The 72,089-nt window shown below is 37.3% G+C and overlaps 3 protein-coding genes across 3 annotated transcripts in view; 1 reads left to right on the top strand and 2 right to left on the bottom strand.

The window, feature by feature from the left end:
* The window catches only part of LOC121412738 (N-acetylated-alpha-linked acidic dipeptidase 2-like), an 18,871-nt gene extending 816 nt beyond the window's left edge, over positions 1-18,055 (bottom strand). Inside the window, exons 1-17 of the mRNA XM_041605506.1 lie at positions 17,830-18,055; positions 15,633-15,801; positions 14,647-14,784; positions 13,632-13,763; positions 12,743-12,929; positions 11,663-11,753; positions 11,162-11,257; positions 10,745-10,830; positions 9,957-10,076; positions 9,427-9,509; positions 8,989-9,052; positions 8,115-8,182; positions 6,579-6,670; positions 5,558-5,648; positions 4,342-4,600; positions 2,848-2,929; positions 204-290 (exon numbers count right to left, since the gene is read on the bottom strand). Coding sequence (XP_041461440.1) covers positions 204-290; positions 2,848-2,929; positions 4,342-4,600; positions 5,558-5,648; positions 6,579-6,670; positions 8,115-8,182; positions 8,989-9,052; positions 9,427-9,509; positions 9,957-10,076; positions 10,745-10,830; positions 11,162-11,257; positions 11,663-11,753; positions 12,743-12,929; positions 13,632-13,763; positions 14,647-14,784; positions 15,633-15,801; positions 17,830-18,026 — 2,042 coding nt within the window. The 5' untranslated portion in view covers positions 18,027-18,055. The remainder of the gene's footprint in view (positions 1-203; positions 291-2,847; positions 2,930-4,341; positions 4,601-5,557; positions 5,649-6,578; positions 6,671-8,114; positions 8,183-8,988; positions 9,053-9,426; positions 9,510-9,956; positions 10,077-10,744; positions 10,831-11,161; positions 11,258-11,662; positions 11,754-12,742; positions 12,930-13,631; positions 13,764-14,646; positions 14,785-15,632; positions 15,802-17,829) is intronic.
* A 13,306-nt stretch (positions 18,056-31,361) lies between these two features.
* Positions 31,362-46,563, top strand: LOC121414237 (sorbitol dehydrogenase-like). Its single transcript, XM_041607349.1, has 9 exons — positions 31,362-31,448; positions 31,897-31,930; positions 32,774-32,938; positions 33,929-34,088; positions 35,082-35,200; positions 37,182-37,247; positions 38,543-38,718; positions 44,043-44,164; positions 45,176-46,563. Exons 1-9 carry the CDS (start codon positions 31,389-31,391, stop codon positions 45,327-45,329), a joined length of 1,056 nt encoding a protein of 351 aa, XP_041463283.1. The 5' UTR covers positions 31,362-31,388; the 3' UTR covers positions 45,330-46,563.
* Positions 46,564-59,454: 12,891 nt separating this feature from the next.
* LOC121414235 (sine oculis-binding protein homolog A-like) lies at positions 59,455-69,027 on the bottom strand. Its single transcript, XM_041607348.1, has 4 exons — positions 68,800-69,027; positions 64,394-64,505; positions 63,192-63,350; positions 59,455-62,640 (listed from the first exon to the last, which is right to left on the bottom strand). Exons 1-4 carry the CDS (start codon positions 68,881-68,883, stop codon positions 60,662-60,664), a joined length of 2,334 nt encoding a protein of 777 aa, XP_041463282.1. The 5' UTR covers positions 68,884-69,027; the 3' UTR covers positions 59,455-60,661.
* Between the last annotated feature and the right edge of the window lie 3,062 nt (positions 69,028-72,089).

Below are 72,089 nucleotides of genomic sequence, written 5' to 3'. Positions count from 1 at the left end.
TCGAATTCTCTGCACTCCTTTTATCAGTTCTAGCCAAAGATTTATCATAATATCACGTTTTATAATGTTTCTCTCACAGCTAATTGTGTTTGAGTTAAAACGAATTTGACGCCAGTTAGAACTTTCTTTTTATTTGAAAGATGTTTGCTTGTTTTTTCTTCTTTTACTGAAAGGGTTTAATTAAAATGATATGTATCATTTACCTATCGAGAGTTTCGCCGGGTAGATCACCAAGAAAAGCTTTGTCCAGTGACATCATTTGGTCATTGACCTGCCTAACAGCTACCGTACTGAAATACACAAGGAAAGGGCATGAAGAAGAATGATCGATTGGGAAGTAATTAAGTCAACTGGGGAGTGAGTTAAGTAGAGGCAGGCGCGTAGCCAAGGGGGGGGGGGCGGTGGGGGCGGTTGCCCCCCCCCCAAAAAAAAAAAAAAAAACGTCCCCAAAAAGAAGGGAAAAAAGGAAAAGGGAAGGGAGGAAAGGGAAGAAAGGTAGCTTTGTGTGGTTTTTTTTATTCTTTATTTTTTCTCAAAAGAGAAACTCCTTCACTCTTCTTGCTCTAAATTTATATACGAATTCTGCTTCCGCGCTGCGCGCGGTTAAATGACAATATTAAAGTTTTCCATTGTTTCCCCCACCTTTTCTCTAACCCAGTTTTTCCACCTCAGCTACGGCTTCTTGCCAGTTAAAGTTAAAATTGTATAGATTAGGGCATGAATTTGAGTAAGGTTAGGCCGAAGTAAATATATGAAGTTATCTTTTTTTTCAATTGATCGCGCAACTTCTGGTCTGGTCGGCTCCGAGCGGGTAAAATCTTTATATCAGTTTCTGCCGTCACCTCCATAAAGTCAACTTCTCCCGCTTTTCAGCTCATTACTAAACAACCATAATTTTGGGGCAAACAGGTTCCTAATTTAAAAAGAGGAAGGTATGAAATTCGTGTCGTATTAAATAAAAAAGTACAATATTTTTTATCAAATTGTATTAAACTTCGTCATTTCCTTGTATACATTCATCTCCTGTCTTGTTTTGCGCCCTCAGTTTGAAATTTTGAATGACACTTTAGTTTCTTTATATTCAAAATGAAGCGCTTCAGGATAAGTCACAAAAAATAGGCTTCCTTTTTTTATAGATAATTTCAATAAATCACTGAAGTTTCAACTTTTTGTGCACCATTTTCCTTGTAATGAAGTTCAATAATCTTAGAAAATCAATGGAATTAGAGCCGATTGGATATTAGAGATATCTACATTTGATGAAACGTCCGCCCTTTGAAATTTCAGAGTTTCACTGCTCTGCGCGGGGAGGAATATCTTCATCTACCATTCTTCTCCTCTGTTTTGCGAGTTAAAAATATGCACTGTTGCTAAATTGTTTGTAATCAAATCTGATCTTTCCAAAAAAAGTATTCAATATATCTTTGAGAATACCCTTTTCTCGGGACCCTTTTTATGACAAGAAACATTAATAAAACGCTTTAGCTTCGCTTCGCGTGGAGTTATTATCATTTTAATTTCCTTTCCTTTTCATTTTAATTAATGAAACACTAAACCCACCCCCTAGGGAGCGCGCTTCGCGTGCATTTACCGCCCCTCCAAAATGAACTCCTGGCAGCTACGCGGTTGAGTGGAGGGAACGATCTAAGTGAAGGGAATAGTCGGGTGGTAACAAGTAAAAGACTCGAGGGAACGAGTTGTAAGTCGAGGGGTATATGCATGGCATAAGTTAATGAGTTAAGTGGAGGGAACGAGTTATGAGTGGAGGGAACGAACGATAAGTCGGGGAAACGAGTTATCATTCGAGGGAATGAGTTATCATGATAAGTCAAGTGAGCGAGTTATAATTCAAGGGAACAAGTTATAAGTCGAGGGAATGAGTTATCATGATAAGTCAAGTGAGCGAGTTATAATTCAAGGGAACAAGTTATAAGTCGAGGGAATGAGTTATCATGATAAGTCAAGTGAGTGAGTTACAATTCAAGGGAACAAGTTATAAGTCGAGGACATGAGTTATCATGATAAGTCAAGTGAGCGAGTATAATTCAAGGGAACAAGTTATAAGTCGAGGGAATGAGTTATCATGATAAGTCAAGTGAGTGAGTTATATAATTCAAGGAAACAAGTTATAAGTCGAGGGAATGAGTTATCATGATAAGTCAAGTGAGCGAGTTATAATTCAAGGAAACAAGTTATAAGTCGAGGGAATGAGTTATCATGATAAGTCAAGTGAGCGAGTTATAATTCAAGGGAACAAGTTATAAGTCGAGAGAATGAGTTATCATGATAAGTCAAGTGAACGAGTTACAATTCAAGGGAACAAGTTATAAGTCGAGGGAATGATTTATCATGATATTATGAGCGACTTATAATTCAAGGGAACGAGTTATAAGTCGAGGGAATGATTTATCATGATATTATGAGCGACTTATAATTCAAGGGAACGAGTTATAAGTCGAGGGAATGAGACTGGGGGAGAAGGGAGGGGACGGGTGATTGCCGGTAAGGAGTTTAATTGTGATATTTTTCCCCATAACAATCATGTCACTAAAAAAATTGTCATATTTATAGGACAATTTAACCTCTTTATAATATTCAGGATCGTACTCCACAATTTGACAAATTCATATTCGACGAAGTTTAGTTTCATAATCACCGTGTGAGAAATAAAAGGGGCTTCATTTTCTTTCCTAAAAAGATTAATTGAGGGTATGTGATAGTTATGCTTATTGATATGTTTTGAATATCACTTTAAACATTAGCTTTGGTTCACTCCTGCCCCATTTTGCGCTTTCCTCGATTGCGTTCACATGTCTATTTTTTGCCACAAAAATGAAATCTGATTACCTTTGTGTGTCCACAGATTGAAGTCTCTCTTTAAATTGCGAACAGGTCGTTGCAAACTCAGCAATCGCTTGCTCAAGAGGTTCTGAAATAGATTAAAAGTACATCGGTGCCATCAAAACGATTATGTTAGTAAGCATATATAGTTCTGGGAAAATGATTTTTTAGCTTAATATTGTAACCAAAATGTAAACTGATACCAGAAACTTAAACAGTTGCTTCTCGGTTGAAGGCCCTCTTTATTTAGCTTAAAATGCTACTATTACAAAATGTGTGCTTTGAGTTGTTTGATCAGTTGATTAAAAGAAAGTACAGTCGAAATGGTTGCCATAAGACTACATATGAAACCTTTATGCAGCCATCACATTTCAAAGTCGACGAGTATACAGGTCGAAATGTTTTGTGATGTTTTTTTGTAAACAATGTTACCAATCGAATGAATTTCCTTTTTGAAAACTAATAATTAATCATTAAAAAAGAAAAGAAGCAAGGTTCGACAACAGCGTGGCAAGAGCAACATCTCACGAGTATGCCCTTAAAAAAATCCATAATTGACCAAAAAGCGAGTTTCACAACATTTATTTTATCAATCTGAAATCACTTCAAAAAGGCTTTGCTCAACTTGAAACAAGCACACTACTTCACGCAGATGACGATCTCGTGGTGAAAATATCAGTTTGCACCAAAATACCAATTTAGACATTAAGTGTCCTTTTGTATAGTTCGGCCGACTCCTGTGGTTTTCAATAAAACAAAATAAAAAAAACCTTTCCAATTGGGGCACACACTGAAGAAAGGATGGTTTCAGTACCCGGGGGGGGGGGGCACTTACATTGACGAGTGGATACTATGCGCGACCAAAAAAAAAAACACGTGAAAAGGATGTCCTTTTCACGATATGGCACGTTACGTACGTAACGTGATAGGGTGTCAAAAACACACAAATAATTTCGCTAGGATATTACGTGTTTAGGGTCAAAATTGCAGGGATGATAAAACAAAATTAAAATGTTTTATAAAGGATGTCCTCTTTGCCCCAACACTTCGTGTTTAGAGTCCGATTTGCGCGAGATGTATAGAACGTGAGTTCGTACTAAATCAAATAAGGTAAAGCCGACGACCGAAGGACCCGTAACATCATAAACATTCCTGTACTTGTTTAGGGGTTCATTTCAAGAGTATCGTTTTGTTTCCAATACTTGTTAAGGGTACGGTTTCACACGCCAATACTTGTTAAGGGGTGCATTTTCAGAATATGGAAATTACGTGTTTAGGGTGTTTTTCGGGACCCCATGGTCGCGCATCGTATCCACTCAATAGAAGTGGCCCCCGGGTTTCAGTACCTAATGAGTGTGGGTGTGTATGGTGTGCGTGTAATATGATATAAAGGAGAATACATTTAGACTCTCCGAATGTAAATCCCTTGTCGTTTCTTCTTTTTCTATAAAATAAAAAATATGAAAACGAAGCGGAAAGTATACTGCAATAGGCATATACCTAGTGAGATATCGTGCGCTTCTATATCCCTCGCCTGTGACGTGTTTTTCAGATTCATCCACATCGATGTGAGATCATTAGAATAAGCCTCGACGTCAAACGGCAACACCACCCTCTCCGCCAAATTTCGCGCCATTTCTGCGAAGGTCCTTGCTATCGCCTGATGGTATTTGTACTCGGGATCGATGAATGTATCCATTAGTCGAACTGTCTCATACGATGTGTGATAAAGCGAGTAGAAGTTGATGTTGTATGTTTTCTAGAAGAAAGAGAAATTATATCGCAAAAATGATAATAAACTTGCTGAGCGAAATTGCACATTCGCGACCACTCTGATTATAAGAACCTTAACAGACCCCTGAATATTTTTGTACGTATAATACACTCTAAAAACACTGATTTAAATTTTACCCAATATTGGGAAGAAAGGGAACATGCGTGTTTGCTGGGTATTATTCAACCCCAGCATATTGGGCTATTTCAACGCAACATTCGGTAAAAAAAAATGCAAAATAAGCACCGTCATGCATGTTCGCATTTCAATATTGGGTAAATCCTTTTTAGAGTGTATGTGTTTCATGATGATTATACCCGCTGAGATGATTTGAGAGAAAAAAAATAGAAATCATATTTTTCTCTCACTGAAGAAGTAAGGGTATAATCTTTAACTAGATTAATTCTCTCCTTTCCAATTCCTTTCTTATCTTTTTCTTATTTTATTCGTTTATGAAGTCATAGATCATTAATTTTGCTACAATTAATTGGAACGGCTCCACAGGGGACCGCCTCTGTGTTATGGCTATTTTCGCATGCGTATTTCAATTTATGGCGGAGATCATTGAATTCTCGATTTATTTTCATTCGGTCAAAACATGTCCTTTGTCTAGTCTATCTGTCTAATAAAGATATACATATACCTATCTATCCATCTACGTGTTTATTTATCTATCTATCTCTCTATCCGTCTACCAACCTATCTATCTATCTGTCCATCTACCTACCTATCTATATCTATCTATATAGTCCTTCTGTCAATCTTGTGATCCCCCCCTCTTCCCCATGTATTCTATCGATGTTTCTCCAACTTTCTCGACTAACATCTTCTTTCATTCCCAATCTGTTCCCAAGTTTTTCCGTTCTGGTTTATTTACATATTAATTTATTTATACATATTTATCTACACATAAATTACATACATCTACAGTTTTAAACTCACGCGGTCATAGAAATAGTATCCCATGATGCACGGCACTCCCAGTCTCTTCTCGAAGCCGTAATAGTCGCTGCCACCTCCGATGTGCAACACCCTGGTGAAATATAATGAGAGGCGGGAAGATGGAATGAAAATGAAATAAAAGCAAACAGCAAAATAACGAGACAGACATAATCGTAGACATACAGTATATGTAGGCGTGCAGATATAGAAGGAGAATTAATAGAGAGAAAAGGAATGCAGCGAAAAATTCAGTTGTCTAACGTCTAAAGGCCACCGGACACCTTACGACTGTTCGCGATCCGATTTTGTTACAAATCACATTTTGCTCATTTTCTGAAAATGTGAACGGAACATATCATTTAATTTGAGGTAAAAATTAATTGAAAGAATACTGATATAACCATTTTGAAAGATTGCAAGCCTTTATTTTGGAGTAAAGGCCAAATATGTTTCAAATCGTAGCCAATCATATGACTGCTATGACGTCATTACGACTAAATATTAACTTTGCTTTTATTCTTAGAAGGATGATAGCATAGTCACAGATTTGAAAATAGGTATTCGTAGGATGATTTTGAACATTACACAGTAAGATATTCCAAGTCTCAATATTAGCATCAAATTCTACTACGTTTTATTCCAAAATTGAGTCACAGACCAATCGTAAATCTGAAATAGCCCTTGTGAGTACTGACGAAAAAAAGGGAGAAATGGGAGGATGCGAAGTCCCATCTCCCCCCCCCCTTCCCCCACTCTGTCTCTCTCTCTCTTGATTTTTAACCAATTACAAGTCTGTATTGGAGACTTGCAACGGGTGATACATCAGGGCCCCGTCTTACCAAGAGTTACGATTGATCAAATCAATCGTAACTCTATGGAAATCCATCAGTGTCATGATTTTTTTCTACAGGAAATTTGCAAAATGCCCTTTGTAAATTGATTGATGGGATCTATCGTAAGTCTTTGTTAGACGGGCCCCGGAAATCGCAAACAAAAAAGAAAACAAAGCAAACACGCTCACTGGGGTAATTCTGGATTATCTGGATCCGGCTCACGTTCTACCATAGTGTCGTAAACGGTTTTCCGAGTATCCGATGGATCCGGATCTGGAATCTGATTGATTGGAAGTCAATTAAGAGGAAAGGTGAAATTTGTTATGATTTTTTTTAATGGTTTGAACTCAAAATGAGTTATTGGCGTTCTCAGATTTAAGGAAGGTAGTTGAGGGTTTCTGCCCCCTCCCATTCCTAATGAAATTAATTAATAGATACACAAAATATTGCTATAATTCTTTCAGTTAAAGCTATCTCATGATTTTCATCAAATCTCCTTTCATATCGGAATTACTGTAATGCCGGTAGTGGTGGTGGTGGCGATGGTGATGGTGTAATGATGATGACGATGATGATGATGATGATGATTATGGTGGTGGTAGTGGTGGTGGTGTAGATGATGATGATGATGATGATGCTGCTGCTGCTGCTGATGATGATGATAATGATAATGGTGCTGGTTTTGCTGGTGGTGGCACGGTGATGGCGATTATTATGATGATGATGATGATGGTGATGATGATGATGGTGATGATGATGATGATGCTGATGACGATGATGATGAAGTTGTGGAAATTTAGATTTATGCCGCAACTTATATGACGCAGTCAGTAATATCACACTGCGTGCTTGAGCAGCACAGCAATATACTCCTTTTCTTGCACATGCGCGTAAACACACTATCGTTGTGTTGGAGGTTCCGGTAATATAGGGATTTTTCGCTCAAATACGCACGAAGGGTTCAAATACATACAAAATGTATAATCATATTGCCAAAATGCCCTTGATAAAAAGACAATGAACAACCAAGAAGTCTTTGTCGAAAACAGCAGTTTCGTCCTGTACACTGGACGAACGGCAGAGGGCCTTTTGCAATTTTTCGTCAGCTCCGAAACTCCTGTTCCGGTCCCGGGGGGGGGGGGGCACTCAGTATATAATGCATAGTGGGTATGTGCCGCGGAGGGGACCCCCATTTTCACACTCAAATTTCCGTTCCAAGGCATAGCATTTTTGCCTTGTTGAGAAAAAGAACAAAGAAAGCCGCTCCAAAGCATAGCATTTTCTTCTTATCGAGAAAAAAGAAGAGAGAAATCCGCTTCAAAGCTTCGCATATTTTTCGTTACGCCGCTCCAATCGTATTGAATGAGCCGCAATTTTGGTGAAAAACGGCCGCAGAGCTCCCCCGGCGGAGGCCGCGCTAGCTGCATCATGCACACATGACCGTTCCATAGGGATGCATACGCACTCACACGCTGGCGATCCGTTCCAAGGACCCCCGTTTTCACAAACATTTGTCGTTCCGAAGCCCGTTCCGAGGACCCTCCTTTTTACAATAAGCCCGCTCCAAGGCCCCCGTTTTTAGTCTCGCCCGCGGCACACCCCCACCACTTTTTTGGTCGAGTGCCCCCCCCCCCCGCGGGTTCCAGTTCGCCAGTTTTCGACAAAGACTACCTGCTTTCTTGAATCAGTAGTAGCGATAACCCCCCCCCCCCCTGTAAAAATACCTTTTGCGTCGCTTCATATATAATCGGCCGTAGATGTGGAGTTGCCGAGGACCGAAGATAAAAGGTATCTGATACACAGAAAAGAAAAGTAAAACGACAATATATAAAATCAATATTTTCAAAATAATGCCTTCGCCGTTCGGAATTTTCTGAAGTTGTCAGTAAAATGCAAAACATGTAATCTTAAAGATTTCTACTGAATGGGTACTCCGGCTGGAAATAATTATAAAATATAGTGCAACTCAACAAGTAAAACACTTAAAATTTCATCTGAATCTGATAAGAAATAAAGTTATTGAATTATAACTGGCAATATTTTGTAAAAACAGTAATATGCACATCGTCATAAATACATGTTGTACATGTTGGTGTGATATGTTTCCCTTGTGACAACAAAAGTTGCAGCAATGATTATCATTCACGTTATATCAGTTTTCACTTCATTTTTTTTTTGCATTACTGAGGGACAAACTTGAATAAATATCAGTTAAATAAAATACAAAAGAATAAGTCGGGATACGACATCATCGGTTTGCTCATTGCATATTTATGAAGACATGTACAGAAGAGTTTCCCTAAATACTGCTAAATTTTAAACGATGATATTCCTTGTCAGATTTTTGATGAATGTTCGTCTGAATTTACTTCATTTTAATGTTTAAATCGTAATATTTTCAGTCTGGAGTACTCCTTTTGATTGGATATTGCTTCTAGAGCAATGAAGAATTGACTATATGTTCATGACGTTGAGGGGAGTCCACGTTTTGACGATATCTTATTGTCGGGCTAAAATCTTCGTTCCACCGTTCTTATAAGGTTTGTCAGTCCATCATTCATTTTTTCTAAAATTAGTTTGGTGAATATATTTACCTACCCACGACCCCCATGTCCAAATTAAGATAAGTTACGACTCTGTCTGCTAGGATTCGGTTAAATTCCTGTATGAAAGAAAATGAAAATAAAGATATGTGGCCATTTATGACAATACGAAATTAAAAGATGTTGGCCTATATTACTACATAAAAACTATCAGTCTTTAAATGATGTACAGTTGTGCTCAAAATTTAGTGGGGGGGGGGCAAGAGGTCATTACCACATGCCCCCCCCCCCCCCTCAACCAGGATATCTTTGAAAACGGAACGTACAAGATTTGAATTTGAGGATCTTAACCTCCATGAGAGTTAGTAGTTATCAACATTTAACATAAAACTTGCACTTAGTTTAATAAAAATGTTACTGTTATTGTTGTTATATTTTGTTAATGTTGTTAATGTTTTCATTGTTATTGTTATTATTATTGTCATTATCTTACCTCAGTCCATTCAATCGAACCGATCAATCCATATTCCTCTCCTCCAAAAGAGCAGAACATCAATGTCCTTCTCGGCCTCCATCCTTGAAAAAATAATACAAATTCAATTATATTCATGCCAAGGTTTATTGATGTAAAATTCTGACATTAACGGTTCATCAGCAAAACAAAAGTTTTTTTCTCTCTCTCTCATCTGTTTTCGGTTAATGTAATAACTAATTTTTTGTACTATGTTCTAAGGAGTTTCATTTCAGAAAAGGCAGTTATTAAATAGAGGCTGAGATCTCATCTAATCTGCTCGAAGAAAAAACAATGTTATAAAGCATTGGGGTAGATTCGTGACGTGAAACAAGTGCTTTGAAGTACAAATACTCGCATACCTATAATATACATATTTATTATATGTGTTAAATTTGTTTTCTTGTGTTCATCCGGACATTCACCCCTCCCAAACACAAACCAACATATATTCTATCACTGCATGCTGTAAAAAATAAAGCCTGCTGCATTGAAAATCGTCGTTCTCTTACCTTCTCTTTTAAGTTTTCCAAAAACTCTTGAAATCTCAAGAACCGATGCGGTCCCACTGGTAGGATCGATAGAACCCAAACCCCAGGCATCACGATGGTTCCCAATTATGACGTAACGTTCTGGTGATATGTCAGGAATAACAAAAAAATTGTTTGTTTTAACATAATCCCACACTATAAAAAAAAAGATTGGGTGAAAATTTAAATTTAACCAGTCCGAGGGTAATTATATGTCCAACCAATTAGGGGCATGAATTTTACCCGATGCGGGAAGCATATTGTACAGTAAGTTTAAAAAATAAGCAGCAATTACTTTAGAATGGGCAAAATTTTCATCACACTGGATAAATAAAAAGGCCCCAAATAAATGCCCAATGTTGGTTGGATACAAAATTACCCTCATGGAGCATTTTTACCCAATATGTTTTAGAGTGCACTCTAACTGAAATATTATAGTAGTATTAATAAATATAGCTGGATTTTTTTGGCCGGATGACACAAAGCGCTGCCATCATTTTTAGCTCTAGCTACTTACAAAAGAACAAAAGTATGTAACATCCATAACAAGCAGAGTAAAATCGAACATAGAAGGTTCTATGAAGCTCCTGCTATGACTATGAAATATTGAAAGTTAATACTGGATTTAAAAAAAATCTTTGGGTATGGTTTACGATATCATCTGTTATGTTGATCTAAATTTACATTCTTTGACACAAAACTAAAACGTTTACCGCCTGACCAATTGGAAATATTAATCTAATAAATAGATTAAGTCAGATTTTTTTTACCTGGTTCAATAGCCCCTCTAATAAATCCGACTGTGTTGTAGATAGTATACTGGTCTGACACGGAGTTGATAACCACTCTCGTCTTCCTGAATAAAACGAAAAATGACATTTAAACATTTCGGGGGTTTTAATGTCCCCCTCAACACTTTTGCAAATTGGGATGTTGTATTTCTTCATACATTCTTCATCAGTTTCTGTTTAGTTACACCCCCCTCTCCCTCTGTTTCTCACACACACACCCACACACACCCACTCACAGACACTCTGAAAGGTGGAAAATCGGAGGGAATTGTTTTTGAAACTCACCAATCATGTCGCTCTTTTGCCTATTTTCACTGTGTTTTCAACATTTCCGAAGTTTATTTATCGTAAATTTGATCTTGATATGAAAATGTATTTTCTTTACTTGTAACTTACATTCCTTGATATGGGGCGCCAAACCCTGGACCCACCGGGTAAGTAGTGTTCAAACCGCCACGCCAGCTTTCACGAGGAGAATGCCCAGCCAACGCTCTGTGAGTCCGCGTGCAAAGAATAGATGCATCTATTACAAAATGTAAGCCTTCTTGCTTGTTAATCTTAAAATACTTTGCTATTAGATACTGAGAGGTATTCGACCTGTTTATCACAATATTTATGACAGCAGTAGTAGTGATAACAATTTTGATAATGATTATGATAATGATCATCATCATATTATTATCACTACAATTATTCTACTGCTATTGATAATGATAAGAAAGGTAATAATAACAATAATGATGATGATGATAATAATGATAACAATAATAATAATAATAATAAATATTAGTAATAATATCACTGATAATATTGAAACCAACAAAAATATAATATTGATATATCATATCAACAAAATTGTTGACAGTTACAATTGCTCAACTTTTCGTTTTTACTCACTTTATCAGTTTCTCTGCATCACCGTATCCTACAGGATGAATAAGAACTTTGGGCAAGTCGGTTTCGTTAACAGATCTCCTATAGGCAAAGTCTTTAAAGATATACACAAAGGGTTATTGCTTTACTTCAGTATTTTATACCTGAAAGAGTAATATTTTATGACATATGAATGGTCCATTTTGGCATGTTTGGAGTTTAATTTTATTGAAAAATCTATTATCCCGGACCCGGTATAGGCCGACTCTTAAACTTTAGATCCTTCCTTTGTCCCGTATCAGGAACTTTTTAACGTTACTGGAAGAAGCCGAAGAGTGTTAAAAGTCACATTTTGTAGTGGGATTCACGTCTTTTGTGAGTGCATTTTAGCTCCTTCTGGAGTAAACAGTGTACTTTTTTAGACATTTTCACTCCAGAATTGGTAGGGTTTTCCTCACCATCAAGAACCCCATATTGTAGAAACCATAAGTTCCTGAGTTCCTTTATGTTGAAGCAAAATAGCTGCTTAGAACCCTATTTAAAAATCTTAAAAAGTTCCAAAAACGAGTCAAAGAAAAGTTCTAATCAGCTGTGGCGGATTTAGCTTTTTGCCAAGGGGAGGGGGGGAGGGTGAGTAACAAGTCGGTTTTACCGGCATGGACCATACATAACTTGACCCAATAACGATGAGCTGTGAGGTAATGTGTCCTTTAGTATTAAACAACATTTGTTTGATTCCAAACTGGTTTTGTTTCTATATTTCTCTTGCGTGTACATATATGGATTCGGGTTTGGTGTTAAATTAACACCAGTGTTTTTCAGTGCGGTATCCATCATAAAAATGTGCTAATGGCGCAATTTAAAAAAAATAAGAAGAAATTGGAAACCTGCTAAAAAGGGGAAAGAATAATAATTACTTAAAAGTAAAGCGGTACGTATAAAGTCACATAACTAATCCCTAGTGTTCTAAGCAATAGAAATACGAATCATGAAACAATCTTTTGTTTTAAAGATAGAATATGAAATGTTGATAAATTTATGGAATATGGATAAATAATTATGAAATATTATTTTTCAAAAAAAAATAGAAAAGGATTTTTTTACCTCTCGATGGGTAACCAGGGGTCAGTGGATCCCCAAAATCCTTTTTGACCGAACCCCTCTGCCCCGATGTGCTAGGTAGGAATTTGCCGTCAGGGTAGGGAAGTCCTATTTCTGGGCCGACGCCATAATTCGCCGGGTCCGTATACATTAGAAGTGCCACACAACCAAAGTCGTAGGCATTCGTTGCCTAGAGAATGATATGTGTATCATTAATATTGAAAGAAATATATCGGCCTTGCTTGTATTAGCGCTGCATTTGAATAATTTGATTTTATTTTTAATTCTTATATATTTTTTTCTTTAAAGGTAAGGGGTGGCTCATTCGGGAGGTGATAGAAAAAAAATTCAAAACTAAATAAAGCGCAGACAGCTATAACAGGCAAAAATATATGCATTTGTGGATTCTGATCTATCAAAACAGATAAAGAGTCATCAATGAAACATTTAATACATCGATTGCATGATAGATGACAACGACAAAATAACGCTGTGGGGCAAAGCATAAAATATGAACTGCGCATAAAGATCCATGTTTAGTATTTTGTGCACATCGTTTTGGCTCATCAAAGATAGCTACACATCGAAAAAACGGCACCCCACCTACAATTGGCAAACCAATTCATACGTACACATGTAATAAGATAGATCTGCAATCAGTAATGCATTTTAAATTGATTTCTAAAATCAATTTGCTTTTGGGACCGATCGACGTCATTGGAATTTTATGATATTGGTTGCAAAAATTTTTGTACACTGCAAATATAATTAGTTATAAACTCTACCATTCGGTGTTACTAGTTGTATTATCAGACTAGGGTGCTATAATGTTCAAATTAAATGGTGTGGTTCTCTCGGAACACCGATAATTTTAGACGGTGATGATACCTACCTTGGTATACCATCCCGTCCCTCCGTGTCGGGCGATGACGATCTTCCCTGTGAAGTTAATGGTAGGGTCCAACTCATCCAGTATGTACTCATAGTCCTCAACCCTTCCATAATTTACGTAAACCAAGTCCCCCTGCAAGTTTGTGTGAATATACATATATTATTATTGTTGTTGTTTTTATTACATGCACCAACACAACCAAAACTTATGTCAACTTAAAGGTCAAGTCCACCTCAGAAAAATGTTGATTTGAATCAATAGAGAAAAATCAGACAAGCACAAAGCTGAAAATTTCATCCAAATCAGATGTAAAATAAGAAAGTTATGACATTTCAAAGTTTCACTTATTTTCAACAAAATAGTTATATGAACGAGCCAGTTACATCCAAATGAGAGAGTCGATGATGTCACTCACTCACTATTTCATTTGTTTTTTATTGTTTGAATTATACAATATTTCAATTTTTACAAATATGACGATTATGACCTCCTTGCCTGAAGCACAAAATGTTAAAATAATGGAATTCTACGTGTTCAGGGAGGAATGAGACTTCATTTCAAATGACAATGACGAGAAAATAAAAATATTTCATATAATAAAATACAAAAGAAATAGTGAGTTAGTGATGTCATCAACTCTCTCATTTGACTGGCTCGTTCATATAACTATTTTGTTGAAAATAAGCGAAACTTTAAAATGCCATAACTTTCTTATTTTACATCCGATTTTGATGAAATTTTCGGTGTTAAGCTTGTCGAATTTTTCTCTTTTTATTCAAATCAAGTTTTTGTTGGGGTGGACCTGTCCTTTAAGCCGTTTCCCGTCAGTGGTCGTTATCATAGGTTTCAATATTATATACTGCTCTGAGCTCAGTGTATAATACACTAAGCTCAGAGCAGGATAACGATAAAGGGGGTAAACTGTCTATATTTTTTTGCTCTAAGATCAGAAAACCAATCTACTCCCTCCAATATATCTTCATATATATTTTTGGTGTGGCTTCTAACCACTTACCGTCACATCTCCTGTAGCCGAGTATGCATTGAATGGCGGAGGAATATCAGGCTGTAATAATTCCTCTTCTCCGAATGGATCCTCCCTCAGCGCTGACTGAAATGCAACATTCCCATTGGCTGGATCTACGATTTGAACCTGGAGAACAGAGACGGATAAAAGGTCGAAGCTGATCCTGGTGGACAGGGGGCACCCCATGAAAATATTAGGAGTAAAAATTTTGAATTACCTACCCCCTCCCCCCTAGTTTGGAAGCTTTAAAAGTTTTATATTTGTGCAACGCATTGGAAAGCACCATAAAACCATAAAACAAGCCGATGTTTTTGGACATTGATTCTTCCACTCCTCCCATCCAAAACATGGACCAATGCCCCTAGTATGATTGATTGATTGATTGATTGATTGATTGATTGATTGATTGGTCGGTCGATCGACTGATTGATTGATTGATTGATTGATTGGTCGGTCGATCGATCGACTGATTGATTGATTGATTGATTGGTCGGTCGATCGATCGACTGATTGATTGATTGATTGATCGATCGATTCATTCATTCATTCATTCATTGAAACATACACTCATAGATAGATAGATAGATAGATAGATAACCGCCGGTTGATACTTATACTGTCTAAATTTGCATATTTTGCTTGAAAATGCTATTTTTAAAAACGGATTTAGCACATTTTCTTCGGTGTGCGTTTCATTTTCGACATATTGATAATATGTTTGGTCACATGATGCTATTTAAACCAATCAGCATACAGGATTTAATTTATATAGGATATAGATCGATCGATCGATCGATCGATAGATAGATAGTTAGAAAGTTAGATAGATAAATAGAAAGATAGATAAATAGATAGGAAGATAGATAGATATTTATACTGCTAAATATGCATATTTTGCTTGAAAATGTTATTTTTTAAAACGCATTAGAATATAGTCAATTTATCAATATATCAATAACACAAAAACACATCACCTTGTTAGCTAATTCTTCATTGTCTGGTGATGGGGGATGCTGAAGATAGACCTTATACGAGACCAACTCGGCAGAGTCCAATCCTTGATCCAGCCACGCCCTCCTGATGTCATCCGCCCCTTCCCTGTCGGCTGGTGTCCCAGCAACATGCGGTTTCCGAGCGTAATATCTAAGACCACAAACCAAATTGTGTATGATCATATTTCTTTTCTGATAACGAACAATGGCGTGTGTGGGTGGGGGTGTGGGTACGTGAGGGTGTGGGTAGGTGTGGGTGTGTGTGTGTGTGTGAGAGTGTGTGTGTGCGTGCGTATAAACACAAGTGTCCTGAGTCTCTGAGGAAATTGGAGGGTACTCCGTGCGGTCATAATTAGAGAGTAACATGTTCCTAATATTGAGTTTAAAACTCCGAATTCATTTATTTATAATCTACTTTTGTTTTGGCCCCTATTGATATTAACTTTAAAGGGCGAGTGAACTGTGTGTGGCCTCTCATTGACTGTGTGTTATAAATACATTGTCTTAAAATATACTTTTCAGATATCTACTTTTACTACAGAGAATAAATTGACATATAATTGTATTTGTATAGAGAAACTAAACTGTTTTGAGAGTGAAAGTAATTGTTTTGCTACTTGGTTACATAATTATTGCGGAATAGATGCAGTCGTTGATTGGCATGTTATCATTCAAGTGGGTCTATATTGCTAGACTACATGAGCATAATGGGTCAGGAAATGTGCCCAGGATGAGCAGTTGAGGACTCGAGATGGTGCTATTGGTTCGTTTCTGCTTAAGCTTGTTCGACCCCCACGGAAATTCATACCAGTATGGAGAAAATGGTATCCATGGTAACTATAAACCCGAAAAGTAAACTCCTGAAGTATAAGGATTTACCACGATGTTTCCACTTTTTCTTCGAAAAGACACATTTTCTTTGCTCCTTTTGTGTGTGTGTGTTTTGACCCTCTAGATGAGTATGCGCCTTAATCGAAAAGGGTGTATCCTTTTTCCATTTACTCCTTTTCTCTGTCTCTCTCTCTCTTTGTCGCGCATGTGTACGCAAATATATTTCAGTGTCCCTCCCAATTTCCGAGCAATCTTGTCATTGTTGCTGGTTTTGTTGCAATAGGTCTAACTAGTAAGTTTTGACTATTGCTTTCTTACTTAAAGTTACTTTTTATTTTCACTGTAATCTAGTTGTTTTTCAGTGGGGTATAACTTTCAGCTTGGAAGGTGATAGTGCATGGGAATCGAAATTCGAAATTAAGTCTTTGATGTCAATATTATTGTCTGGCCACATCCTGGCCGGTAAGCGCGGAAATTAACTACGTCCATGGTGTTGACGACTACATCAGTAATCATTTACTATTACGGACCAAAGGGCACTATATTATGGGAATAAAATCGAGTTCACATACTGTTTCGATGTATCCAATTCCACTATGTACATATCGTTAATTACCCATTGTGATATTTGCAAAGTTGATATACGATCTTAAATGGGCAGATCTAGCAGGCGGTTGAGGGCTAGGAACTCCCCCCCCCCGCCCCCATATATATGTTGTCAAATTTTATATTTTTCTAAATTCTCTATTCATGGTGGTGACCTATCGTGATTTTTCGCTTCCCTTTTTTTTTCTTTTTGTTTCCATAATTTAATCAAGTCTCTATTTCCATGTTATCATGTGTTATCATTAGATTTTTTTTGGGGGGGTGCATTGCAGAAAATTTGCGTGCAAAGTACTGACGCCAGCCGGTCAATATCACTGATCTTCCTCTGTTTACCGCGTTGTTGATGAATGCAAGCACCAGGAACAATGAAGACATAGGTCCTGAGCAAATTATGTTTCATAAAGTTATAAAAAAATGTTTCTTATGTAATATAACATAATATAATTATGATATAATATGCCATTATAGTGAACAATATTGTCTTCTTTCCCACTATTTTTCTCTTCCTTTCTCCCTCTTTTCTCCTTTTCCCCGTTTTTTGTCAGCCGATGGGGGGGCACGTGCCCCCCTGTAGTTACGCCACTGTCCTAAACCCAACCTTAAAAATAACATTAAAAAACATAACCCTAAAAAATAAAATTAAAAAAATACATTGCAACCTTAGCCCTATATCTTAGACGAAATAAAGCCCGGAGCAATCATCGCCAGAGCAAATGTCTTGTCCCTGATATGGTTGTCTTACCTGAGATTAGCCTTTATATTCTCGGCACTGATTTCTTCCATGATACGGTCCGCGATGCTTTCATCCGGTTCGCGGGTCTCGGGGTTGGTGTACTCCCCCTCCCCAGGGGCGCTGAAATACCCGATCAGCACCCCTACCCCAATACCAACACACAGGGTCGTCACGCCGACTACCACCTGAACCGTCCGAGGATTCATCCTGATCAAAGAATGAGCCCGATGCTGAAATTGTTTCGTTCATGGGGTATAAAGTTTATGAGGGTGTGTATATACTGTGTAGACCGGGATTGGACTTTGCTTGCATGGATCTGATAATAGGCCAACTAAAAAAAGTAATCAAAAACAAAAACAATGATAATTTATCTAAAGATAAATTAAATTCCATACCATGGAATTTATCAAATTAAATCAAATTCTATTCCATGGAATTTATCAAATTAATATCGAACAGGCCAATTTATTATAATACTAGAAATGCTGCAAATACGCACTATTATGAAACTTTCATTTTGGCACATTGATTTTTGACAGTCTTCCACTTCATGTCCAAACTTGCCTTACATTTCAATCTGTGGAGCGTTGTGGCCCAGTGGATTAGTCTTCGGACTTTGAAACAGAGGGTCGTAGGTTCGAATCCCAGCCATGGCGTAGTTTCCTTCAGCAAGAAACTGATCCACAATGTGCTGCACTCAACCCAGGTGAGGTAAATGGGTACCGGTAGGAAGTAATTCCCTAAAAAGCTGTGTGCGCTATGAACGCCTATATAGCTTTAAAAGGAGCGCCTTGAGCACCTAACAAGGTGGATATGTGCGCATTATAAATACCCTATATTATATTATTTTTTTTCAATCTTTTAAAAGACAGTGCAAACAACTTAGCCACACATTTTATGACCTTTTTATACAAGTTATTTTTCCTATTTGTTAACTAGATACAGCCAACATTTTCACAAAGGGGGGGGGGGGTGTCTGTGCAATAGAGAATTGTCTCGTTTTTATTTAATTGATATTTTACCTGTTACTAATAAGAATATTGTAGTATTATTTGATTTGTTTCTCAGTTTGTACACTTTTCTATTTTCATGTCAGTAGCATGATCATTATCGCTATTTCATTTTATGTTAAGGTTCACGTAGTTTACCATTTTCTTATTGGCCGATTACGATTCGGAGGGAACCACCCCCCCCCCCCCCCTCCCGTGTATCCGCCAGTGCCTTCAGTAATTTTATTCTTGTTCTAAAACAAAGAGAAAAAGAGAAAATAAAATAAAAACGTACAGGAAGAGATATCTTGGCCGGGCCATTGTTTTTGACGGAGCTCTAATAGAAAAATTATTTTAGGTTATGTCACCATGCGTCACTCAAGTACAATATGTAGCGTTACCTTGCCAATAGAAGGGTACAGCATAATTAGACCCCAATCGATTTAAAATTATATTTTTTGTTGCTGCCGGCGAAAGCAATAAACATGATGAAAGTGTTTTGTTATTGACGACTCTATATTCGACAGACACAATGTGAGAAAACAAAGCGAGCACCCCCCCCCCATTCGCAAGTACATAAATATACAAGAAAAAATACAAAAAAGATATAGTGTCAAAAGTAAATAATATGATATAACTTTATAATGAGCAGTAATTTCTTTTTTCCCCTCTTAGCTTTACTTACTTTCTCCCTCTTTTTCTCCAGTCCCTGTTTTTTTTTTGGCAAGCCGATGGGGGAGGGGGCACGTGTCCCCATGCCCCCCCCCCTTTACGCCACTGGTCCCCAACTCTTCCACTAGTCAAATATTTCTATCAACTTTTCTAAGGTTTTCCCAAGATTGGACAAAATGAAGTTATTTTACTTTCTTCATGTTCTTATATAATGAGCGTTAGATGGCGAACTGCATTATATGCTAGCATATTGAAAATATATACACAACAACAAAGTAAATCCCCCTAAATTAGATTGATGTAACTTTTGAACGGAATAATTTTGAAATATGATATTTCGTAGGTGGTTATCTATGCAACTCCTTGGGAAAATGAGATTGATTGGTTCAGTCATGCATGAGTAATCAAAGGTTGAATTAAAAATGACCATTTTCAAAAGTCACAAGAGTCGTTTTGCAGATTGTGTTTATACAAACTGGGGCAAAGGTTGTTTTCAGGTGAATTTTATGATGTTAATGTTGTTTCACTATCCATCATTTAGCCACTTCACACAAAACTTTGATATCATATGTTTATGGTTAAGCGAGCACAGTGTTTTGTGACGTATCATCATGGCAGTATCCCCTACAACTTTTTAAAACATATTAAAATTGGAAAATGTTGTGGGCTTCCCCAATTCATCGCTCCCACCCCATTTTTAAATTCTGGATCCCGGCTGATTTGTCCATAAACTCAACTGATCCAGAGAAATTGTTAGGGAAAGAATACATTTATGCAGTATAAAGAGTATTCAAGTTTTCGAATGTGCTCACTCAACAATGAAAAAGTAAAAAAAAAAGTTCGGAAAGTGTGTCGTGATAAAACTGATGGATGATAAGTACAACAGCAATTAGGTCATATTTGAAACCGAGTTTACCCCCAATTATTCACTTTATTATACCCCCTCAAAATGAGTCTGTGAAGTTGAAAATGCCCCTCTTCCCACTCTGATGCATGCTCACTCATCCATAAATATCGATGTCATTTTTGCACAGAATTCTGACCATAGGTTGATAAACATAACTTGCTAAAGACAGCTAGCCTTGAGAAAAAGTTCCACCAAATTGAATGAGGGGTCACTTTCTGCACCCATAGAGTACACAATGTTTATGAGAGAAGAAGTCAAAATCTTAACAAAAAATGAAATGAGGGTTTGTTTCATGGACGATTTTTGTTACTTCTGAGAACAATTTTTTCATGATACTTTGCACATGTCTTCAGATAATCATCCAAAAGGCGCGCACATCAAATAATCTTTCGGTACGGCACAGAGTGGGGCCAAGGCCTTAAACTTTCTTCTCATTTTGCATAATATTCGAAAATTGTGAATGTGCTCACTGAATCATTAGACATCGGGATTTTCATAAAAATCAAATCCGATATGAACTATGTAAGGAGGTTTGTGACAGATATCCATAGTTAGCACTTGCACTTTTTCCAATAACGTAAAAAAAAAAGCTGATCACACTCCACATAGCGTGAATGTTTAATTAAGCGCATAGAAGCATAATTATGTTAATTGGTCATGAAAATAACGAAAAAAGTTGAGAAAAGATCAGTTAGCAAATTAAAACAATACTTGCCTGTGATATATTAAATTCGTATTTTTGTTTTCATTAAATATTCATTGATCCATGAAACAATGAATATTGTTTAAGATACTCTTAAGAAAATAAATGTCACATACGATCATTTTTATCGATAGAAATGTGTTTTTAAAAAATCCAATTATAGCAAATTTCAACTTGAGTTTTATTTCAACCGTGAAATTTAGCCAAAAAACTTATATCGTCTTTTCGAAATAGTAACTTTTACAAACCTTCTGACTATTTTTGACTATGACGAGAATGTGCACAGAATTCGTTTCAATAAAGTGGAATCAAAATCGTCACGGTGATATTTGGCTTGTGACTCAAGTGACAATTTTGCCTTCTGGCGACGCTTCACTGAAGGATGACGTAAAGTACGTCCATAACATTTACTCAGAGGGTAGCTTATAAATTACCTACACGCTCATGAAAAAATAAATTAAAAACTTGCATTGGTTAGGGAATTATGGATGTTTTGGGGCTTACTTTTTGTTTTGTTACTAGCGAAACTTTAATAACTTTCTTATTTTCAATCCGATTTTGCTGAAATGTTCAGTGTTTTGCTCGTTTAATTATCCTCTATTTATAACAATGTATGAAGATATTTTCTTGAAATATTCATACACTGTTATTGAATATATGTTTTTTAATGAAGATTTTGGTAAATAAAGTTTCAATTTCAATAAAAAAATCTATTGATTCAAATCAACATTTTTCTGGATTGCCCAGACCTGGGGAGCGTTTCATGAAAGGATTTTATCCGACAATTACCATAGTAACCCTAACTTTCAGCCAATCACAATCAAGGAAATTTGTCAGATCTGACAACTTGTCAGACAAAGATGAAACGCTCGCCTGGAGCGGTGATGGTGATAGTGCCATATCTAGGGTAAGATCCCTCGCCAAGATCGTACTTTTTTCCAATCACTCTAAATTAATTACAAGAGTATTTATAAGACATAGACTAGAGGACATGGCCAGTTACACTTCTCTGTCTTATTCCCAGGGGCGTAGATAGCGGGGGGCCATGGGGGGATGCATCCCCCAGAATTTTAGGTGGGGGGATGGTGTGTACAATCATCCCCCCAGGTTTCTGTGGGGGAAGAAGCAAAACTATACAGTAATAAAGCAATGAATGCTAGTTAAAATCAATCAATAATAATAGCAGTAATAATCATAACGTACAGCAATGACAAACATGATCAAAATTGGACTTTTATTCAGAGTCAATGATCTTATATGCATTTACAACTTGCAAGTTTTAAGTAATAACAACTGTCTTGCGTCGTCACAAGGGCGCCGGAAGCGGGGGGGGGGGGCAGGGGGGGCACTTGCCCCCCAAATAAAATTTTTTGGGGGGGGGCAAAACGAGATTTTGCCCCCCCCCATGTGCCCCCTGAAAGTAGAAAAATTATAAATTATCTAAGGACAAAAGTAAACGATGAAGGCACTTTTCTGCCTAAAAATTGTCATTTCCATTGTCAAAAATGAAAAAATTTTGCCCCTGACGGGGCAATTACATAATAATATAATAATATTCCGCATTTATATAGCGCTTAATACATCGGAACGACGTCTCTAAGCGCTTTACAGACATATTATCATAGTAAGCCTCGCGTCATTTGACGAACAGTTCCTCTGTGAAACATACCTTTGATAAGCCCCTTTTCCATCTTATTACAGTGTGATAACGTTTAACCTTTTAATGAATACATTTCAGACTAAAACCGAATGGCAAGCTATTTTTTTTAATATCTGAACCTACAAATAATGAAAAAGATGGGCATCTTCTAAGATAAATGATGTGATTTTATATATTTCGATCTAAAAAGTGAAAAAAAAATTCAAGCACGTTTTGAAATAAAGAGATGGTTGTGAATTTATGCAAAAGCTCGAGCGATTTTTTTATTTTTATACTATGACCTGAAAGTTTTTTTCTCCAATTATTCCCCTCCCTTCCATCATTCAACTTTCTTCCCGGTTCTATCTTTCTTCTTATCTTTCTCCTCACCTTCCGCCGCTTCGCCCCCTTGATCTACCTATGATGACCCCTCCCACGGCAGGAATTTGGTGTAAAAATGGGATATAAAAGTCTCGTTAATAGAGTGTTTAAAATAATTTTTTTTGGATTAAACATAGTTAAAGTTCACTGTGAAGGATTAATCATAACTCATGAAAACTATTCTTTATGCTGAGTACGCAAACAATGAAAATATTCTTATATTCCAAGTAAATTTGGAATAAAGGGAAAGTGAATTGGCTTAACAAAGGTATGATTTTACTGGGTATGGAACATTCTCGTCTAATCTATGCACTAAATTTACTTATAAGTATCCAGAGGCGATTTTTTTCGTCATTTTTATTAGATATGAAATTGACAATGGCCATCGATGTCATCAATGTCATCTCTCATTGGCTGGCATATAGGGCTAGATGCAAGTTCGAGAATAGTTGGGCCGGTATGCCTTTTCTTTTCCAAACCAAGTTCTTAACAAAAACTATTTGTTAATATATTTCGAAATTCGAGGATACACGTGTATAATTTCGATTTTGAATTATGTATTTTTCCATAATAAAAGAGCACAAATAGTAGGGGGACATTTGATATTATGTCCCCCCCTTTCCAAAATGGTAGGGGGACGCTTCCCCCTGTCCCCCTGGGATTTCCGCCCATGGTGATGGGGAGCTTCTGCATTTTTAGAATAAAATTGACGGATTTCGTGCACACTTTTGGTGAATTTTGTGAATTCTGCCCTCTCGATCGGCGGCCCCCGACTGCGTACGGTCATGTTTGCCATCTTAGAGGCTTTTAAAGGCCTATAATTATATTACATTGGTCTGAAACAATTTCGTTTGCAATAAGGCTCGTAATTTGCTGGAACTGCGACCCTGATCACGAAGAAACACCAGTCTGGGTCAGAAGGGGGAAACAGAAGGAGCCAAAAGAACTCCAAGACTGTTTAATTCTCAAGAAATTTATTTTTGAATGCTCTTAGAAACGCAACTTTTATACTCCATTTTTACACAAAGTCCTTACGATGGGGGGTCCCACACCCTCTCCCGCTCGATCGCTTCGGTATCTCACGCTTTCAAAAATATTGTGCCCCTTCGGGATTTGCCCCCCCCCCCAAAAAAAAAAAAAAACTGAAAGTGTTCCGGCGCGCCTGCGTCGTCATATACATTTAAGGATCGTTTTTCAGAGTTTATTTGTTTATTCCTTTAGTTGTTGATTCATTCGTTTGATCATTAACAATATCGCTACTTTTAAAAGGGTATACTACTATACTAGTAAAATAAGGCCTTTTATTCTAGATCATGTTTAGCAGGACTGTCATGACCAAGATGATAACTAGACATCCGACAAATGACATTTCTCTTATGATCATCTTTACTCATTGTCATTAATCAAACAAAAGATTACTGCCATGAAAAATGTGCAAGGAAGTTTGTTTATTACTGGATGCCCTGTTTATTGCTGAAAGCAAAGTGATTAAAAGACACACGAGATATAATTATAATCCATGAGGCAGATTGTGTTATTTTGTTATCTTTAACTCGTCTGCTTTGGCCCATGACATTTTGTTTTTATCGAGTATGTTATCTCCTTCACTCTTTATATTTTATATGACCCAGCTTGGGATCATCCCCCCCCCCCCCAGGTCTAAGGACCTGTCTACGCCACTGCTTATTCCCCACCCCCTTGTCTTTATTCTCACCGGTCGCTCCCATGCAACTCGATCCCCCACCTCCACCGCACCGACCAATCGACCCGACGGGTCGGGTCGATTGGTCGACGCTTGCAACCAGCTTGCAACACTTACTGCCTCACGGGGCGGGCGGCCGGCCGGCCGGAGCGGCCGCGCCGGCGCGTTAGCTGGGTACGGGTTGGTATACGGTACCGATCTGATATGGGTGTTCTCTGTGACATGCTACTAGAATTTAACGTTGGAGATGGTAAGCCTTCTCTCCTGCTGCATTTCCGCCCTTATTTTCACAGGAACAGATAATCGGACTTCTGACGTTTGAGCTGTACTAATGAACAATATGCGCTGACAGTCTCAGAATCATAAGTTTAATTTACATGTTAAACTTCTAAGATTAATCGTTTTCAATTTACATTTTTTTGTAACGGTCCCACATCTTCCTTTATTTGTTGGTAAACCCAGGTCTAAAAAAGTAATAAAGATTTCGACCACAACTTACAAGTCTGCATGTATTGTAGGCCCTAGTTATACTCATATAAAATTCTCACAAGCTTTACTCATCCAACGTACGAAGTAATGTCTTTCTTATTTCATTACAGTGACAGAGATTAAAAACACATTTACCAGAGCTCGAGCAGAGTGACATGAGTGAGTATTCCTCGCAATACCACTCCTAGTACCAATGAGGTCCAAACATTACATGTATGGACCTCATAGGCGACATCAGTGCTAAAATTGGGTTAGAGATTTATGTGGATCTAAATTTATTGTAATTTCAACAAAAGTACTAGCTAAATTTGAGGCTTTTGTTGAAATTTTGCTTTAATGATACATTAATGCTTCAATAAGTAACAAAAAATTGAAAGAAATGAAGGGGAACTTACATTTTGACGACTTTTTCCTGATTTTCTTGGCAGTTGTCCTTCACTTCTGACTCTCGATCGGACCTGATATGCAGATCACGTATACGCGTTCTCGTCAGGTGATCGGTCGGTTATTCTTTTCGCCAGATGTTGATAATTATATATTTCATAACGCAGCGTTCATCGCAAATTTAGCTGAAAGAGATTGAAGTTGAACAGCGCAAGCTTTAATTTATTCAGAAATAACGTTTGATTGCACAAGTTTCGCCTCGGACATTTAGGATCATTTGGTCCCATATTGGCGTAACTACGGGGGGGGGGGGTGTCCCTACCACCGTCCACACCGGGCGTCCACAAGCCAGCAATTATCTTTTTTCTCTTTTTTTAACCAAAATGCTTCCCCCCAGAAAAAAAGAACCAGGGTTAAAGAGAAAGACAATTATGATAGAGGAACACAAAATACTTTATTTTTTCAGCTTTTAATGCATCGACTTATAATCAAATATTAAATGGGGCTTAGAACATTTTTTTAAAAAGTCAATTAATAAAAATATTCCGCTCTTCGGGATTTGAGCTTTCATGAAATATCCGATCTTTTTCATGATTACCGAAAATACTTCAAATGTCAAAAAAAAAATTATCGGTGTAGTAGCTGATACCTTGCGCCCGCCTTAATTATTTTAATGTTGAGATACTTTGCTTTAATTTAATGAATTCCTAAAAGCATTAATTCTCAGATCATTTGTCGCAATCGAATGATTCGATTGGTAAGCTAGTATAATTATTATGATTCATGAATTGTTTAAAATGTGTCTCTCTATCAGTTTTGAATATTTAAAAAAATGTCAGCTCGTGCTTTTTGCTCGCAATATTTTGATTAGTAAGAAATTCTTGTGTATGCGAGTTTGATACATAAATAACTAGAGAGAGAGGGGGGGGGGTGTCCCTCAGCTACTTGTCCTTGCTTATTCCAATTTTTTTTATTATGCTCGTGTTGTGAGTATTTCAAAGTCTTTTCTTTTTCTCACCCTTTTTATTGTCTCGGAGCTTCCCTCTATTTCTTTGCTACGATGTATAGCCCATCTTACTTGTTTCATTTTTTTATGTTCTCATTTCATTGAAAACATAATTATTAAACTGACGTAGAAGACTTTACAACAAAATTTTGATATTGTTTTTTCTTGTTTGTTTGGCTTTCTTTTTTCTTCTCCTCAGTCCTTTTTCTAATTAGTTTCCCTTTCCTTATTTTATATTATTTCATTTCATGAGGCATCCGCCAACTTATATACAACAACAAACGTTAGAGGCGGATATCCAGTAAGGGGGCGTGGTGGTGTGCCCTCTAAAAAGAGGAAAATAGGAAGGAAAAAAAGCAGGATTTATCTTGGTGAAGATGATAGTGGTGGTGATGGTGGCGGTGATGATGATGATGATGATGATAATAATGATGGTGGTAGTGGTGATAAAGATGAGAATGAAGTTGGTGACGATGATATGATGATGATGTAATTTTGTCTTAAAAAAAATAATAGTGCAAAGGCGAAATCATTTAAAGTTTATTATGAAAATAGCAGAAAAAAATAATTTGAAAAATTGTACGTATGCGTATGGAAAATCTATCCCCCACCAAAAAAGAAAAAAAGTGAGATTTTGTTTTGTTATTTGTGACGGCGTAGGCCTATGCGAACAGCTGTGTGATATAATTATGGTAAAAAAAGTAAATGAAATGCCAAGAAATACATGATAATGACTTTTATTGTACATTCAGTATATCAGTAGATAAATTCATACTCGTTCCAAAAAAAGAAGAAAGTGGGTATATTATGGACCATTAAAAATGGGCAGTTGCTCTATATACATAGAATATATAGAGCAACTGCTCGTGTGTAGCGGTAAGTTATTCACCTGATCTACATAATTCATGCGGCGCACGGCGCGTGCGCAATGTTTAATAATTATTGTTGTGAATACAATGAATGTCATCAAAAACATAATAACACAGATCAAATAGTGCCAGCTCGACGCGCAAAATGAGAAAAAAATATATATTTTCTGCCCTGATAATTTGATAACCCTAACCTAACCCAATTTCTAAGTATTTTTATCATAAACAGGATAACTATATACAATGATTGAAATTAACTTTATATTCTTTTGCGAACAAAATGAATATGAAAGACAGCTTTTTGATAAAGAACACAGTTTTAGAGCGTTAGAGCGCGATTTATACCTACAACCGCTAACATAGGCGGATCCAGGGGGGCCGAGGGGCCCGGGCCCCCCTATTGGCGGAGCAAAAAAAAGAAAAAAAAAGAAAGGAAAAAAGAAAAGGAAGGGAAGAGAGGAAAAAAAGAAGAAAGGCAAACATAAGAGGAGGAACATGATTAAATGAAATAACATTAGGGGAAGACTCTGAAAATATTTTTTTTTTTAATCTATTTGTTAGGATAAAAAATTTTCGCTCGCGCTTCGCGCCTTATTGTCTTTTAGGGTATTTGCATATCTTGCTCAATATGGAGCTTGAAAAATCAAACTTTGAAGTCATTATACAAAACATATTTCAGCTGGGAAATTGAACTTTCATTATTTTGTTTCATTTACAAATTGATTTTTAAAAAGTGCTCTGTAAAAATGTCTGTGATATCATCTGAACATTATCATTTTCTGCTTGCGCTGCGCGCTCGCAAAATTTAAATTTTCAGGTACGTATTATTTTCCTGTATTCCATAAAGTTCTCAAAAAGTTCCCTATTCAGGTCAGATTGTTAAAACGTATCAGCTAGCGCCGCACGCTATAGCATTTGGATTAGTCGGTTATGTATATCCCAATATTAATTCTAAATCAAACTAATTTGATGACAGTTTATCAAAAACTTCGACTCGCGATTTCTGCTCGCATTGATAGATATATAATGCCTCTTATGCATAATTACAAAGTGCTTTAAATGTCCAGTTTTCAGGCCATAAAATTAACACATTTCGCGCTCCCATGCGAGAGAAATAGGAAGATGGTCATCAATTTCATATGATGACATAATGCCCTCATAGCATGTTCCGGTCCTATGTAAAAACTCAAAGTAATAAAAATAAAATACATCAGCTCTTTTTAACTGTGATCCATCACAATTCACAATTTTCCCACAAAGTGTTTGCATTACAGAGCTTAAATTCACCCTTTGTTATATCATATATTTTTAGCTCGCGCTTTGCGCTCTCTTTATTGATTTTCATGATAAGAAAGTTACTTAGAATACCCAAATTCTAGGTCGAAATCTAAAACACACGTTAATTCAGATACGCAGATTGTTCTCTATTTAAATCATTATCCAGTTTCAGATCACAATATCAAAAAGTGTCTGCTCGCGGATAAATAACTTATCCTTTTCATGATAAAACATGAATAGTGCGTCCAGAATCTTTCCCCATAATTTTGTTTACCCATCACATTTCTCCTATTTTCTCCTCCCTTTTATTTTCCATTAATTTTTCTTTCGTTCACTTTTTTTCTGTCCTCTTTTCCCATAATTTATTTTACCCATCACATTTCTCCCTATTTACTCTTCCCTTTTATTTTCCATTAATTTTTCTTTCGTTCACTTTTTTTCTGTCGCCTTTCCCCTTCTAAGTTCTATTTTTTTTTCTCGTCTCACCGCTTTTCCTCATCCCCAGCCCTCGATCGACGCCCGTGCAGATTCGCAAACAATATCAAGAGTATATGTCTACTTGCAAGGGCGGAAATCTCTCCCCAAAGGTAGGGGGACCAGGGGCTGGAAAATTTGACAAGCAAAAAACAAACAAAAAAAGAAGGTTTATCACCCTCTAAAGAAGGTCATCTTGACCAAAAGAAATTTGACAAGCAAACAAGCAAAAAAAAGGGGGCATGCCAAAAGTAAGATCGTCTCTTCCAAAATACATTTCGAATTTGAACGACATGACCAAAAATAGTAGGGGGACATTTCATAATGTGCCCCCTACTATTTTGGGTGAGGGGACATGTCCCCCGGCCCTGGGGTTTGCGCCCATGTGGGTGGGGGTGTTGCGCCTCCCTATCGGGATCATATCACAGCGAGTATACACTCTTCCATATTGGAAGAGTGTTTACTCGCTGAGATTTCGATCTCACACATAATTTTATAAAAAAAAATAGAACAGCTACGCCTTGAACACAGGCCAAAATGCCTAACGATTTCTCCGCGGCATTAACAACTCTCGTAAAGGGCGCTCCATTTATAAATAACGTTGCATGAACAGCTCTCTATGGCGACGAAATTTACCGCGGAATTGCAGCCAGCAGCGTGGGAAATTGGCAGAAAATTCAAGAAGAGAACCGGTGAGTACCGATTTAACAGTATTCATGTATTAATTAATATTTATTTAATCATAAGAATAATTTTTTTTACGGAAAGAAAGCTTAGTTCTAAGCTAGGGCGGCCCAAATGCGCGTGAGTGGAGTCCCAGTTTCTTAACACGGGTAAGTATTGCGGTGTCGCCTAGAGTGAGCACTACCACTCCTAGACCTAGTCACTCCTAGTAGTACCAATGAGGTCCAAACATTACGTGTGAGTGGAGACTGGAGTGAGGTTAGGTCTAGGAATCGAGTAGGAAGCAGACTTTGACTCTTGAGTTGAGTTTGACTGTTTTAAATTGATGCGATGAAAGAGTTGGATCTAGATCTAACGACTTTGCCTTAGAAAAGATGGCATGCCGATTAGCCTAGACCTATTAAAGTGGAAATAGAACTATAGAAGTCACAAAAACAATATCTCAACTTTGCTGAAGATATCAAATTGATGATTATGATGATCATGATGATGGTGATGATGATCATATGATGATGTGGTGGTGGTGATGATGATGGTGATGAAGATGATGGTGATGCATGAAGATGATGGTGATGATGATGGTGATGATGATGGTGATAATGATGATGATGGTGATAACGATGGTGATGAAGATGATGGTGATGATGGAGATGATGATCGATGGTGATGATGGTGGTGATGATGATGGTGATGATGATGGTGATGATGATGGTGATGATGATGATGATGGTGGTGATGATGATGGTGATGATGATGGTGGTGATGATGATGATGATGATGGTGATAACGATGGTGATGAAGATGATGGTGATGATTGTGATGGTGATGATGATGGAGATGATGATGATATTGATAGTGATTGATGATGATGATGATGCTGATGACATTGATGTGCTCAGTGTAGTGGTAGTAGATTCATTGTTAGCTACCAATACCATTTTCACAATTTATACTGTTGAGACTTGAGGATTATTTTCTTGCTAGATTGTAAATGAAGCAGTTCAGTTGTGGTTTTTAATTAAGATTTTTCTCTTTTTATTTACATTGATAATATAAATTTATGAAGCATTTATGAGGCGCTGAGGTCTAGTAAAAATTATCAATAGCGTTTGTATATTACTCCTGGCTTTAGCTCCAACTGCTGAAGCTGCTTGTTTAGTTCAAGAAATTCATTCTGTCAGGTACCCATTCACCAATAATCAGTGCAGCATAGTACATGTACATGTATATATCAATGTCTTGCCAAAGGAAATTATACCATGGCTGGAATTCGAACCCACAAACCCTCTGTTCCAAAAGGAAAGAGTTAGAAACTCCATAACACAATGCTATTGAATATTCATCATTAAATGCTTGTTGTCATTTCCAGGTGAACCTCTAATAGGGCTATCATGGATCTACCCAAAGAAAGTCAATGCGCTGTCCTGTGTGGCATCAAAGACATTAAAATGGTAAACTAGAACATTGGAGATATCTTTTTTTTTCTTTTATTAGTTTGATTTTGTTACCAAATTATTTGTAAAAAATTTTCCTGATTTTTGTACCACTTAAAATCACAGATTTCAGCAGTATTTGCAAAACTTGCTTGTAAATGAAAAGTCATTTAATGAATTGGAATATGCACTTGTAAATCCTTTCCAATCACATAAAAAGAAGATAGCAATACTGATTAAAAGAAGAGTCTCTGGGCATCATTAGACTTGCAGAGAAGACAAAATTCTATGAGATTTTTAAAAATTAATGTGATCATTATTCATTTAGAAAGGACAGAATTCATAGAGATTACTCTATTTTCTACCTCTTTTAAAAATACTTTTATTCATAGTATGTGTGATAGATCTCCCTAGCTATCCCAATATTCATGTCTTACATGTATCTCTGTTTCTCCTTTTTATTTAGGAACAACGACCGGTCCTTGCACCAGGACCAAACGGTAATACTCGTTTTCCTTTGTTTTTCTTCCTTTACACATTTTTAAAGAATTAATTGTCTTGAATAAGTAGGCCTACTTTTCATTTTTTTGTCATTCTATAGTAAAACATAAAGTAAAAAAAAAGATTGTGGCGAACGAGTACTCATAAACATTTGTTTTCCTTTGTTATTCTATAGTATTGGTAACAGTATTCTTTTGAACTTGTGAGTAAGTTTGAATTGTGTTGGAGTACTTAGATTTAAATATTTATTTTCCCTGGTAAAAAACTGAATTGTTCTTAAATTCTGAGGACATGTACTTTTGAATCAGTTTGAATGAGTATTTCTTCAACAATCTGTTGTTCACAGTGTAATATTTTCTTCTTTAGAGTACATTATTAAACAAACTTCACATGTACATGTAATTGTCCGGGTAGTGTTATACCTACCCCAAAAACCTTGCTCATGCCACATAATTTATATCCATTACGTGACATTTTATATTCATTACCATACACATGGTTTACATGTATGTTGTTGTAAAATTAAACAGTGCCAGATGATGTACTATGAATATCTCATTTTCCTCCCAAAATTGATTTCGTGTTTTTAGAATAAGTAGGAATTTAAGTAGAAAAGTCTGGTTATTATTTGTACCCAGATCCTTTTGACATTAATCTTTATTAAGACATCAATGTGGTTTATATTTCAAAATAATGCATTGCCAGATGAAATGTGATCTTAGTTACCTCCAAAAATTGATTTCATATTCTTGGAATAAGAAATTAAAGGACACCATAACTGCTAACTTACACCTACAAGTACAGGCATGTGAATACTATCTTCATTTTCACCCCAATTACAGAGGTTCTTCTTGCTGTCCACTCGGTGGGTATATGCGGATCTGACCTGAAGTACTGGTCACATGGATACTGTGGCCGTTTCAAGCTGACCGATCCCATGGTCATTGGTCACGAGGCAAGTGGCACGGTGGTGGCTCTCGGTCCAGGCGTCAAGCATTTAGACGTAGGTAGGTATTAAATAGGGATGCTGCTTTTCACGAAAAAATTACTTTTTCAGCAGGTATACACAGTAGGCCTATATATACTTGTAAACCAACAGACAAAAAATGCTCAGATAATTGAACAAAACATACACAGATCATGTCCTGCCAAATGATCTTTCTGGAAATTTTATCATTACAGAGTAATAAGTAAATATGAAGAACAGATAAATTATTGAAAAATGCCTGTCCGGTTATAGTGTGGTCCCACACGTTGTTACCTGTGTTAGCTCCACCAGGAACAGCATGTGGTAATGAAATGAATATAATTTCAAGCAAACCTAAATTATTTCAATTAAACTTTGTTATTCTAAGAAAGCATTCTGGCCTGTAGATACATGATAAACACTTCCGAAATGTTTCCAACCTTTTCCTGTCAAGATTAGATTTCCAAAACGAAACTCAAACTAAGCTTTGAAATATTTTTCTGTGTGCGAAAGGCCAATTAAGAACGATCTCTCCAAGACTCCTTTTCTCCCATTCCCCCCTCCCCCGACTATCCTCATGACGAAAAACTTCCCTGTAAGCATGCCGTCATTTTTATTCGCTTACTTTCCTTATTCCGAGGTCGATTTTCTTCGTTCGAAATTGAAAATGGACTAACATTGGGTTACTGAATACAATATGCCTTTGAAAACGTGATGAAATATGGAATACAATAATTTCATTCAGAAGGTCCTACTACAGGCAGAGAAGTCTTACGTAATAGCGCAGCTGTTGTTTATCTTTTCGTCCTTTGCTCAATGCTCATATACTGGCCTGTGGGGTGAAATTGAGACAGTGGGATTACCCCTGGATTACTTGGCCAAGCGCAGTTGATAAGAGCTTGGAAATGAGTTTTAGGAGATCCAAATGGAAAATGGGGTACAACACTGCAGTTCGCAATCCGAACTGCGGTATTGTTTCAAAGGGAAGTTTGACGTAATGCTACCTCTTTCATCCCCTCTCTATTTCTAGGTGACCGTGTAGCGATAGAGCCGGGCGTTCCATGCCGGATGTGTAGTCTGTGTCGGGTGGGGAAGTACAACCTATGTAAGGACGTCCAATTCTGTGCCACGCCCCCCGTTGATGGGAACCTTTCTCAGTACTACCTCCATGCAGCTGATTTCTGTTTCAAGTGAGTATGAGCATTGTGGCCCAGTGGATTAGCCTTCGGACTTTGAAACAGAGGGTCGTGGGTTCGAATCCCAGCCACGGCGTAATTACCTTCGGCAAGAAATTTATCCACATTGTGCTGCGCTTGACTCAAGTGAGGTGAATGGATACCTGCTAGGATTTATTCCTTGAAATGCCACCACTCTGTATGAAAGGCTGCGGGGCTAAAGCCAGGGTAATAATATCCAATTAAGCGCATAGGGACGCATTTGGCAGTGATATGCACTATATAAGCATGTTGGTATTATTATTAGTTTGAGAGGCCTTCTTCCTAATGACACGTCTTTCTATCTGAGCGACGTGAGTTCGATTCCAAGCCATGGCATGTTATTCTTCAGCAAGAAATTTGTCCACATTTTGCTGCACTCAACCCAGGTGAGGTGAATGGGTACCAGGTAGGAATTTATTACTGTAGAGACTTCTGATAAAAAAGTAAGTGTTGAGCGCTATATAAGCAAGTATGATGATTATAATTATGAAGCCAATAAGTGACATCACAAAAGATAGTTACAAAGAAGATAGTATATAGTGCAATGTACTTTTCATCCTAGATAAATTGTAGTCAGGGTTTCAAGTGAGTATAAGCCACTAGGATTTGCATGAGTGCATCAAAAAGTATAAAAAGAAAACAATAATGATAATAGGCACTTTATATAGTGCAATCTATCTAGAAATAATATATTCTGAGGTGCATTGCTATTATTATTATAACTCCAGCTTTTAGCTCGAGCTGCCTTCAGGCACTCGGTGCATTTCAAGAAATTAATCTTTCCGGGTACCCATTCACCTCACCTGGGTTGAGTGCAGCATTATGTGGGACAATTTCAATACTGTGTTGCAGTTGCTTGCAGGTCCCCCCTTAATGGGTGCCTAATGAATTCTCAATAAATTTAAAGTTCAAAATTGATCCCATATTGTCAGCCTTGTCTCAAAACAATATCATTCTCTATTTTAGACTTCCATCCAATGTGAGCTATGAGGAGGGTGCGTTGGTTGAACCCCTTGCAGTGGCACTCTATACCTGTAGCAGAGCAGAAGTGTCCCTTGGATCAAAAGTGCTTATATGTGGAAGCGGTGAGTGTGCTGTCTATAATTACATCCCTTGTGTCAAAGTAGTTGAGTTGTACACATGAAGAAAATGAATACCGTAGTTTTAAGGAAAGGCGTTTATTTGAAACAGTTTTTCCTGCTGTCACAAATACTACTCTTTCTCCCTCTGTGAAAAAGGGAACTCTGCCTTGCCTCTATAACAGCATCGCGCTTAACTCTAATTCTCCCGGGGGGGGCATAATGGCCCCCCTCGACAATTTTCGCGATATATCTGCTGCGCAAAATTTTTTGACCCGCCGCTCACTGACTTTTTACTTTCAAGTCTCGCGCAAATTTTGAGACCAAATTTGTGGTGCCCGGGTATGCGGTTACGACATTACACAACATTGTGTAAGTGCATGTCAGACCAAAAATTGCTCATAAACGTGATTTCATGTACAAAGCCAATGCAAAATTATTTCTAATTATACTGATTTAACTCAATTAATTTTGCCGTGTTTATGGTCAGAATTAAGTCTGGAACGATTTCCATCGAAAAAACAATAAAAAACAAAAACTAGAAAAACAAAGAAATACATAAGAAATTAAAAAACAATAAAAAAAACAAAAAATCGGTCTTGGTGCCAGTTATTTTTCATTCACAATTGTTAGGCATGTTTTAAAGAATATTTTTCATCAAAAACTAGCATCGTAGGAGCTTTATTTAGTGAATCAGAGCAAAAAGTATGATTTCATGAATAAATTAGCATAATTAATATAAAATGAAAATATATGAATTTAGTGAAATTTACCAATACAACTGCGTAGATTACGTCATTCTCTACCATCATGCAAATTTTTGTTGTGATCACGCAATCCGCAGCTGAGATCTTAAGGGGGGGGGCATAATGCCCCCCTTCCGGGAATGATAAGAATCAAAATACGCCGGGAGATTTAGGGTTAAGACTCGTGCACTGCACCTGAAAAAACCTTGCAAACCTTGAAAGCTCATATTGAGTCTTCATTTACGCTCTTAAGTCCTATTCATTATTTGTGCTAACTCTCCAACTTATTATTTTCATTCTTCACCAAAGTCATAGGCTGTCAAGCATTTTATGGCTCTTCCTTGGCTTATGAAGCGTGCAGAATATGAGCCAGCCACACATTAGTTAAAAATTTTGGCAGCTGAAATACTACAGTGAAGGTTTTCATCTATCGTTGAGTTTCTCAAATCATATGCTGATTTGATTTGATTCAAAATTTCTGTCAGAAAAACACAGTTTTTGTAGACTTGAAATGGTCAATCACATTTGTTCAGTTGCAGCATTCACATTTTGTCCTTACCAATAATTACCATTGATTTTCAATCAGTTGCAAATCATTGTCTCACGAGGCCCAGATCGCAGGGTTTATGCTAACCCAGGGAGCTCCCACCCGCTGCAGCGGGCGGGAGGCCAGGGGCTTAACGTGTATTTGACCATACTCACGGGACTAGCGTGATTTATGGTCTAAATATTTCTCCAAATGAATTGTGAAAACAGAAATTATGCACTTACCACGATAGGATGAAGGTCTATCGAGTGGCAGTTTCCTGACATCGAGGCACAGACTGGAACCTCAAAAAAACGAAAGTTCTCTCATTCTACCCCAGTCTCGATCGGCCATTTTGTTATGATTCATAATAAAAATGGCCGATCGAGACTGAGGTAGAAGGCTCCATGGGTTAGGTTTATGCATACTCTTCCTAAGGTTTTTTTTTCATATGTTTAAAACTTACATTATTTCAATTTCATACAACAAATCGCCCCTGATCTCCTGATTTCTTTGGATATTTAAGTATCACCTTTGATAGTATTTATTAGAGTTCTTTGTTTTAGAAAAAAAAATAATTGTGTTTGCACACTTATTTATCTGTTCTCGACTGTGCAACTAGTTGTAAACCATGTAAACTTTGTATTGTTTCTTTTTGTATTGAATATCAATAAATTCCTAATGGAATTTGAACTCTCTTTATCTCTTTATCCAGGTCCAGTGGGTATACTCACAATGCTTACTGCTAAATCAATGGGAGCAAGTCAAGTCATTATAACAGGTAAATATTAATTTATCCAGGGAGGCACTTTCAGTGCTACATGATTAAGGTGCAATTTCGACTTCTGTGATTGGCTAATGCTTAGCGTACTCCTCCTTAGCCCAGTTTCGTTTCACACTGCATCTCTTCAATCGCAATTGTGGTGCTAGCACGGCAATTAGCCAGCTAACCCTGCTTTTTAGGGCCAGATTCTACTGTACTATTTACCGTGCTATTCCACTTTGCTAAACCGTAGTGTGAAAACGAAGTGGGCTAAACTTAACCCTGGGAAATTGGTGGGGCTAAGACCCCTCCCCCCCCTTAGCCCGGGGTTCAGTAAAACATAAGCAGTGTGAAAAGCATATTTAAGGCCTGGTCACACCGCCTGAGTGTTGTTGGAGCGGTCGTGGAGCGGAGAGAAAAAATCACCACTCGCTACCGTTCACCATTATCGATTTCAATTTTTTTTTTTTTCGATTTTGTCCCAAGTTTTGTTAGCAAAATTCGACCCTCTCTTCCTACCGCTCCAACAACGCTTGAGCGGTGTGACCAGGCCTTTAGCCTATATGGCAACGTGGCTAGACCAAAGCTGGGGTAAGACTATGGTACCAAGCATCATGTACAGTAGTGTCTATGCACACAGGTGCAGGAGCTGCAATTTACGAAAGGACCTACCGGAAGTAAGGTACATAAATTATTAGATCAGTTTGGAGTTACTTTATCAGAGCTGCCAAGTAGTACTGATTTTCAGTATTTAGTACTGAAAAATGAGAAGAATACTGATAGTTCATGTAAAATACTGATTTTTAAATTTCAGCTTTACATGTGGTTCTATGGTATTCTTTGAAAATACTGATTTTTCTCACCGAAATACTGATTTATGGGCAGTTTTAGTCAAATGACCTTTCATTTCTTTCATTATGATAGGCATATATCAAAGCAATATATTAATATAAGGATCCCTGACATAGCATGATGCAAAAATTGCATTGACGAGGTGACTAGAATAGCACACCAATGAACACTCTATGAAGTTATTTGTTGCATTTCTACTCTGAAGGCATTTTATTATAACAATGTATATGTGTACTTGGCCAACGGTGAAATACCTGTTGCTAGTTGATGTATTGTCGTATTTTTTGTGGATCTCACAAATTACACAATTCAAAAGACTATATGAATAATTAAGACATCACAGTCACTACTTATCTTATTGAATATTAAACCACCATGTCACTTAAGTACAATGACCTTCTTCTGATCGTGCGCAGATTGGAACTCCGAACTGGCTTATTATTTCATACTATTCAGTACAGATATTGATGATCATAGGCTGAGTGTAGCTAAGCAGTACGGTGCTGATTGCATTCTGAATGTTAAGGGGTTGAGCAGTGAGGAGGCGGCAAAGAAGGTCGTTGACCTCTTAGGAGCCGAGCCACATTGTGGTATGGAATGCTGTGGGTCAGATATAGCTCTACTCTCCTGTATATTAGTAAGTGATATCACTCTCTTAAGATGACCGCACACCTTATGATTGGTCTGCGACTCAGTTTTGGAATAAACGTAGTAGAATTTGATGCTAACATTGAGACTTGGAATATCTTACTGTGTGATGTTCAAAAAGAAAATCATCGTACGAAACCTATATTCAAATCTGTGACTGTGCTATCATCCTTAAAATAAAAGCAAACTTAAAGGTCAAGTCCACCTCAGAAAAATGTTGATTTGAATCAATAGAGAAAAATCAGACAAGTACAATGCTGAAGATTTCATCAAAATCGGATGTGAAATAAGAAAGTTATGACATTTCAAAGTTTCGCTTATTTTTAACAAAATAGTTATATGAACGAGCCAGTTACATCCAAATGAGAGAGTTGATGATGTCACTCACTATTTCTTTTGTTTTTTATTGTTTGAATTATACAGTATTTCAATTTTTACGAATTTGACAATTGGGACCTCCTTGCCTGAAGCACAAAATGTTAAAATAATGGAAGTCCACGTGTTCAGGGAGGAATGAAACTTCATTTCACATGACAATGAAGAGAAAATCAAAATATTTCATATTTCAAACAATAAAAAACAAAAGAAATAGTGAGTGAATGACATCATCGACTCTCTCATTTGGATGTAGCTGGCTTGTTCATATAACTGTTTTTGTGAGATGAAGCGAAACTTTGAAATGTCATAACTTTCTTATTTTACATCCGATTTCGATGAAATGTTCAGTGTTATGCTTGTTGAATTTTTCTCCTTTTATTCAAATCAAGTTTTTATTGGGGTGGACTTGTCCTTTAATATCTAGACGTCATAGCAGTTGTAGGATTGGCTACGATTTGAAACTAATTTGGCCTTTACTCCAAAATAAAGGCTTGCAATCTTTCAAAATGGTTATATTAGTATTCTTTCAATTTGTTTAAACCTCAAATAAAATATGTTCCATTCACATTTTCAGAATATGAGAAAAATGTGATTCGTTTCATAATCGGATCGCAAACAGTCGTAAGGTATGAGGTGGCCTTTACATGCACAAAGTCTTTTTAGGGACTTTTTGCAATCACAACAGGGACAGATTCTACAACATCTATTGTCAAAAGCCCTTCATGACGATGCAGACTTTGTCGAAAATTGGTGGAAAAAAACCCAGCAGTTTTGTTCTAGACTCGATCTTAACAAAAAACATATTTGCAATCTTTTGTTTGCTCAGAATTTTACAACAATCAGCTTACCCAGTTCACCAATGATCAAGAAAAACCTCTCAGCTGTCCATTGCGTTTTAAGGGCAATTACCACAGATTTACTACATGTATGCTGTAGTATCTGTCCCCATCTAGTTTTTTTAGGGACAGAAAGTACCGTTACTATTTACCGTGCTAGGCTGCTAGCCCACTTTGTAAAAACGTAGTGTGAAAACAAAGTGGGCTAAGCCTAGGAAGTAAACAATTCAAATTCTGCATTTGCATTATATGATTCCTGTCTTACCATGGCTCTTTTTCTCATGTTTTTAATAAAGGACAATTCCACCCCCAACAAAAAATTGATTTGAATGAAAAGAGAATAATCAAACAAACACAACACTGAAAATTTTGTCAAAATGGGATGTAAAATAAGAAAGTTCTGACGTTTTAGACTTTCAGTTATACATGTATACACATCCTGGTCACTGCAAATGAGGAGAATGATGACATAATCTACTCACTATGTCTATTTGTATTTTATTATATGAAATTTTTATTTTGTATTTTATTATATGAAATATTCTAATTGTCTCCTCGTTAAGTGAAACAACGACTAATTCCTCCCTGAACATGTGGAATTGGCATTTTTTAATACTACATATATGGTTCAGTCAAGTTGGCTTTGTAAAAAAATGAAGCATTTTTTTTTAATTCAAACAATAAAAAACAAAAGCAGTCGTGAGTGAGGGACATCATCATCTGTCTCATTTGCATGTCACTGTAAGTTGTGCATATCACTGTTTTGTAAAAATTAAGCGAAACTTTGAAATTTCATAACTTTCTTATTTTACATCCGATTTTGAAGAAATTTTCAGCATTGTGCTTGTCTGATTTTTTTCTATTGATTCAAATCAACATTTTTCTGAGGTGGACTTGACCTTTATTGATGAAGAAAACTATTTAAATATAACTATTCCCACTCAGTTATGAATGATTTGGGGGTCAAATGAGCTGACAAATTGAATATGTTGTGTTAAAGATATATTTCCTGATTGGCTATCAATTTTAACTATGGAGAGTCAGTAAAACACTTAATAGACTGAGTTTTAACCCTAAATAGACTGGGCTATTTCGACGCCTAAGAAGACTGGGGGGGGGCTGATTCAGCCCCCCCCTATGATCTCGGCCGTTGATCGCGCGATCGCGACGAAAATTGGCACACGCGTTACCCATGGCATTATCTACAAAACTATAACATCAAATTCTGCAAAAAAATCTCAGTCTCATTAATTATGCTAATTTATGCGTAAAATCATAAGTTTGCTCTAATTAAATAAATAATGCCCCTGAAATGCTAATTTTTGTTTCATATACTCTAGATAGGCATCTGATCAAATTGATTAAAAAAAATTTCAAAATCACATTTATTTTCTTATGTATTCTATTGTTTTCTAAATTTCTTATGTATTTCTTTGTTTTTCGACTTTTTGTTTTTTATTGTTTTTTCGATGGAAATTGTCGGGGACTTTATTTTGACCATAAACAAGATAAAATTAATTGATTTTAAGCAGTAAAAGGAAAAATAATGATACATTTATGAATTTTGGCTAAGAACACTATTTGCATTGGATTTGTACACAAATTCACGTTTTTGAGTAATTTTTGGTCTGCATGCACTTACGAAATGTTGCGTAATTTTGGAACCGCGTACCCGGGGTCACAATTTCAAAAGTCTCAAAAGTTGCGCGAGACTTGAAATTAAAAAGTCAGCGAGCGATGCGGTCAAAAAATTTCGCACGGCAGATTTATCGCGAAAAATGTCGAGGGGGGGCTGAATCAGCCCCCCCCCCAGTCTTTTTAGGGTGAGTTTTAAAGGGATGGCCTGGGCTGAAAGTATTTATAGCTTTAATAACTGAGCAAAATGCCGAAAATTTCATCAAAATCGGATAACAAATATTAAAGTTATTGAAGTTTTAAGTTTAGCAATTTTGTGAAAACAATTGTCATGAATTTTCATTAGGTAGGCTGATGATGTCACATCCCCACTTGTTCTTTTGTCTTTAATGTATTATATGAAATTAGGTTTATTTAATTTTTTCCTCCAAGAACTAGAAAAATTGGAATGACAATAGTGCATGACATATTTATTGCTGCAACTTATTTCATTATAAGGGAGACATATTCACACAAGTATGAAATAATGAAAAAATTCTGATTTTATGTATTAAAAACATAAGAAAACATATCATCAGCCCACCTAATGAATATTCATGACGATTGTTTTCACAAATATTGCAAAACTTTAAACTTCAATAACTTCATTCATTTGTTATTTGATTTTGATGAAATTTCTGCATTTTGCTCAGTGAATTCTACTCTATGCATTAAGATATGAATATTTTCAGCCTGGACCATCCGTTTAAACGAATCAGATTTCAGAATACGGGCATATAATAGATATAGCCTTGATCAGAGAATTAGACCAACTGTTGGGTGCTTCATAAGGTTGTTTGTAAAGTTACGAGAGACTTTACGCACCACTGGAACATGTTCTTAGATCATAACTAAATTACATCAAGGGATATCACATAGAACAAGGATCACCAGTCGTACGTAAAGTCATTCGTTTCTTACGAACAGCTTTATGAAACACCCAACTGGTAGTATAGCAAATAAATACAAATCATTAAAATAATTATAGGGGAATCCAACCAAAATAAAAATTTGTTTTTAGAGGAAAGAGAAAAATCAGACAAGTGGATAGGTGAAAGTTTGAAAAATATCGGACGAACAATATGAAATATTTGTAATCACTATACCATGGATAATTCAAATTGGCCGCATATGTGATGTCACAGTGATGTAAGGCAAGGACTACTCTTCCATGTATTCAGATATGTAAAATGGCTAAAGTGTCATTTTTTCAGAAGTTTTACTTCAAAATATTTTTTTCTTTCATGATGACATAAAACAATACACTACCTGGGTTATATTTAGATTACTGCCCCAGGGGAATGGGTGCTTAACCCTATATAGCCCGGGGGGGCCTAAAAGGCCCCCCTCGACATTTTTCGCGATAATTTCTGAATGCAACGAAATAATACGCTGAAATTTCATGAGTTTTTTCTTTCACATCTCCCGCACATTTTGAGACCCTGTTTGCGAAAATCGGGGGTACACTTGCGGAGATATAGCACATAATCGTGACCAATGTCACCGAAAATGGCAATTTCCATTGACTTTTGTCTGTACAATGTATGGGTTTTACAAGAAGTGTTGTCAGATGAATGTTTTTTTTCTGTTTTTCCTCACATAGCTTTCTTTTGGGCTATCACCAACTATTCTAGATTTTAAAAAACAATAAAAAAATAGAGATTTCAAAACAAAGAAATACATGATAAATTAAAAACAAAGAAATACATAAGAATTTGGAAACACAGAAGGAAAAGGAAACAAGAATATTATTGAGAAAAATTAGCATATGCACATAATTAATTACTAGTATAATCTAATGATTATACAATTTCAATACAGTTGAGTGAGCTGTCTTTTAGATTACATGACTGGCTACTAACATGCTTGATTCCATTGCATTTTCTAAAAAAATTGATGGAAAACTACAAAAAATGAAAATTCCTTGAAAAAATTTGAATATTCGCATAATTAATTAGATAAATAAAAAATGATAATAAATATCACAAATTTGACAACACATTCTTGTAAAATACATGAGACACCCACACACCAAATTTGTTCGCAATCGGTCGATAAACGGCCGAGATCTGAGGGGGGGTCCTAATAGGCCCCCCCCCCGGTCTATGCAATTTCAAAATAGCTCGGGCTATATAGGGTTAATAGAAAGCCACAAATCCCTGATGATTATAAAGTACATGTCCTATGGAAAAGTTGTCCTTGCCTCTTGTCATAATTTACATAGCTAGTTGCCAATTTGAATCTACAAAGTCTTCAGGATTTCAATTTTTAAAGCAGCCATAACTTTCTTATTGCTTGTCCAATTTCTTCCAAACTTTCACCATTTAGATTTATTTTATTTTTCTCCTTTCCTGCACAACAATTTATTACCAAGTTTGAATTTCCCTTTAACAGTACTAACTTTCTCTCTTGTTTATGTTTTAAGGCTTGTCGACCAGGCGGAAACATCCTCTTGGTTGGAAGAGGGTCCTTGGAACCCAAACTTCCTGTCTCACTCATATCCACCAAAGAGTTGACACTGAAAGGAATATTCCGTTATGCAAACATGTAAGTTCTGCCAAGTGTGAGATATGGGCAAAAAAAGTAGCAGTAGAATAGTAGAAGTAGTAGTAGTAGTAGTAGTAGTAGTAGTAGTAGTATAGTAGTAGTAGTAGTAGTAGTAGTAGTAGTAGTAGTAGTAGTAGTAGTAGTAGTAGTAGTAGTAGTAGTAGTAGTAGTAGTAGTAGTAGTAGTAGTAGTAGTAGTAGTAGTAGTAGTAGTAGTAGTAGTAGTAGTAGTAGTAGTAGTAGTAGTAGTAGTAGTAGTAGTAGTAGTAGTAGTAGTAGTAGTAGTAGTAGTAGTAGTAGTAGTAGTAGTAGTAGTAGTAGTAGTAGTAGAAGTAGTAGTAGTGGTACTTGGTAGTAGTAGTAGTAGTAGTCGTAGTAGTCGTAGTAGTAGTTGTAGTAGTAGTAGTAGTAGTAGTAGTAGTAGTAGTAGTAGTAGTAGTAGTAGTAGTAGTAGTAGTAGTAGTAGTAGTAGTAGTAGTAGTAGTAGTAGTAGTAGTAGTAGTAGTGGTAGTAGTAGTAGTAGTAGTGGTAATTTTGATAGTATACTAAGTGTTATAACTATATTAATCAGTAAAAAAAAATCTGTATTCACTTCCAAAAAAAAAAATATACATTGACACTACACCTGTACATGCGATATTGTTTTCTATAACTGCATAACTGCATGTGGAGCGTTGTGGCCCAGTGGATTAGTCTCCGGACTTTGAAACAGAGGGTCGTGGGTTCAAATCCCAGCCATGGCGTAGTTTCCTTCAGCAAGAAATTTATCCACATTGTGCTGCACTCAACCCAGGTGAGGTGAATGGGTACCTGGCAGGAATTTATTCCTTGAAATGCCACCGCGCTGTAAAAGGCTGCGGGGCTAAAGCCAGGGTAATATCCAAGTCCTTTGGAAGCGCATAGAGACGTTATTTATAATGTGTTATGTGCTATACAAGAACTGTCTATTATTATTATTTATTATAATTGATTATCATTATCATGTGAATTATTTCTGATTCTAACATTACAGGTACCCCAAGGCAATCTCCATGCTATCGTCCGGTCAGATGCCAATCAAAGACCTCGTCACCCATCGCTTCCACCTCAACCAAGTAGATGACGCCTTCAACACAGCCATAAGCCGTGAATCTTGTGCCATGAAGGTCATGATACATGTTAGCTAACATCAGAAGTACGCTAAAGTGTGGTTTATCGAGTCACTGGTCAAGTTTCAGATATTTGATTTAGCGCTCAAATGCATTGCTCACATATTCTATATTTTTATACCTCTTTATTTTGCTGATTCCTGATATGGATGAAAAAGAAAAGATAGTATGACATCAATATTTGTTCATTTCAATATAAAATGAATTTAAATCAAAATATACTATTGTACTGGGTGTATTCCATATTGACAGTACTTACATAGAGAAACTGCTTTTCTGTGATAGCTTACAGCGAGTCGAAAACATTATTTGCACCAGCTACATATAGGTGGTTTGAATAAAAATGAATAAAAACTGTTTTCGACTCGCCATAGAACAAATGTGACTGAGCAATGGTACAAACCAAGGCACATTTGTTGGGAACTGTCAGGAATCAACTAGAACTTACCAGCACCATCAGCTGGCTGTTATTTGATAGTGATACGAGTTTTACAAGAATCCTACTAATCCCTCAACTGAAATCAAAATGTTTTCAATTTTAGAATGTGCTACAAAATATTGAAAGGAATTTAGAGCAGTGAGCAGACTCATTTAATATTGATGGAGATTCTCCTCTGGTGGTTTGCCTCCGCAGCGACATGAACATTTGGAATGCTCTCTATTCATTATATAGGATATTCCTATAAAATTGCCTGCTTATTCCATCTCCAGTGTGGTCCAGTGGTTAGAGCATTGGATTCATAATCGCAAGGTTGTGAGTTCGAATCCTCACTCTGCAAAACGCTATCCTGCCATGATCCTACGGGAGTTACCATAGACAGACATAAACAGACAGTGTTACCAGGCAAGTAATTCAGAAAAAAAGGACAGGAAATCAATTCACAAAGAGTATTAAACTGTGTTGATTAAAAACCAAGTTGCCTGCTTCAGACTTCATTTTGAATGAAGCACTAGCGTCCTTTGGCAAGGCGTTTATCTACATTTGCCACTCTCGACCCAGGTGTAGTAAATGGGTACCCGGTAGGAAGGAATTTTTTGAATGCTCGATGCGCCCGATCAGGGTCCTGGTCTAAAATAATGGTTTGAATTTCATGGTCATGCAACATATCGATGGTTGACTTATGCAGAGTTTACTGTATGACCAAAAAAAACTACACATATAGATGAGTAGTAATGATTTTCCATACTGGTATTTAGTACTGAAAAATGTGATGAATACTGATGGTTTCATGCAAAATAGTGATTTATAAATTTCCAGTTTTATGTGTTGTCCTATGGGATTTCTTTGAAAATGCTGATTTCCTCCCCCCCCAAAAAAAAACCAGCTAGATTTTCATATTTTATAATACTGAAATGTTCTTGTTTAGGTTGGCAGTTCTGGGTGTGAAATGTATGCTTTTCCATCATTATGAATAGTCCACTGCAGTTTAACAAGCTTACCATCTCTGTTAACAATGCTCATTATTGTTACATACATGTACCTGCCTCACACGTGTGAAAACAAGTGTTGCACAATTAATGTGTCTAAGGGCCTTTTCACACGTGAATCTTGAATCATCACTGTAATGATTGCAGGCTTTCGTGATTCTAATCATGTTCTGGTTTGGTTTCACACGTGCAAAAAATTGTCAGCCTTATTTTGCACTGGAAGAATCATTGAAATTACGATTTTTTTCTAACCGTGTGAAAGGGCGGTAAATAAAGGTAGACACCACCTGCTCCCACCTCGTTATTGCAACTAAAGAAGACTATTGGGCTATTCTTAGACATAGCTTGTCTTATTAGTCTTGATATTTTTTGTGGTATTTTCCCCATTAAATATGCTTGTATGGTGAGGAAGCACTGTCGTGCATGAAGAAAGAGGTTTGATAGCGACCTATCCCATCGCGTTCATTAGAATACTGCAATATGATCACATTCTAAAATGAATGAATGGATTCGATGCTCAAGTTTCAGCTGTTGAATTCTGTCTGGTGTCAGATGTTAATTAATAGCATTGGAAATTTGAGATGAAAGCTATCTAAATCAGGTTTACGTATTTGTGCACATTCCATTAACTATGCAAAATGTTAAGTTACCTTTGAGATATGAAACACTATACACTTTATGGTTGTAATTGATCCACAACATGAAAATTGTTTGAAGAGACTCGTAGTTTCTGATATACAGTTTAAAGGGGAAGTTCACCCTGACAAAAAGTTTATTGTAAAAATAGCAGAAAAAATAATAAAAAATATTGCCGAAGGCTTGGGAAAAATTCATCAAATAATTGAAAAATTATTAGAATTTCAATTATTTGATTTGTGACGTCATATGCGAGCATCATTCCTACATAGCGAATCGTAAAAAATCAATGAAATGTCATTTTCTCAGAAAATTGAAAATGGTTTTCACTGTAACTTTTGTATATTAATAGACAAATCATTTCATACCCGATCATGAACAGAAAACAAAATTAAGTCATCAGGAACCATACAAAATTTGAAATTCATACCTTTTATATTACATAGCACATGGGGCAGCTGCTCGTTTATGACGTCACAAATCAAAAATTTTGAACTCTAATAACTTTCTTACTCTTTAACGGATTTTCCTCAAACCTTCACCAATATTTTTTACTATTTTTTCTGCTATTTTCACAACAAAGTTTTCTTCAGGGTGAACTTCCCCTTTAAGGCCTGGTCCCACTGGCTGATGGACACAAAACGTATTCATTAAGGACACAGCGGATGAGCAAAATTTCGCGGTGGCTCCATCCATTTTCATCCGCTCCAGACAATGGACAAAATGGGTGAACCATGAAATCACAGTGGACGGATGCGCAATGGATATAGAGCATATGAAACATGTAGTATGAAAAGAGTACGCAATAGATACATAACGTTTTCCAATGGATGTGAAGATTCTTTTCCTCTGCAGTGGGACCAAGCCTTTTGGAACTACAATGAAGGATGCACACTTTAAAAGTAGATCAAGTAGACGCATGAATTTACAGTGTATTTTTCTTTCATATTTTGGAAATTTTGAAGGTTTTCTTTTGGTTGATTTGAAAGATTCATTTTCATTTCATGTGCACATCAGTTTTTTTTTTCTAAAACAACAAAAATCCCAATGCCCATGCAGCATTTACTTATTCAACATGATTCAAACATTGTACTTTCATTTTATACATGTAATTTGTCTTGTCTTATTCTCTAGTAATTACATGTAGAATTCTTCATTCTATGACTAGAACATTATTATTTTCAATGTCTTGAATTGTTGCAATAGATGTATTTTATAATGAGAACAGAAATATTGTAAATATGGATGATTATTTATATGAATCGCCTTTGATAGGTGTTAAACAAGAAAAATTGAAAATAAAGTGAGCTGATTTGAAGTGAACTGCAGACTATTAATTATTTTTGTATGCTTATTTGAATTTATTTGGAAATGGCAAGAAGGTGATCAATGTCTGTCTTATGAAATTATGATCAGTAACACAAAGGTTGTGACAGGAGATAATGAAATGTGAAAAATGAGAAATTAACATTTGATCTTGGTTGGCCATTGATGTCATTTCACAATTGATCGCCTAACCTTTGTGTAACAGACCACAGATATGAGGGAGAAAGAGGTATTTGCTAATCTATTAGAAATTATCTATCTCATTGATATTTATTTCATACCGCTGACGATTCATATACAAAGAATAATTCTTAAATTTTTGTCTTGCCTGCATAGCAGAGCAAGACTTATCGACACCGCTTGTCCCTGATGGCGTTATCAACATTGAAATCCCACCACGGTCTGGCATCCTTTGGCAAGGCGTTAATCCACACTTTGCCACTCTCGACCCAGGTACTAAATGGGTACCCGGTAGGATGTGAAAGTCATTGTAGCTTGTCCAGTACTGTGTGCGCCTCACCGGCGACTGATTGAATCCGATGACCGGGGTAATAATATATCTAAAGCGCTTAGACACGTCATTCCGATGTATTAAGCGCTATATAAAAAAGCGGATTATTATTATTATGAAATAAACCATGGTTAAATTTATGAAATGATGAGTATCTTAAAGTGTATGTCCGGTTCCACAACATTTGCTATGGCGATAATCGCTCCACACGTCATTCCAAACACTAACCGAATGACCAACTTCAACCCTGGGTTAAGCACTATACGCTACCCTGAACCTGATATCAAACCCTATTGCAAAGCTAACCCTACATCTTAGACGAAATAAAGCCCCGGGCAATTGTCGCAGGAGCAAATGTTGTGTGACTGTTATGTGGAGCGTTGTGGCCCAGTGGATTAGTCTTCGGACTTTGAAACAGAGGGTCGTGGGTTCGAATCCAGCCATGGCGTAATTTCCTTCAGCAAGAAACTGATCCACAATGTGCTGCACTCAACCCAGGTGAGGTAAATGGGTACCGGTAGGAAGTAATTCCTTAAGAAGCTGTGTGCGCTATGAACGCCTAGCTTAGCCGGGTAATATAGGAGCGCCTTGAGCACCTAACAAGGTGGATATGAGCGCAATATAAATATCCTATATTATTATTATGTTCTGGAGGGTGGCTACCAAAGAGAATACCTGAGGTTGGTAATCCTTTGGGTGTTCATCGGGGGGGGGGGGGGGGGTACCGGTAGTTACATTTACAAATCTATGCTGTGACTTACATGTAGAAGCAGAACACAGATACAAAAAACTCAGAAGCTCTTGGTCTTGTTACATTCGCAGTGTCACTTGGTGCTTAACGTACTCTTTATTGTACACAAAGCCGATACACAAAACACCAAAAAATATAATATGCACTATAATCAATAGTGTTACTATACATATTTAACACATTTACACTATGCCTACACAACATATATAATAATGACACAATGATCTAAAGAATTAAAATATCTTTGGGAATTCAATGTACATGTTTTAGGGGTTAGGTGCTGGAAAAATTATACAAGGTTCGAACTTGAAGATTGAACGGGAGACAGTAGTTGTGAAATTTGGCTGGGTCTAGATGCATTATAGTTACAGACGAGTAGAATTGCTTAAAATTTGAACAATTAGAATTAACAGATTGTGTTTTTAAAGATACATGTATATAGCCTGCATGTCTTTCACAACATCCCTCTCCCTTTCGAAAAGAAAATACCATCCAAGAAAAAGAGTAGTTTTCCACTCTTAATTTATAAGTGAAATGGTAAAGGAGGACTAGCAATATATCCCTGCACCGATGAGAAAGAGAGAGAACGAGATGTTAAGTAGGCAAGACGAAGGCTCTCTCATATGATTGAGAAGAGAAAAATAATGCTGGGCACTTTTGTACAGTGTACACTTAGTTGTTTTTTTTTTCAATACACAAATATACTTAAAGGCCTGTATAAAAAAGATACAGTAAGAATTCATGGTCGATCTCTCTCTTGTATCCTTCTCTGTTAAGGTAGGAGATCGCTGGTAACATTAGAAAAATGTAGACACTTCCTAAGGGTTGTTAGAGCTGGGAAAGTTGCTGAGGTTTTGGCGGATCGTAAATTTGACTAAATGCCTTGCCATCTTTGCATGATGATGAAACTGCTATCAATTCAAGCATCGATTGCAACTTCTATGTAATGGAGTCTCGGACCAAGCACTGAAGATTATGTGGGAAATGGAGGAAGAATGCCTTATTTTTTTTCTGAAGATTTGATTGGTTGTACATTTACTTATTGTTGTACAGTTCACTGATAACACTGCTATGATAACTAGAGGGGAAGTTCACCCTGAAAAAAGTTTGTTCTCAAGAAAGCAGAACAAAAGATATTGGTGAAGGTTTGAGGAAAATCCATAAAGAAAGTTGGAATTTAAGACATCATAAATGAGCAGCTGCTTCATAAGTTATAGAATGTACAATGCATAAATTATTCACATTTTCATTTTACTAAACTGGTGAAATGATTTGTCTATTGATGTACTGAAAGTACAGTAAAAGCCCTTTTAAATTTTCTGAGAAAATGACATTTCATTGATTTTTTTCAATACAATATGTAGGGAAGCTTCTCTCATATGACGTCACAAGTCAAAGAACCAAAATACAAATTTTTTGAGGGATTTTTCTCAAACATTCGGCAATATTTTAAATTATTTTTTGCTATTTTTACAATAAACTTTTTTTTATCAGGATGACCTTCCCGTTTAATATTATACAGATAGCCCAAAGATGCGTGTGAAAATTAGAGCCAATTCTACAAAATGTCGATGTCACTTCATCGAAATCATGAGGACAAAACTGGGCCTAAAAATATTGGCCGGAATTCACAAAGGTGGATTTGAAAACCCACGGTTGAGACCATGGTTTACGCAGATTTCCTGTCTAAATTACGATTATTTTACCGCGTATTGGGCGCGTGTATAAAAATGTCCAATTCTGATGCGCGCTTTTGTCACATAGCGCCAAATTGACGCCTATTTCCATGGTTAGATGCACTATTTTATTCAGGAGTCCACTGTTTTTATTCATGAGTCCACTCTTCAAACAGTGGACTCATGAATAAAATAGCGTATCTCACCATGGTAGCAGGCGTCAATTCGGCGCTCTGTGACAATAGCGCGCATCAGCATTGGACACTTTTTATACACGCAGCCGATACTCGGTAAAATAAGCGTAATTTGTACAGGAAATCTGCATAAACCATGGATTCAACCGTGAGTTTTCAAAACCACGTTTGTGAATTCAGGCCATAATGTTTCCCTCACAAGCCCCAAAATCAGAAAGTTGGGTCGGTCGGTTTTCTTCTTTTTTTGCAAATTTACTGTCGAGGGCAACATAACTATTTTTAGTTTAGGCTTTATGGTTGGGTGAAGAATGTATATTCCAAGGAAATGTGTGAAACATTTGATATTTTAGTCCCGGGGGGGCCACTTCCATTCACGATTGGATACCATGCGCGACCATGGGGTCTCAAAAAGCACCCTAAACACGTAATTTCCATATTCTGAAAATGCACCCCTTAACAAGTATTGGCGTGTGAAACCCTACCCTTAACAAGTATTGGAAACAAAACGATACTCTTGGCAAATATTCCCTGAAATGAACCCCTAAACAAGCACAGGAATGTTTTATTGTTACGGGTCCTTCGGTCGTCGGCTTTACCTTATTTGGTTTTGTACGACCCCAGCTTCTACACCTCGCGCAAATCGGACTCTAAAACACAAAGTGTTGGAGCAAAAAGGACATCCTTTATAATACATTTTAATTTTGTTTTATCATCCCCCGCAAAGTCGACCCTAAACACGTAATTTTCCGAGTGAAATAGGTACCCTTTTTTCATTATTTTAGTGTTTTTGACACCCTTATCACGTTACGTACGTAACGTGCCCTATCGTGAAAAAGACATCCTTTTTACGTGTTTTTTTGGTCGCGCATGGTATCCACTCATCAATGTAAGTGGCCCCCCCCCCTGGGATTTTAGTAGAAGTTTCACAAATGAATATGCCTTTTGGTGAGTGCTTACATGTACTTTCTCATTCAGACTTATCTTGGCTCTGATTTGACCCTATAAAAAGCATCTTTACAATATCCTCTTGAACAACTCAAAACAAATTAGATAATGTAGCAAATGACCAATTACTATCTACACATATTTTTCTTTTCCAATGAAAGTCAATCTAAACTTCATTTCGTATTTGATAGTCATCCCTTCATACTTCACACACAAATCAAACAGATTTTACTCTTTCTCGAAATGCAAATCAATTTCATAAGAATTCATTCAATATGTGTTGCAATCACGCTCAAAATATTCATGACTAAGGAGCAATTTTTTAAAGTAGTACTGAAGCAAATATTAATCTATATAAAGGTCAAACACATATTGGTCCCAAAGATTGATACCTTCAAGTCAGTGGTCGATGGGTCGATCCCAGCGTTTGAAATAGAGACAGTTTTCTCTAATATTTTTTTTTCCATTTGGGCGATTCTCAAACATTTTATATAGAAGGGGACACGAGTCATGTGACTCCCTTGTGCTCCCACCTGAATGTGCCCCTTGCAAACTTTAGGCGTATTAATTTTTGATGTTGTCAACGTACATTTCAATATTCTCAAAATGTAGAGAGGGGCGCAAGTCATGGCCCCTTGCACCTCGCCTGGTGGGTGTTTCATGAAGCTGTTCGTAAAGTTACGAACAACTTTACGCACGACTGGAACATGTTCTTAGGTCATAACTCAATTACAGAGGGATATCACAAAGCACAAGAAAGGTTCACCAGTCGTTCTTCAAGTCACTCTTAACTTGTGAACAGCTTTATGAAACGGCTCCCTGGTATGATCCCTGTACAGACCCTATGGGAATCGCACATTTCAAAAGTCAACAGGTTGACCCATTGCCTACACAATTCAGAATTCAACTTGTTAAAGGGGAATGAAACCTTTGGAACAAATAGGCTTGTGTAGAAACAGAAAAATCAAAGAATAAGAATAAAGAAAGTTTGAGAAAAATTGGACAAATAATGAGAAAGTTATGAGCATTTGAATATTGCAATCACTAATGCTATGGATATCCTCCCATTGGCAATGCGACAAGGATGTGTCATGTCACCGATGAACAACTTTCCCTTTAGTGGACTATAAAATACCCTCAAAATGTCTCTTTTTGCTTTTTCTTATAATGATACAAACTCTTTATCCATGATGTATTCTTAAAAAATTATGTATTACATGCCCTCACGTAGAAAGATCACATGATCTATGGATAGATGTGATAAAAGAGGCAATTCAAGTGAAATATATACTAAAGTAATGGGGAGAGTTGTTCACAAGTGACATCACACATCTTTGTCGCATTGCCAATTTGCTATCTCCATAGCATTAGTGATCGCAATATTCAATGCTCATAACTTTCTCATTATTTGTCCGATTTTTCTCAAACTTTTGTTGATCTGTTTCTTTGATTTTTCTGTTTTCACACAAGCTATCTTGTTCCAATGGTTTCATTCTCCTTTAAGGACCAGTTTATGACATTGGATTATTCATTATTAATGGCATCAGACTTCACTGTAGTCAAACAAATCTCACATACCAGAGCAGCATGCTACGTGTAGATTCCTGTTCATATGAATGACAAATACCGTGTATTAAAGCGAGGATATAAACACATATTACATGACTACTTGAAATACATTTCCTAACAAAAATACAATACAATGTTCAAAAATCTTGTGTCATAAATGATGCATACAAAAATGCCCACAAAGAAAATATATATAGCACAAATACTGCTGACACGTGAATATATCATCTGTTATACAAATATAAATATCTGACTCGAATACATTTACAATGCCCTTGGGCTTATGTATATCTTTCTTCTTGATATATATGTGATACAAAAATATTGATGCTTACATGTACATGTAAGAGTAATCATCCAAGTACATTAACTTGTATGTATATATACCTTTTACAAGACAAAGGGGGATTTCAAGTTTGGTGTTTGGTTTCGATGTTGGAAGCACAATTTGGATTGCGTTTCCCAGCTCTAAAACCTGTTCTGAGTTTACAAAAAATAGTCTAGTTCACAACATTGACAGCCAAACACCTAGAGAGTGACTTTTCAGGATCATCTTCATTTTATGTTTGGTGTTATACTCCATGTAAAAACTGGCACAATGCCAACACCAAAAGGTCAACACCGAACTTGAAATCACCCTCAATATATGTGAAATCCTTTTTCCTTTACACTTTGCAACATTCATAATATACACTATGGAACGATTTGAATTACATGTACACATGTACTACAAGTTCTAAATTCTAGATATACTACATGTACACTGTATGTATGTTTCATACATGTATGAACATGTACAAATTGAAGGTCAAGAAACTTGACACAACACACTTTTTGGCTATTTTGGTAACTAAATGTACATGTAAAACCTACAGATTATGAAAACAATGTAAATATTTCACCTAAATCTAAATTTCTATTGCCTTACAGCAAAACAAAACTGCATCTCATTTCATTGGCCTGATAAAAAATCTAATCATTAAACATCAATACCTTATGTCAAAATATTGTTTTTAGTTCACCCTTTTTGTTGGTTGACCCTAAGTATGTACCCTTTCCTTCAATAGCGAGTTTTTAACCCTGCGATGCACAACACATTCACGAACAACAGTAAACTTTAAAATGAAAAATGCATGTCAATTGACAATGAACAGCTGGGAGGTCTTTGTCCTGAGTTTATGAGCGGACAATATTTGATTCATCAATTTTTGACAAACGCTTCTTGGGTGCCAGTTATCATGAAAGGCATTTGGCATTTTTGACATTTTATATGTGCTTTAATGTGTCGTGCCTCATGGAGCGAAACTCCCTAATCCCTCTTTGAAGTTAGAGCTACATCTTGCGACTTTTTATCTCGACTCCTAACATTCATCAAAGCCACATGTACATGTAGCAGAGCTCGGTGACGCTGTGCATCATTTTGCATGTGATGAATCCCAGCCATGGCGTAATTTCCTTCAGCAAGAAATTTATCCACATTGTGCTGCACTCAACCCAGGTGAGGTGAATGGGTACCTGGCAGGATTAATTCCTTGAATGCACTGAGCACTGAAAGGCAGCTTGAGCTAAAGCCGGGGCAATAATAAACAATGCACCTCGGAAGAGTATTTCTAGATAGATGGTGCTATATAAATGCCTATTATCATTACTATTATGCAAGCATGAGCAATGAATAGATGCTTGCTGCACGGATTCCTGCACGAGTTCCCGCAAAGTCCCACATGTACATGTATAAGTAGCAGTAACGTAATTAATGATAAACGAACAATTTAACAGATATGATTGAAACCATTGCAGCACACTAAAATATAACAAATTTTTTTGGCCGACTTTTCGCTTTTTAGTGAAAAATAGTACATCAAACGTAAAACAATTGCTACGACGTCAATGCAAGACTGTATAAAAATCAATATACACATGATAAAATCTAGTAAATGTATTTTGAGATACTTTTTGTGGTCATTACAAAAGACCCAAATCTATCCACTGATCTACATGAAAACTCCCCAACCCTCAGCATTTTTGGGCCCATTTCACCTGCATCCCTTTTTATCAATCTTCATGCACAGTACAATGGATACAATTGGAGGGAAAATACTATGCTCAGTTCATGATTTCAAAAAGTATCTCTGCTCTTAACAGCTCTTTATCTAGGATGTATATTTCACATGAAATAATGTTTGCATCAAGTGACATATGTAGGCCTATTACACTGAATTAGAGTAGCCTACTGCTACAGTCTGTATTTTGAGTTTGTATAAAGTAGATATGTGATACAAAGATGCAAACAGGCATTCTGATTGGGCATTGTGGTCTAGTGGTTATGACCTTCATCTTTCAATCTGAAGGACATGGGTTTGATTCCCAGTCATGATGTGTGTTTTCCTTCAACAAGAAATTTACCCACATTGCGCTGCACTCAACCCAGGTGAGGTGAATGGGGACCCGGTACCCATTTCTTTAATGCTTGAGCTCCTAGGCAGCACAGCTAAAGCCGTGGTAAAGATAATAGCAGGGCCCGCTGGGGAACCGTTTTCAGAACTGACAAGGCTTCCCTGGGTAAATATATCACTATTATTAGTCAATACAGCGAGAACCACATATACATTAAGCAAAAATCTATTTACCATTCTTTAATCACAATTTTGTTTTTTCTTAATGCCAATACCATAGGTAGCAGATGTGACATGATAGCTAAGCAATATGATCATTATTGGTCTGCTCCTACACTACAAGTATCTATTCTTTTTTTTATCGAGGATAGATGGTCATCAATTGCATAATATGAGAGTATGAGAGCCCATTATCCAAAGCCAGGTAAAATGGAGCTCAATACAATACAACAAATTACATGCATTATTATAGGTTAAAGATAAATTCCAGTTTTGGTAACGATCTCAGAATGACTTTTTACAGAATCTAATATAATGACCACCCAAGTGTCTGTTTGTATGAATAAAAAATATGTGCCAAAGGATTCTGGAAGAAATTGTGTAATTGCTGAGAAATAAGCAAAATAAGCGCGGATTCGGTCACTTCCGTCGGGTCTTTATTCCAGCAATAATAATACACTGTCCCACGTGTGCCTATCTGTGTTGGTGATCTTCAGTGTGAACGTTTTTCAGCGTAGATTTCAAGATTTCACAAAGTTCAGTTTATGTAACTGTGCCAGATCTAGATCCTCGATGATATTCTGACAATTAAGCCTGGTTTTACAGACTTTCTCATGAAATCAGCATTTACTGCAACTACTGGAATTTCTCTTTAAAGCCATGTGGGGATGATCATGGATTCACATTTTGAGTATACAATGTATGATAATCCATTATCAAGGTCATAATATCTCAAAGGATTTTTTTTTTAAGTTAAACAGTATACACTTTTCAGTGATGGCCATCCGAGGCGTTATTGGGATTTTTCAAAATTATTTTTATAGCTCATGACAGACTGTGTGTGTATATATATATATATATATACATATAGTAAATAGTGGTAGTAAAATACGAGCTGTGATTGGCTGGATTTGTACCACGTGACCTCCCTTCAAAAAGTTATATTGTACATATGTACAATATAACTTTCGATTTTTGGATGGCAAAATCCATGATGGGGGGCTTAGATTGAGGGATCTATTTACTATAATAAATAGTGAACGTTCTATCCTACAATATTACTGGACTATATGAACTCCAAATATAAAATTATCCCTCGTGCAAGCCTATTTCACCTCGGCCTTCGGCCTCGGTGAAATAAACCTGCACTCGGGATAATTTTATATTTGTCGTACATATAATCCGGTATATTGTACAATAGATTGTACACTATTTATATAATATATATGTACAGTAATTCCAATAACAAGTTGAAATACTGTACCAATACTTAAGAAATGTTGGCAAGAATAATGCTGACAAAAAGTAAAATAAAGTGATAGCTCTGATCTCAAAGTAGGCTTATATCAAGAAATCACACCAGCTGCCGAATGATGTTATAATTTTCAGCTTGAAATTACATGTAAATTCAAATACATTTTTCATATATAGTAAGAGGTACGTTAAGGACAAGCTGTGCCTAACCTATTGGCCTGAATGCTTTGATCGTACCACGGAGCTATAAACACGTACAGGTAGTAGCTCCATGATTGTACTCCATCGATTGCTCCATGGAACTAACCATGGACTAAATTAAATTGCTTTCTTGTACATAATTATGCTTTCATTGCATACACTATAAAAGAAGTCCAGTTATAAGCCTTTGGTAACGGGCAGTAAATTCATGCTTGAATGATGCATGGCGATACATGTACAAGAAATCTGCACAGTCCACGGTTTCATAACATGGTACGTTTTGAAACCTGTTTGGAACACGGAACGTTATGGCCCAAATTCACAAAGGTGGTTTTGAAAACCCACGGTTTAGTCCACGGTTTATGCAGATTTGCTATATAAATTACGCTTAATTTAGCGCATATCAGGCTCGTGTATGAAAAATGTCCAATCCCGATAAGCACTTTTGTCACAGTGCGCCAAATTGACGCCTGTTGCCGTGGTTATCCACGCTATTTTTTTCATGAGTCCACTGTTTTTTATTCATGAGTCCTCTTCAAACAGTGGACTCATTAATAAAATAGCCTATCTAACCATGGTAACAGGCGTCAATTTGGCGCACTGTGACAAAAGCGCACAAGCATTGGACATGTTTTATACGCGCGCCAGATACGCGCTAAATTAAGCGTAATTTATGTAGGAAATCTGCCTAAACCGTGGAATCGACCGTGGGTTTTCAAAACCACCTTTGTGAATTCGGGCTTATAATTTTCTGATCTCTTTATTACATACCTTTCTTACCTAATTGCCTCTGTCCTTTTTCCCTAACAGCTGCTTCAATTATCAAGAAAAGAAATGACCGCCAGTGGATCTCTTAATTATGCAAAGACATCTACATGCATGGATTCTGACACAGTACACATTTCTAATAATTTTCCTGTATTTCTATTCCTATGTAGTCCAGATGCTGGACCTTCGAGATTTTGTTTTCCTCCACATACTGCGCTCTAACCACTGTTCGCTTTTCCCATTGATCGCGCGATCCCCAAATTGGGGATCGCCGCGATCTATGGTTTAGTGCAGTGTGTAGGAAAAGCCAACAGTGGTTTAGAGCGCAGTGTGTGGAGGAAAACAAATTCTCGAAGGTCCAGCATCTGGACTAATCCCTATGCCCTTCCTTTCTCAGAAAGGCAGAGTGAACTGCTGCATATAATTTATGTCCAATATGTTGGTATGCATTTTGTATTTTACAAATCAATGTTGTCTCATTTTATAAACTAATACAGACTGTTTGAGAACACCGTAGGGACTGATTTTGCTGCTGCTGAGTGCTAAAATTTGAAGCGAATTTGGATGATGGTAATAAACATGCTGTCCTATGTACATGTATGTAACACAAAAGTAATTTGTGAATCAATGTGGTGGGAAAAAATATGTAATGTCAATGCAAAGCAAGCAAATAAGCATGACTCACCTCGCTTTAACCAATAAAGGATGACTAAAACACAGTAACTAACTGGTTCTTTACAGTTTTAAATATACATGTGTGAACCGCAAGGAATCTCTGATTACAATTGTTGCTATGGGTAATGTCCCCAGCTCTAATCTACTGACATATGCCTGGTGTGAGGATATCTGATTTGGAACCATACACAATGGCAAAAGGCTGTGACATCACATTGGTGTTCCTTAACACAAGACTGTGCACATCAAATTAAAGCTATTTTTTTTTTGCTGTGGTGCTTGAATGCAAACGTTTTTTTTACACAAACAACTACCACATTCAATGTCTATTCAGAATGTTGGCAGTGTATTCATTGAAACATGACAAACACGGAACGATTTAAGAACTGCCGTGTGGGTTAACCTATAGTGTGTGCGTGCGTACTTATAGCAGTAGGTGCAATTTTGAAATTCCTTTATTACATTGATTTTCTTTTATTTCCGGTATTAAAGAGCAATGGACATTCAACCTGTAAATGTAACCTACATCTACATGCAGTATGCAGCATTACAGATCACGTGTCTCAAGAAAAAAAGGTATGCTGTTATTAATCACGAGGACATTTGCAATGTTGATTAGAAGATGATAAAACATCAATGAATCATCGATTTTGATTTTCTTGTGACAAGCTGTTCAGATTCACACTAAAAAATGAATTGGAGACAAATGATGAATGAATTGTGCAAGGTGAAAGGCACAGCTACACATAGCTACACAGATGGATCTGAAAGCAAAGGACCACTTAAAAATACTGCTGCTCTAGGTTAGTCAATCTGGTTTGGACTACCAAGGCATCTCCTCTTGATGGCAGGCTGCAAACCGGAATCGTCCATCTGCAGAGACCCATCACCATCAGCACAAATTCGAGGGTCAATATGCTCTGAGGAATCACTGGTATCAGCAAGCTTCTCAAGGCTTGTATGAGAACTGATGGCTTCCATTTCATGGTGGTGACCACTGTCCGAGTCTTCCTGGAGGCGACTCATGCTCTGGCTCCTGCGCAGTTGGTCCTCCTCAGGGTACCGACCAACATCGGTCAGGTTCAGGGCCGACTGGGACAGCCGACGGGTGAGGTGGCAGCGGAGTGCTTCCCGAACGCTTGGAGACAGCTCTCCCGCCCCTTTGGTGGGTAGGGCAGAGTGGCTGGCTCTGGTGGAGAGTCCGTGAGAATCTGCAGTTAGTTCCCGGTTTCCAGGAGAGCCATGCAGGAGGGGATTGAAGCCACGTTTCTCGCCCAAGAAGTCGGTGAGAGCAGAGAGGGTGTTGTAGCGGCCAAAGCTGAGGTCCATGCTGGCACTCCTCTGCAGGCACTTGTGGCGCAGCATGCGTGAGTTGATGGAGCGGTGCATAGCTTCTACCGTGGCTGTACTGATGTGAGACGGGTGCCGTTGAGGTTGAAGTCTCAATCTGGACTCCAAGGCCTCACTGGCAGAAGAGGAGGAGGAGGGGATGGTGAGAGATGTCTGCATGCTGCTGGATAACATGGCTTCCATGGAGTGGCCATCAGTACTGTTGCTTACATTATCCCGCACATCTGCTTGATGACTGCGGTAGGGCACAAAGGCCCCAGTACTGCTTGATGATGGTAAATGAGAGCTCCCATTAGTGAACATGTCAGATATCCTCTTCTTTGATTTCCTCTCCTGCTGCTCATCATGATCATAGGAGGTTGTCGCCTCCTGTTCAGTGTCCCCAGTGTTCTCTTTGATCTTTGCCATTGCAGCTTCATAAGCCTCTCTACACACAGGAATGGGAATGGGAATTGGGACAGGAATGGGTATAAAGACAGGATGTGGGACCATGACAGTCACAGGAGGCAGGACAGAATTTCCTCTTGGAGTTGAAGTACTACTTTGTGTGTCTTTTCGGGGCTTTTGGTTAGTGAATGGTGCATTGTTGCTGGCAGATGAAGTCACAGTGCTACTTGGTAAGGTAGCATTGTTGCTTTGTGGTTTTGGTCGGATCTTCTTGAAACTGGACACACCTTGGACCCCTTGAAGATTACTCCACTGCTGCGGATTGAGTCGCCCAGTCACTTTACGTGAGCCAGACGCTGAGGATTGATTAAGCCCTTGCACCAAATTCAAAGGCACACCTCCGGACCCAACTACCTGGACAACTGGCATTTTGGGAACAACCTGGCGGAAGGACATGGCCGGAGGTACGACAGTCTGCACCCCAAAGACTCCACTTGGCCTGAGTTGAGGCATACCCATCATGGACTGTGAAGAACTGGAATTCGTCTGGAATACCCCAGACAGAGGAATGTTGGAGGGGCTGGGTTGGGAATCGTGAAACGCAGCATCCTGCGAGACAGTATCTGGGCTGTTCCGTTCTGATAAACTCTGCTGCTGCAGGGTTGGCGACACTGGCACGGACCCGTTGCTCTTGCTTCCACTACTAGTCGCAGCTTTGGCCACTTTACGTCTCACGGTGGGACCATCCTTGTAGTAGGAATCCATCTTGTACTGGTTCATGCACTTCGAGGAGCAGAACTGTAACCTCCTTTCTCCATCAATCAAGTAGATGTAATCCTGGTGGCGCGTGTGGCGACACCAGTCGCATACCTTGTTCCGCTTGAAGTATGCCCTCCTACAAGAAGCGAAGCAGCGTTCACTGCAGAAAGCTTTGGACTCGGTCTGTGTGTTGAGAGTGTAATGCTTGAAGCCGGGACTCTTGCACCAAGCACAGGTAATATGGTCTCTGTTGCTGCACTTGCCATCTTGAAGAGCTTCAAGCAACTCTGTTCAGAAAGACAGAAAATGATAATATTACTAGAAATGTACAGACATATTATCACACATGCTATACTGCCCTACTTTGATAAGTGGAAGAAAGCATCAACAAAAGTGCAATATCCTGCACAGTACCAGTCACAAATCTTTAACTCCTTGTTTACCTGTTTCAACCAAAGAACAATAGATGCAGAGGACTGAATCTATTGTTCTCTGATTGAAACAGGTAGTTAAAGAATTGTGTCTGGTAGTGTAAAAGAGCAAAATGTGTTGGTCATCTACACCAATGCATTAGATAATTTTTTTTTACTAGTGATTGTCGATATTTGATTTCAATGTTACTAAATTTTTGTGCAAACCCTTCACTCGAGGATTAGGGTCTGAATGTGTGACCTATAAAGCCATGGGTACTGAAGGCCCTGAAGCAGCAAGTTTTATTTGTGCTAGTCTTCGCATGGAAACCCACTTGTTGATCAAGGTTTCAATCAGGGTCTATGCCTGCAAAGTAGGGTACCAAAACTCAAAATAGGTCTTAATTCGTGCCTGTAATTCCTTTTACCTGTGTTGTCTTGTGAGCTACTTGGTGAGGCAGGATCTTCTTCAGCGGACTGTGGATCAGAACCGGACACCGGTGTGACATTCCCTGACACAGAACACTCACTCGCCGCATCACCTTTGTTGGAGTGCGCCATAAGCAGCCGCTTCCGAAGACCACGCTCTTTCAAATCAGAACCAGAATAGAAGTGAAGACAGGAAGAATGACAAGAAAATAAATGCAGTGCTAAATTTTTTTTAGAAGGGTGATTTCATAACACAGGGGCTTGAGGCAAATTAACCTCCAAAATACATTGTACCTTAAAAAACAATTTTTTTTTAATAGAGGAGCCCTGAGCCCTAAAACTCCCTTCAAGATCAATTCAAACTGTAACAGTATGTAAAACTTAAGCTGGTGCCTGGTGAGTTTAAAATCAATTCAATCAAAAACTAGTTTAGGAATGTAGACAGAATGAAGAAAATAAATGCAGTGTCTATTTTTTTTAGAAAGGTAATTTAATAACAGGGGCATGAGGCCAAATAACCTCCAAAATACATTGTACCTTGGAAAACTTTCAAAAAATAGAGGGGGAAAGTCCTGAAACTCCCTTCAAGACCAATTTAAACAGCAACAGTACATCTATGTACCGGGTAATACTTTGGCTGGTACCTGGTGAGTTTAAGATTAATTAAATTGAAAATTAGTTTTCCCTGTTGGTTGGGTTTACCATAAATGCTGGACAGGTGTGAATACTATGTGGGTATTGGAGGGATTTAGTCTGCTGGTCTAACCCTTCACTGAATGGAAATGGTTTGAATATGCAGCCTAAAATGTCTTGTGTACAGAAGGTCCCTCCTGGATAATGAAACTACAGATCATATCAGTTCTAGTCTTGCATGAAGACCTACTTGTTGATCAGGATTTCAATAAGGGTCTGTACCTGCAGACTAAGGAGGGACTATGGGTCATTTTATCCACTTTCTGGGAACGTGGGACCGTTTCATGAAATTTGTCGGCACTGACAAGTTGACTTTCTCTGACAGTTACCATAGTATCGGTCAGAAGCAAGTGCCTCTCAGCCAATCAAAATCAATGATTTCTTTTAAATTGTCAGCACTGACAACCTTCATGAAACATCCCCCAGGTGGACCTTGTAGAGCATGAATGTGAATTATTTTATATTGAACATCTTATTGGTCATTATAGATTTTCATAGATATACACACCTTCTTTGTGGTATTTTGGCGCTAGCTGCATATTCTGGGTAACACCATGTTCCACCTTCTCGTTATAACCGTAAATCGCCAGTAATTCGTTCATTGTATCCTCCGCATAGTCCTGTGAGAAAGATTTTTTTATGATAGAGAAAAGTAAAGCTAAACATTGGTCAAATACTCTCATTGGTTTAGAATGTAGGAACAAGAAATCCTTCAGATAATGAATGCATATATTGATTTTGAAAGTAGGATTTTTTTTGTAATGTTTAATCTACATTTACAATGATAAAAAATGTGTAAATTATTTGGTTTGAAAGCAATGTGCATATGGCTGGTGGAAAAACCCAATAGGTAACGTCATCCAGCCACTGCCCCACAAGCCAATTTATGAATGAAAAGCATGTGCAGTGCAAGCCTCCCATGCATGCCCCACGCAGTACTCCATCAAAACAAGTCTGCAATAATCTGTCACCAGTAGTCCAGTACCAAAATCAACCTAGAATTCCACTTTCCTATAATTTATCTGGTAATGGTATCACTCTTCATTTACCCATTACACACCTAAGGGGATTTGGAGACCGTGCCTTTTCTTCTATTGCTTCGCGCCTTTGGAACTCCCTCCTTTTTTCACTTCGTGAAATTGACAGCATAGAACTCTTTACACAGTCTCTCAAAACTCACTCATTTCGGCAGATGTGTAGTGATTAACCGATTGGATGAGCCTGAGCCTTTGAATGTTTTTAAAGGGGAATCCAGCCTTGGCCATAAAATGTTGTGTTGGGAAGGCGAAAAATAAATTAAATAGAATGGCGAAAGTTTGAAAGAAATCGGACAAGCAATAAGAAAGTTATAGAGCCTGCTTTAAAATTGAGATCACTAATAGAATGTAGATTTCAAATTGGTAACTGGGTAAGAAAATTATGACAAGGGGCAAGGACAACTTTCCCATAGGCCATGTACTTTATTATCAGGGAGTTGTGGATTTCTCCTAAGTACCCATTCCCCTGGGGCAGTAATCTAAATACAATCCAGGCAGTATATTGTTTTATGTCCTCATGAACGAAAAATACAATTTAAAATAAAATTTTTTGGAAAAATGACATTTTAGCCATGATATGTATTGGAGTACATAGAAGAGTAGTCCTTGCCTGACATCACTATGACATCCCATATGCGGCCAATTTGAAGTCTCCATGGGTATAGTGATTACCAATATTTACAACATTTAAAAATTCATAACTTTTTTGTTGTTTGTCCAATGTTGATCAAACTTTCACCTATCGACTTGTATGATTTTTCTTTTTCTTATAAAAGCAAGTTTTTATTTGGGTTGGAATCCCCTTTAACAGATAAACGGCGCAATATGAATGCTGTGGATCATCATCATCATCTTATATATGAATTATGAAAGGTATTCTCGGAAGATCTGTTTTCTCACTGATACCACACAGGTGAGCAAATTTTCATTACTTATTGCTTTTCTGTCAAAATCTTACGAAGTAGCGTCAATATTACATCGTGTTATTGAGTTTGTAGAATCTATCGCTACATGCATAAAGTCAATTGGTTTCCGGGTTTTGGAGCGTCGGATGCGCCAGCCAATCACGATCGTGTTACCATTTTGGGTTTATGATTTCTGAAAATGGTAACAGAACGTGATTGGCTGGCGCTGCAAAAGAAATGTAGCGGAACAGCTTTGCGAGACGGCCGGTGGCTGCCCCACCGTCTTGCGCTGCCCCGTACAAAGATATACATGTATACCGAGTCGAAAATGACACGTTCGAACGAAGAGATGAAGAAGTTGTGCATTGAGTTTATTATGAATCATCGTCAATCAAATATATGTTGGTACAATTAATAATACATCGAATCTCTGGGCTGGATGACCGACATTAATAGAAAATTAAGCCGACATGGCCTAAGGCAGCAAAACAAATTGTAAATCAAAAACCAACTTAGCACATACCCGTATTATCCTTCTTGGCTCAAACACCACATGGTGAGAAAACACTTCCCCAAATCGGTCCTATCACTTTTGGTGCAATGCGCTAAATTAATCCGCCTGTAATTATCAGTGTATAAAATGCAACTAACTAATGTGCATTAACTCTGATTCCAAATTCAAGTTCTTCGACTGTCCACTATTCTTCCCTTTTACGTAACTCTCTCTTCCCCACTCCCCCAACTGCTCTCTCGATCAAGCTTTTTCCCTCTGCGACTCTCACACTTTCACCACTCCCACTACAGCTCTCTCTTGCACTCTCTCACTCAAATTCTCTCGTTCTTCAACTCTAGTGACTTACAGCTCAGTTATCTCTCACACCTGTTCTCTCTCTCTCTCTCTAGTCGCTGAAGAATGCAAGCGAGCTGTAGAACTGGAATTCAGAAGCAGAATAGAAAAATATTAAAGTTCAGCTGGACCATCCATAAATTCTATTCAGTATTCAATTCAACTCTTCCAAATCCATCGAGTCCCCAAAAATACTAATCCTAAATCCAAGACAGCCCAAATGCCTACACATAGCAATCATTCACTTTGCATTCTTTTTTACCTTTCACTCCTACATGTACATTCCAAACACCAGCTTGACCCAGAAAGCTGACAACTGAAATTTACACATTATGGAATGTAAACAGTGCAAGTCAGAAGGCTAACTAACTTTTTACTAAAACAAACAAATCTTTATGTTCCACCCCGCTATAGAAACATGGCGACGATTGAACGATCTCAGTCACATCATCACTTGAAAAACTTGTAGATTTATGGATATTTTTAGAATAATTGTTGGGATTCAAAATGAGACTTGTGTACTTTTTTGAGTTACAATCATGTCTTACACTACGCAATGCAAATCAAATACATATCCATTATACTGGTGAGCAATTTTCGGGTATCGGGTATTGATTTTTCTGTTGTTGTCAGATTTTTCTACCCGGGTACCCGATTCTTCCGAACAGGACCCGGGTTTTAGTCCCAGCCCTAGTGCTGTTGATGAGTGCTTGTTTTCAGAACGAATTCGCGCTTCCATGGCTTCAGAAGGTAAGTAAATAATTCCCATTTACCATAATTTTTGTTATTTAATTTTTTTCTGACATTAATATTCAAAATTTTTACTACGGAAATAAACATAAATTTTATTTGATTCAATGAATGAATAATGATTGTATTTGGGGGGGGGTACCAATAAAAGCACCCATGGGTTCAAAGCATCTCGCGTGCGAAGGAATATCAGTCGAATGCAACGCGACACACACGACACAGTTAAACTTTTCTGGGCTTTTGCCCACATAAAATATTACTTAAAATTTTATATATCACATTCTGCTATGACACTTACCGAATCATTTAGATCCTTCCGTGACTTCTCCTTGAAGTTTCTTTTAAAAAACATGTATATTTTCTTGATCTTTAGTGAAGATTTTACGGAGATGAAAACTGCTCAGCGCGGATATCAATTTTCGCCTTAAGAGGGCGCGCGATTTATATTCATATCAAAGACACGACAAGGGAAAGACTAGGCAACTACACTACTTCTACACGCAAATCGACGCAAGGCATTACGCGAAGTCCGTGAAGTGTCCAATCTTTTCATTGTATAGACTTTGGGATACCGTATACGTATTATTGACGTTCGTTAAATCCTGTACTGCTGGTTTCTTTCCAGGCATGTATATTATTTTCATTTTTTTTTATTAGTCATCTTTTCAAATTCATTGCTAATAAGTGTTATCATCACCAATAATAATCTTTAATTATGTTTTTGAAGGTATTTCATTCATTGGTGCCCATAATTAGTAAATTAATCATAAGGATTGCGCATTCAAAGAATTTAGATACAGTTATAAAATTACCGAGGAGCTGAATCAAGTTTGTGAAATTATTAGCGCCAACGGGCTTCCTTGTATTTCCGTAGAAGAGACAAGCGAAGTCACTTTCGAGGCCGAGGTAAGCGAAATTTGTTTTTTTTTAATGATTATTATTTTATTATTATTTTCATATTTCTTTAATCTATTACTACTTACCGGCAAGAGCCCCGGTGCGTAGCGAGAAGGAGTTTCGGCAAATATTACTTCAGCAATGAAGCGATGTTTGCCGACTACTTTGAAATCCAGGGTCAAACACGGTCTATTGTACGAGGTTAGTACATATACTAACCTCGTACAATGTGTGAGTGCAATAAAAGTAGTGTCCGATATATTTTCTCTAAAATGATGAGATTTACTTTTCTGGCACATTTACTCTTGAGAATATGAGGAACATAACAACTGAAAATATTGTGGAATTCAAAAGAAAATCGTGCCTAATCTCAAGTTGAATTTTAGGGGCCCCCTTCACACTTCATCGTCCATGGCCAGATGGCAATGGCCATTAAAAGGAAACACCATTTGAAATACGTGGGACCGACATTACTCACCTGTATGTCTTCGTCTGGTGGTTCAGTTTTCACTTGGATTTTAATGGCACTCCCATCAGAATCATGATCCGCCTTTTCATCCATCCTGGTAGTCCGGTTTTGAGCAATTCGATGTGATAAATGATTATTGGATCAAAGTTTTCACGTCCAGATTTGACACAGAAATATGTTATTGTTTTCTTGAAACGACGTCGGAAAAGAGACCAAAATAACTCATTGTTTGCTGCCCTCTCGAGTTCATAATCAAATCAAGGTACGCCTACGCAAAAAAACCACTGATCTCTCCCCTAACTGGATATGCGGGGAGGGTCCTTTGTTTGAAGCCCGCGAGTTCTATTGTCCGCCATACCAGTTCCCCCAAAAGGAACGCGATCGCTCCATTAGCATGTGCATTGTGAGCGATACGCAAGCTGTCTGCACACTGAAGCACTCATTGCTTTTTATACAAAACTTCATATATTTAAGGTGCCAGAATTCGCAATTTTCTTGAAACCATGGTACTTTCCCAGTATACAATTCGGAAACATAATTTTGAAGGGGTTGGTGTTTTTCTCCCCTACGGAAGAATGGATGAAATCCTTGACTTGTCTAGGGGTATTTTGGAGGTTTTCCAAATAACCATCTTAGGATCGATATGGCGAGGACTTTCTAGGTTATGAAGGCTTATAACACTGGGCTTGAACCCCCCCACCCCCCAAAAAAAAAATCAAACAAGTGTAACACCGAAAAATTCATCGCTTAAAAACTTTAAAAATATAACTTTCATATTTTATTTCTGATTTTGATTAAATTTTGAGCATTATTGTGTGTTTTTCTCTCTATTCAAATAATCATTTTCATGAGGTGGACTCGCCCTTTAAAGAACAAGTCCACCCAACAAAAACTTGATTTGAATAAAAGAAAAAAATTCAACAAGCATATAACCCTGAAAATTTCATCAAAATCGGATGTGATATGAAAGTTATGGCATTTTAAAGTTTCGCTTCATTTCACAAAACAGTTATATGCACATCTCGGTTGGTATTCCATTATTTTAACATTTTGTGCTTCCGGCAAGGAGGTCCTAAACGTCAAATTCGTAAAAATTGAAATATTGTATAATTCAAACTATAAAACACAAAAGAAATAGTGAGTAAAATCATTGACTCTCTCATTTGGATGTAACTGGCTCGTTCATATCACTATTTTTTTTTAAATAAGCGAAACTTTGAAATGTCATAACTTTATATTTTACATCCGATTTTAATGAAATTTTCAGCATTGTGCTTGTCTGATTTTTCTCTATTGATTCAAATCAACATTTTTCTGAGGTGGACTTGACCTTCTCTCTCTCTCTTTCCTTCTGTCACATCGATCGACCCTCTTCATTTATCCTCTACCCAGTTTGTTCATATACACTGTAGGCAGCGGAAGCGGGGGGGGGGGGGTCCTGTACCCCTAAATTTTAGGTGGGGGACAGACCCCCCCAAAATTTATGTAGACAACTTTTTTTTTGTTCTTTTTGCTTGTCAATTTTTTTCCTGCATCCCCCCTAAATTCAGGTGGACCCCCCTAAAATCGTTGTGGTCCGCCCTGAAATTCTGGTTGATAACCCTTTTTTTTATGCTTGTCAGATTATTTCTTTTGTTTTGCATCCCTTCCTAAATTTTGGGTTGATAACCTTTTTTTGCTTGTCAGATTATTTTTATTGCGTCACCCCCTAAATTTCTGGTTGATATACCCCCCCCCCTTTTTTTTTGCTCCACCGAGACATTTTTTCTTTGAAGACATTCGGCATCTCAAAATAAGTTCTGTGAAATTTCTGAAGTCTGTAAATCCGTCTCTGTAGCTTAATGTCTTTTTTACGTACTTAAAAAAAAAGAGTTCTTGGAAAAAATAATTCGATCTATATTGTTGACAGAGAAATATCACAAATTCACATGCCACAAGTTACATCAGCCCCCTAAAGTCCTAGTCCTATACCGTACATGTACCTATATATAGCTTGTAAATTTTATTGTCCTTTCACAAATAAAAGATAAATAATTTTCAGAATACCTTGTAGATCCAGTCCTTGTCCCCAAAATCAGTCTATTTCGGTCAGGATCTATGCTTTGCAAATTTTTTTTTTTTTTAACTCCTCCGAAACGGCAGATTTTCAGTCTTAACTTAATTCACAATACATGCTATACACGGTTAGTATTTTCGTGTCTCAGTCGTGATATTCTTCTGTCCAAACATGACTGATAAACTCATAAAACTTGGTGACATTTGTGAATATTAATAAACTGAATATTTATTTGAATTCATCACACTTCCAGAGAAATCACAACAATCGATAACCCCCCCCCCCCCCCGGAGTTTTAAAGTTTTGGAAACTTGCTCTGGTAATTTAGAATTACCACACATGTATTTGAGCACATGGGACTACATAAAGTCTACAACTATGCAGTTCACCAGCTTGTCTTATCTGTGAAAACTAATCCCATTTTCTCTGTTTCCACGGTCGTCACAATAAGTGCAATTATACGTGGCACAGGACGACATCTTAAACTTTGTATCAGGTATAAATTCACATTGAAAAGTGCTGTTATAAGAGTTGATTTGGTAAGTATAATTAAGAATTGACACTATTGCCGTGTACCAGACTCTACTCCGATTTTGGCTTTTTTGGGGGAACTCGGCGTGCGGAGGTAACAACTTCCGGTGCTTCAACACGGAATAGGCCAATCAGCGTTATTGTTCCCATCCAGGTAGGGGAGAGATCAGTGAAAAAAACTAATCCTGCAGCTTGTCGATGACAAATCCGCATAGAGATATAATAGGCCTGCTAATGAATCTCAATGGACAAAATATAACAAGCTACCGGGGAGCCGTGTCAAATTTTGTACAGCAGCCCTAGGGAGGGGGCCTCGTGCAACTTGAATTCAGAGAATATCATTTTATGCCTACGGAACAATTAGGCCCAAGATTTTCTCTCTTTTTTTTTCTTTGCAAGGAAAGTAACCCAATACACGTCACACGTGACATAACTTTTTTTCATTTTTTTTAACGAATGTCAACTTTGTACTCGCTCAGATTATAGAAGGTTTGTGCTGCATCAGATAATTCAGACATTCGAAAGCATTCTAACTTGTCATGGGAGTGTAGGCCTATTCTTTTTTTTCTATAGTTTGGTGAAGTGAAAGGATTTCTGCACACTTTGGGTGACTGATGTGAAAATTTTCCTTATAAAAATCAAAGTTTCTAGGGGGGAGCAACTGCATGGCGGTAGAAATGTTGTTTTAATTTATTCAGATGATTGCTGTCAT

Source organism: Lytechinus variegatus, chromosome 4 (assembly GCF_018143015.1).
Source record: "Lytechinus variegatus isolate NC3 chromosome 4, Lvar_3.0, whole genome shotgun sequence".
Taxonomy (NCBI): Eukaryota; Metazoa; Echinodermata; class Echinoidea; order Temnopleuroida; family Toxopneustidae; genus Lytechinus; species Lytechinus variegatus.
This window is presented reverse-complemented; position numbering and strand designations above follow the sequence as displayed.

Excerpts from the sequence above, each read along its gene's own strand:
- LOC121414235 (XM_041607348.1), bottom strand. The coding sequence starts at position 68,883 with ATGGATGAAAAGGCGGATCATGATTCTGATGGGAGTGCCATTAAAATC. Across the intron at positions 63,351-64,393 it reads GCCAAAATACCACAAAGAAG|AGCGTGGTCTTCGGAAGCGG; the intron begins GTGTGTATATCT and ends CTGATTTGAAAG. Across the intron at positions 62,641-63,191 it reads TAGCTCACAAGACAACACAG|AGTTGCTTGAAGCTCTTCAA; the intron begins GTAAAAGGAATT and ends CTTTCTGAACAG.
- LOC121414237 (XM_041607349.1), top strand. The coding sequence starts at position 31,389 with ATGGATCTACCCAAAGAAAGTCAATGCGCTGTCCTGTGTGGCATCAAA. Across the intron at positions 37,248-38,542 it reads AAGTCAAGTCATTATAACAG|ATATTGATGATCATAGGCTG; the intron begins GTAAATATTAAT and ends TATTCAGTACAG. Across the intron at positions 38,719-44,042 it reads CTCTACTCTCCTGTATATTA|GCTTGTCGACCAGGCGGAAA; the intron begins GTAAGTGATATC and ends TTATGTTTTAAG.